This window comes from Lepus europaeus, unplaced genomic scaffold (assembly GCF_033115175.1).
Source record: "Lepus europaeus isolate LE1 unplaced genomic scaffold, mLepTim1.pri SCAFFOLD_441, whole genome shotgun sequence".
Taxonomy (NCBI): domain Eukaryota; kingdom Metazoa; phylum Chordata; class Mammalia; order Lagomorpha; family Leporidae; genus Lepus; species Lepus europaeus.
The window spans coordinates 14,906-77,000 of record NW_026909318.1 but is presented as its reverse complement, the minus strand read 5'-3'; the positions used below and the strand labels follow the sequence as shown (position 1 = coordinate 77,000).

General features: G+C 42.2%; 1 protein-coding gene across 5 annotated transcripts; it reads right to left on the bottom strand.

The window, feature by feature from the left end:
• Positions 1-1,755: 1,755 nt before the first annotated feature.
• On the bottom strand, positions 1,756-58,074 carry LOC133755408 (zinc finger protein 345-like). Of its 5 annotated transcripts, none has more exons than XM_062185516.1 (7): positions 57,973-58,074; positions 48,939-49,018; positions 42,896-43,025; positions 34,832-34,964; positions 9,765-9,891; positions 9,427-9,519; positions 1,756-7,352 (listed from the first exon to the last, which is right to left on the bottom strand). In XM_062185516.1, exons 5-7 carry the CDS (start codon positions 9,886-9,888, stop codon positions 5,128-5,130), a joined length of 2,442 nt encoding a protein of 813 aa, XP_062041500.1. In that variant the 5' UTR covers positions 9,889-9,891; positions 34,832-34,964; positions 42,896-43,025; positions 48,939-49,018; positions 57,973-58,074; the 3' UTR covers positions 1,756-5,127. The 5 variants fall into 5 exon arrangements, 4 of the variants coding, with proteins under 4 accessions (XP_062041500.1, XP_062041503.1, XP_062041501.1 ...); XM_062185519.1 differs by having other exon boundaries at positions 34,886-34,964; XM_062185517.1 differs by lacking the exon at positions 57,973-58,074 and adding an exon at positions 49,508-53,845.
• Between the last annotated feature and the right edge of the window lie 4,021 nt (positions 58,075-62,095).

Genomic DNA, 62,095 nt, shown 5'->3' with positions numbered 1-62,095 from the left:
GGAAGACCTCTCTCTCTGTGCCTCTACCTCTCTGTAACTCTGACTTTCAAATAAATAAATAAACTGTAAAAAACAAAAAGAAGTGTTAGCACTGACATAATAACAGACACATAGTTCAATGGAAAAGAATAGGTAGCACAGAAATAACCCAAATTTCTACTGGCAACTCATATTTAACAAAGGAACTAAAATGAACTGGAGAAAGAAGAATCTCTCACAAGTGGTGCAGAGGAACCTGATTATCCATATGTAGAAGCCTGAAAATAGACTCCAACTATGTGACTCCACACTATGTGAAAGTGAACGCACAGTGAACTAAAAATCTAATCATAAGACCAAAACCTAAGTAAACATAGGGAAACTCTAAATATTGTCAACAGACAATAGTTTTGGGTAAGATTCCAATAGCAATAGTAACAAAAATAAAAACAGACATTTGAGTATATCAAACTAAGATACTTCTTCAAAACAAAGTAAACATCAGAGTGTAGATACAGTGAACAGAATGGCAGGAAAAATTTAAACTCTGAATGTTTACAGATTTCCAGAACTTATATATATATATATATATATATATATATATTGGAAAAACTCCAAAAACTACAGTGAAGAAACAGGCAAGGATCTGAATAGACATTTCTCAGAAGAAATGTAAATGGTCAAAACATGTGACTATGCCCAATGTCACTGGCCATTATGTAAATATAAATCAGAACACAATATCAGTCTCCAACATCTGTGGGAGAATACAACGCTCAGGTTTTTGTGTGTGCAGCAAGTGGGTTTAGAGGACCCTGTTCACCTCTGGAGAGCAGAGTCTACAGGGAGATAGAGAAACCTTACTGCTTTCCTAACGGGCTTATTAAGTTCTCAACCAGTGCCTGTTAGTCTTGCCACAAACTTTCTAGTCTCACTACTTTCCTTCTTCTTCCTCTTCTCTGTGACTTGTTAAATAGTATACATTCTATATACTATGGATACTTTTGATTTATTTTATTCCTTCGGTCTCTTATGAAGTTCTCCCACAAAATCACAGCCCTCAAAATATTCATTCATTTATGCAGTCTGCAGATTTCATGAGCTACTAAATTCCAAGTAGTATGTTAAAGGCAAGATCTAGGCCTAACAGAAAAGTGGTCTGAATTCTGTGCCTAGAAGAGGATTTGGGACATAGTAGAACTTCAGGGAAGTGCTATGAGAATGACATGCACTCAGTAAATGAGGAATCTAAAGCATACACTGCGTTTAAGCAACACAGCAGCTGCTACTGACCATGGGTAGAGCAATTGAGAGGAATAATGGGAACAAAAATAAGACATCAATAAGTTGAATAATAACAGAGAGAAAACAAAATGAGATAGATGCCAACATTACTGACCTATTTTTGAGGAATTAAATTGATAGAGAGGCTGACATTGTGGCTAAGTGGGGTAAGCTGCAATCTGTGAGGCCAGCATATCATGTGAGTTTCACTTTGAGTTTAGGATTCTCCACTTCCAATTTAGCTCACTGCTAAAGCACCTGGGAAACCAGCAGAAGATGGACGAAGGACTTGGGTCCCTACCACTCACGTGGGAGACTTGGATGAAGCTCTTGACTTCAGCATGCCCCAGGCTCAACTACTGAAACTCTCTGGGGTGTGAGCCAGCAGATGAAAGCTATCTCTGTCTATCCCTCTCTCTCTCTAAATCCACCTTTCAAATAAACAAATATTTAATAAACAAAATAACTGATTTCAAAATACACAAAAACATAAACAATATTATATCATCTTTATGCCAAAATGATAAAAAATAACAAATGCTAGAGAGCATATGGGAAAAGAAAACCTTCATATATGGTGGGTGAAAATACAAATTAGTACAGTTGTTATGGAGAACAGTATGGTCACTCCTTAAAAAAGATAAAAATTTGGGCCAGCACTGTGGTGCAGTGGGTTAAAACCCTGGCCTGAAGGGCCAGCATCCCATTTGGGTGCCAGTTCTAGTTCCAGCTGCTCTTCTTCCAATCCAGCTCTCTGCTATGTCCTGGGATAGCAGAAGAAGATGGCCCAAGTCCTTGGGCCCATCCACCCACGTGGGAGACCCAGAGGAAGCTCCTTTTTCCAGGCTTCAGAATGGCACAGCTCCAGCCTTTGTAGTCATCTGTAGAGTGAACCAGCTAATGGAGGACCTCTCTGTGTCTCTACCTTTGTCTGTAACTCTTTCAAATAAATAACAAAAATTTAAAATAAAGATAAAAATTGACGTACTGTTTGACAGTTATCTTGCTCTTGGCTATATATAAGAAGGAAATTTTATTAGAAGGAAATGAGAAGAGCATATCAAAGATACAGCAATTTTCCCATAACACAGTTCACTGCAGCCATGATTTGAAACCAATATAGCTGTCCATCAATGAAAAAAATGGACAGGGGAACATCATTTAGATACAAAAAAGAACAAAATATTATTAAATTAATTGAAATAAGCCAGAAACAGGAACATAAATGTCACATAGTCCTTGTCACATGTGGAAGTGAAAGAAAATAATGGATCTGAACACAGAACTGTGATTATTAGAGGCTGAGAAGGGAAGCAGCTAGGGATAGAAGGGGATTGGATAATAGGTAACAAAATACAAAGAGGCAGAAGGAACTTCTGGTGTTCCATAATATAATGAGATGACTACATTCAACCATATTAGGTTCTGTGTAAAGAACTGGAAGAGAGGAGCTGGTAGTCTCAAATCATGGAGAAGAATTAAACTGTAGTTGCTTGGGGGCCAGCATTGTGGCACAGTGGGCTAACAGCCTGGCCTGAAGCACCAGCATCCCACGTGGGCACCAGTTCTAGTCCAGGCTGCTCCTCTTCCAATCCAACTCTCTGCTATGGCCTGGGAAAGCAGTAGAAGATGGCCCAAGTCCTTGGGTCCCTGAACCCAAGTGGGAGATCTGGAAGAAGCTCCTGTTTCCTGGCATCAAATTGGCACAGCTCCAGCCATTGCAGCCATCTGGGGAGTGAACCAGCAGAGGAAGACCTCTCCCTCTCTCTGCTGCTATTTCTCTCTGTAACTCTGTCTTTCAAATAAATAAATCTTTAAACAAATTGATAGAACTGTAGTTGCTTAGCTTGATCAGTTTCTACTGTGTAAATGTGTACAAATACTGCACTACACCCTGTAATAATGTCTGACTAGTACACACTGATCACAAATTATTTAAATAAAATTTTAAAAATCAGGAGCATTTCTTTATATTAACAATGAACTCTTTGAAAAAGAAATTAGAAAAACATTTCCATGCATAGCGGTGTAAAAACCAGGAACCAATGTCTTCAGCATTATCCGTGATGAATCAGATTCACAGCCCTCAGCACTCAGATTTTGCCATAGACCTTACCATGGCAATTGTGGGCATGTAATAGTAAACCAATGGATAGGAACACTTTGTCTCTAAATCTGTTCAATAAATAAACAAGGGATTCATCAAAGAAAAAGAGATACCAATTTGGATGCCAGGTCACAAAAACACATGCACTTGAGCTATCCTCCACTTTGTGATGCTAACAATTCTTTCAGAAATCTTACATTTTCAGAGACTTTTGTGTAATCTTGCTAAGCTTCCTGGAAATCTGCCTTACAGCAAAGGGTTTCCCAATTCCATTACACTCATGATTTTTCTTTTGTGTGAATTATTAGTTTACCATCTAGAGATAATTTATTGTACAAAACTTTTCTATGCATGCATGTTTTCTCATTTGTGAGTCTGTTCATGGGAATTAAAGACTGATTTACAGCAGAAATACTTTTTCCAAAGTCATTGCATGGAATTTTGTTCCTTATGAATCCTCTGAAGTCTGTTGATGTCTAATTTCTGGCTAACAGTTTTATCAAATTCACAGCATGCAAAGAATATCACCTTTTGTGAATTCTATATCTATACAAGCCTGAAATAAAGAAAATGTTTTTACACAATCATTATACTCCTAAGAAACCACCTGTGTCAATTCTCTGATGTACCATTGACTTCTGACAATCTTTTCACACTAATAATATTTATAAGCTTTCTCCATTACATGAGTCTGTTAGATAGGATGTGATTTCCAGCAAAAGGTTTTATCACAATACGTACATGAATTTTGGGGAAAAGCTCTTCCACCTTCATTATATTGTTAAGGTCTCTCCCTTGTTCAAGCTCCATGATGGATTATGAGGCATTACTTATGTGAAATGGCTTTCTCACATGTATTTCATTCATTAGATATATATGTTGTACATTCTGATATAAGGAGAGATTTGGGCAGAGCTTTCCAACACTCATTACACCCATAATGTTTCTCTCCCATGTGAATTCCCTGTTGTCTTATGAGGTATGGCTTCTAATTAAAGGGATTTTACTTTCAAAGGGGTTTTTCCCTATATGAATTTGATGATGTACAGTGAGGGCTGAATTATGGTAAAAGGCTCTGAGTCATTACATTCATAAAATTTCTCCCCATGAGAATTATTTTATGTTTGATGAGGTCTGATTTGCACCACAAAGGCTTATTCACATTTATTACATTCATGCATTTCTCCCCTTGGTGAATTCTCTAATATTTCATGAGATATAACTTGTACAAAAAGGTCATATAGAAAATTCCCTGTGTGAATTCTCTGATATCTTATGAGTTATGAATTACAGCAAAAAGGCTTTCCACCATCCTGACATCCATAAAACCTACATAAATTGAGCAACACAGATATAGGAAAACTAAACACACCCACAACCAGACGGAAATGATATCAGTAATAAAGACCCTTGCCACAAAGAAAATCTCAGGATTGGATGGCTTCACTGTTGAATTCTGACAGACATTTAAAGAACTAACTTCAATTCTTCTCAAGTTATTCAAAACAATTGAGAGAGAGGTGATTCTCCCAAATTCTTTCTATGAAGCCAGCATCACCTTCATTCCTAAACCTGAAAAAACTACAACAGAGAAAGTAATTATAGACCAATTTCCCTGATGAACATACATGCAAAGATCCGCAACAAAATTCTGGCCAACTTAATCTAACAATGCTTCAGAAAGATCATCCACCCAGACCAAGTGGGATTTATCCTCGGTATGCAAGGATGGGACCAAAGGCTTTTCCACAGTCATTTCATTTATAAGCTTTCTCCATGGTGTGAATTCTCTGATGCTTTCTGAGGTATGATTTCTGGCCAAAGGCTTTTCCACAGTCATTGCATTCATAAGGCTTATCCCCTCTGTGACTTCTCTGATGATTTATGAGGTTTGACTTCTGGCCAAAGGTTTTTCCACAGTCATTGCATTCATAAGGCTTCTCCCCTGTGTGAATTCTCTGATGCTTTGTGAGTGTTGATTTCTGGCTAAAGGCATTTCCACAGTCATTGCATTCATAAGGTTTCTCCCCTGTGTGAATTCTCTGATGATTTATGAGGTGTGACTTCTGGCCAAAGGCTTTTCCGCAGTCACTGCATTCATAAGGCTTATCCCCTGTGTGAATTCTCTGATGATTTATGAGGTTTGTCTTCTGGCCAAAGGTTTTTCCACAGTCACTGCATTCATAAGGTTTCTCCCCTGTGTGACTTCTCTGCTGATTTGTGAGTGTTGATTTCTGGGCAAAGGCTTTTCCACAGTCATTGCATTCAGAAAGCTTATCCCCTGTGTGAATTCTCTGATGATTTATGAGGTGTGGCTTCTGGGCAAAGGTTTTCCCACAGCCATTGCATTCATAACACTTATCCCCTGTGTGAATTCTCTGATGCTTTCTGAAGTTTGAATTCTGGCCAAAGGTTTTTCCATAGTCATTGCATTCATAAGGTTTCTCCCCTGTGTGACTTCTCTGATGATTTGTGAGTGTTGATTTGTGGCTAAAGGCATTTCCACAGTCATTGCATTCATAAGGTTTCTCCCCTGTGTGAATTCTCTGATGATTTACGAGGTGTGACTTGTGGCCAAAGGTTTTTCCGCAGTCACCACATTCATAAGGCTTATCCCCTGTGTGAATTCTCTGATGCTTTCTGAGGTTTGACTTCTGGCCAAAGGTTTTTCCACAGTCATTGCATTCATAAGGTTTCTCCCCTGTGTGAATTCTCTGATGATTTCTGAGGTTTGACTTCTGGCCAAAAGCTTTTTGGCAGTCACTGCATTCATAAGGCCTATCACCTGTATGAATTCTCTGATGCTTTCTGAGGTTTGACTTCTGGCCAAAGGCTTTTCCACAGTCATTGCATTCATAAGGCTTATCCCCTGTGTGAATTCTCTGATGATTTATGAGGTGTGACTCCTGGCCAAAGGCTTTTCCACAGTCATTGCATTCATAAGGCTTATCCCCTGTGTGAATTCTCTGATGATTTATAAGGTGTGGCTTCTGGCCAAAGGCTTTTCCACAGTCACTGCATTCATAAGGCTTATCCCCTGTGTGAATTATCTGATGATTTCTGAGGTGTGACTTCCGGCCAAAGGCTTTTCCACAGTCATTGCATTCATAAGGCTTCTCCCCTGTGTGAAATCTCTGATGATTTATGAGGTGTTTCTTCTGGCCAAAGAACTTCCCAAAGTCATTACATTTATAAGATTTCAACCCTGTGTGAATTCTCTGATGTCTAATGACACCTGACTTCTGGTGAGTGGTTTCTCCACAATCATTACACACATGAGGGTTTTCCACTATATGAGTGCTGTGATGGAGGGGATGGCAGAATTTATTACTGAATGACTTCCCACAAGTTTTACATGCATAGGATTCCTTCTCTATATTTGGTCTATGATTCATTCTAAAATGTGGTTGGTAAATGACAGGTTCCACCGGCCCAATATACTTATAAACGTTCTCTCTTTTGGGACTTTGTTGATGTATACTGAGGTTAGACTTTTTATGGAAATCTTGTAGTATTTCAGTTGTCTTGCCAATAGTGGCAGTTGGCTTATTACAGGTTTCTACCATAAAAAGCTTCTCAGATTCATAGAATATATTCTTCCTTTTGAAGACTTTCCCTTGTCCAATTTGTTCAAGTGCCTGCTCCATGGTCTGAATTTTGTGCTGTTGATTAAGAGGCTCACAGAACTGGAGAGTGTTCCCAGGTACCGTAGTAGCATCAAATTTCTCTCCAGCTTGTAGCTGATCAGGCCCACAATGGGGATACACATTGTGACATACACTGCATTCTTCAGGTTTTATTCCTGAATAGTTTCTCTTTTTGATACTCAGTTTTGGAATATGGCTTATACTTAAATTAAGTGTTTTTCTGAATTCAACTCCCTTGGGAGTTAATGTCTTATTATTTTTCATAACATCCTGATTCAGATTTTTCTCCAGACTTTTCTGGTTGGTCTTAATCAGTTCATCCAGTTTCATGGCAACTGAAGTGAGAAAAAAAATGTCACTGAATCAAATATAATTGTTTCTCCTAGCATACTCATGTAAAAGGAATGAAGTTACTTGTATTTAAGAGGGATAAGATGTTAGGAAAAGTTCTGCATTGGTGCCTGCTCACACAGGGCACCAAAATGTTAGGAAAAGAGTTGTAGAATAGAGGAGACAGTGTATCAATTTACAGCCAGACAGAATTTATTCAGAGAAAATTAATCCACAGCGGTGGGTGACTAACTGGCTGTGTGTACAAGATGGAGCAGGTGGCAGAAGGCCCCAACTCCCAGGGGCTAGACCTTTTTAAGGAGGGCTAAGGCTGGGCATGGGGGTAGTGGGCAGCAGTGGAGGGGAATTCCAGGAACTGGGTGGGGGGCCTTGGGAACCTGGAAAATAATGCAGGGTGGGGTATGAAGACAATAGGCTGTGAGACCCAACTGAGTTTCAAGGGCAAGGAATACATTCCAAAGTTTATATCCTTTGCGCAATGAAGGAGAATGGCTCAGGCTCGTATGCTCGTTCCATCATAAAATTTTAACAAAATGATTAGAAGATACATATTTATGAATATACAGGTTTTCTCCATAATACATTAATATATTAAATTGTATCCATAGATTTTCCAATGTTCATCCATGATCCTGTTTACTACCAGAATTTTTTCAAGTATGACTGAATGGTTTTTGTGGTAAGATGTCTTAAGTCACTGCTTGAGATGCCTGTATCTCAAAACAGTCCCAGTTTAAGCCGAGGCTACTCTGCTTCCAATACAGTTCTGGGATAATAGATACTGGAAAGCAGCAGATAATGGTTTATGTGCTTGGGACCCTGTGATAGAGATGAGTAGGTGAAATTCCAGGCTTCTGGCTTCAGATTAGTCATAACTGTTGCTAGTATTTGGGGAGAGAGTTAATAGAAAATATATTTCTCACTGTTTCTCTCTCACTTTCTACTTTCACAAAAATGAATAAGACTTCACAGAATGGACTAATATTTAATAAATATATTCATCTGTAATCTAGAAACCAATTTTTCCCTGTCCATTTTTTAATGTATTTTTATTTATTTATTTATTTGTCAGAGTTAGACAGAGACAGAGACAAAGATCTTCCTTCCATTGGCTCACCCCTCAAATGGCAAATACAGTTGGAACTATGCCAATCCAAAGCCAGGAGCCAGTTGCTTCCTCCTTATCTCCTTTGTAGGTGCAGGGGCCCAAGCATTTGGGCCATCCTCCACTGCCCTCCTGGGCCACAGCAGGGAGCTGGACTGGAAGAGGTGCAACTGGGACTAGAACCCAAGGCCCATATGGGATGCCGGCACTGCAGGGGGAGGATTATCCAAGTGAGCCACAGCGCGAGCCCCTTTTTAAATTTTAGAAAAATTGTGGGTTTTGTACTTCTGTGATATTTCAACCATAAATATGGGGACGTTTTACTAGATCATTTCCTTGAAGGTAAAGAGTGAAATGTGTCTATACTCTAAGAAGGATCACATTCATGGGACAAGATTTGAATATGTGGTTGTCTCATGTTCTGTCTTCCCAGGGAAACAGCATTTGTGAAATTTTTCTAATGAAATTCTCTGTTTTATCTGCACTCTTACAGTTTCCCCATATTTCTAAGGAAACCTGACATCCTCAGCTTCTTTGAACTACAACAGTTACAGAAAGTCCCAATATACCACCTTGGCTATACATTCCCACCAGTTTAAATAATTTGTTTCTGCAATCCAGAGTCTGCTCAATTATTGAAAATTGATTTCTAACTCATTGTGTAGACGTCAGCCCTGGTTACCTCCTCTTGTTTCTTTCAATAAACACTCCTCTGTGATAATTTGAGTTTCTGGAGGTTTTTCATCAGTTGTTGATTTTCACATAAAACTTCATTTTCTTTGCCTTTACCAGAGATACTGATCTCCATAGATACTGTAGAATGTCTGTGTCTGAATCACAAGACCAGCTGTCTTCAGGAGTAAGATTTGGGAAAAACTCATGGAAAGAACACCACTCAACATCTGCTGCACTGCTTCTACTTTAGCCTCCCTGCTTGTTATGTGCAGACTGACCTGGAAGGCTCTGATGTAGGCATTCTTCCCCCATCCAGGGCTCTGCTCCTTGCTCCAACTTGAAGATCAAGTCAGGTTTGGTCATGCAGTACCCTATTAATGGAAACAATGTAGACTTTGTGAAATCACTATCTTGGGTTAATTAAAGAAGTACAGCTTGGTCCAGGAGCTATGCAACAAATGTTCCAATTTGAATTCCTTCCCAGGTGGTAGATATTCAGATTCTTCATGGACTCAAATTCTATACCTGTCCCTCATTAAACTTTATGAATAGTGCTCACTTCTTTGTCAAATAGCGAGAAAATGTTACCATTGGGCATGTGAAGTGTGACACTTACCCAGGGAGAAGAGGTTGCTGTAGGTCTCCAGCATCACATCCCTGTACAGGATTTTCTGAGCTTGGTTCATGTTCTGCCATTCCTCCCAAGTAAAGAACACAGCCAGGTCTTCAAATGCTATCATCACCTGTGATAAAACACTCCTGGTCAACATGTCAACTCTGTCACATAACAATCAATGGCAGTTGTATATCTTCTACATGGGTATGGAGGAAGAAGAAGCAAGAATGCCATTTCATTTTAGATTGGTTGAGCATTTGGACAGCCTCACAGAAGCATTCAGCAGGGGATCAAACCTATGGTATAAAGGCTGTGAAAAATGCCCAAGCTGGAGGGAAACAGGAATTTCTGTTCACAAAGGCCAGACTATGTCAAGGGTATTTGCACAGTATGCTGAAAGGGGGACAAAAGTCACTCTGGAATGAGCAATGTTCAGAAGAATGTAGAAGTATTCAGGGAAAAAGACAAGAAACTATCAGGGAAGTTATGAAGGGATTGAACAGTGAAGAATTTCCAGGAAAATACTATACACAGTTAATGCAATTATGGCAGAGAAAAAAATATTTTAAAAGAGACAGTAGGACTTTAACTTAGTGTTTATGATGCCAGCTCAGATATTCTCTCTACATCAAATTTCCAAAGTTGGATTTCAGTGCCAGCTCTGGTTTCCAGCTCCCGGCTAATGCAGAACAGGGGAAGCAATGGTGATGCCAACCAAGAAGGAGGCCTAGATTCCATTCCTGACTCTTGGCTTCAGTTGTGCCCCACCCCTGCTTGATATGATTATTTAGGCAGTGAAGAAGTACATGGGAGCTCTCTAGCTTTCTCTCACACCATCAACTTCTTTCTCTACCAAGCTCATAAATATTTGAAAATAAGGGAGGAGATTCAAGAAAGAATAGAAAGCAGCTTTGGCTTTTTCTATAATTATTCTACTCATAAACATTTAAAGAACTGAAATAACATTATAACAAATTAAAGTAAAAGCAGTGGAGTTATTTACCCAAGAACAGAACCTGAGAAATTCTGCAGTATAATCTGCATTTGTGACTGAGGGGAATACAGAGAGATTTGTTTGAGAACCTGCAGTAGGCACCAGCATTGTGGTGCAGCAGGTAAGTCTCCACCTGCAATTCAGGCATCCCATGTGAACAAACAATTTGAGTCCTTGGTGCTCCACTTCCAATTGAGTTCCCTGCTAAAGTACCTTAAAGAGCAGTGAAAGATGGCCTGAGTATTTGGGCCACTTCCATGGTTATGGGAGACCCAGATAGAGTTCCAGACTCCTGGCTTTGGCCTGGCCAACCATTGTGTCCATTTGTTGAATGAACCAGTAGATGGAAGATATCTCTTTCTCACTACCCAAATCTCCCTATCTCTATTACTCTGCCTTTCAAATAAGTTAATAAATAAATCTTGGGGCTGGCACTGTGGCACAGTAGGTTAATGCCCTGGCTTAAAAAACCGGCATCCCATATGAGCACCGTTTTGAGACCCAGCTGCTCTACTTCTGATCCAGCTCTCTGCTATGACCTGGGAAAGCAGTAGAAGAAGGCCCAAATCCTTGGGCCCTTGAACCCATGTGGGAGACCCAGAAGAAGCTCCTGGCTCCTGGCTTTAGATCAGTGCAGCCCAGCCATTGCAACCAATTGGAGAGTTAACTGTTGAATGAAAGATCTCTCTTCTCCCTCTTTCTCTCTGCCTCTCCTCTCTCTGTGTAACTCTGATTTTCAAATAAATAAATAAATAAATAAATCTTTTTAAAAAATCTTAAAACATAAAAGAACCTGCAGTAGATTATTTTCCCGACATCGTCCTAGCTCAGGATCAAGTTCATCTCCTCAAACTATTAAGGAATGCATTGCTCTAACAATTAAAAATAAATGCAACTGATTTGTGTTTTAGCCCTAGGTAACTCTTTCCCTTGCAGAATGTTAAGTGTTTACTTCCAGGGTGGCACTAAAACACTGCCCACTACATCATCTGTATAACACTAAAGACTCTATTGGACATCATGACCCCAAAATTTAGAATATTGTCCTTGAAGCTTCAGCTGAAATCATATAACAAATATATATTTTGCTATGGCAACAGAAAGGTGAGCGACAAAACTGCCTTATCTTGGATAACTGCAATGCTTCATAGCCATGACATATTCACCATTCATCTTGTTTTTATATATTCCCTGAGAATAAAATTCATCTTCCTTTATCCATTTCCATTAATAAATTATTATTAATCTAAAAAGAAAACTGACAGCAAGTTGGGGAATAAAAAAACCACTTACAGGGGCCAGTGTGATCGCCCAGTGGGTTAAAGCCCCAGCCCGCAGAGCCAGCATCCCATGTGAGTGCCAGTTTGAGTCCCAGCTTCTCTACCTCAGATACAGCTCCTGCTAATATGACTTGGAAAGTACTGGAGGATGACTCAAGTGCATGGACCCCTGCAACTATGTGGGAAACACAGAAGAATCTCCTGCCTCTTGGGTTTAGATTGTCTCAGCTCTGACCATTGTGGCCTTTTGGGGAATGAACCAGCAGATAAAAGATTCTCTCTGTCTCTCTCTTGCTCTCTTTCTCTATCACTCTCTGTGACTCTGTCTTTCAAATGTATAAAATAAATATGTTTTAAAAAGTACACAATTTGCAGGTGATGTATTAATTTTCTTTGCTTTTTGAAATATCAGGAGGTGCCCTGAATCATACCTGGAAGAAAACGTGAATGCAAGGATTTAAAAGAAAATTTCTCGTCTTCCCTTCTACATTACACTGTAGAAAAAGGAATGGTAAAATGAATAAAGAATCTTGAATATATAAATAGAGAAAATGTCAACTTCACCATGGAGGAATAAACGTTTAAACATGGAAATATATAGGCAAGTGCCCCCACCTCTATTAAGTGGCAGAGATTAACCAGAAGTTATCATTGCTTTAATGAAAGCATTGCCAAAATTTTATTAAATGACAATGTAACAACAAAAAACAATAAAACTTAGTTATTGTTCAAATAAACTATGTTCAGTAACATTTACACTAATGAAAGTTATTTTGGGGACTGGCACTGTGGCTTAAAAGGTAAAGCAGCTGCCTGTATCCCATATGGGTGCAAGTTCAAATCCCAGCTGTTCTACTTCAGTTCCAGTTCTCTGCTATGGCCTGTGTAAACAGTAAAAGTTGGCCCAAGTCCTTTGGCCTCTGCACCTGCTTGGGAGACCTGGAAGAAGCTCTTGGATCCTGGCTTTGGATTGGTGCAGCTCTGGCCATTGTGGCCAGTTGGAGAGTAAATCAGCAAATGGAAGACATCTCTCTCTCTGCAAACGGGATTGTCACAGAGTATCCAAACTTCCACATTTTTGCAAACTAGGTCTTGTATAAAGTTCTGTAACCTTGAAAGAGTAGTGCAAGGCAGGCTACACAATGCAGGAAAACAGAAATTTTACTAGAAGATGATATACCATGAAACCCCAAAATTGCAATTGCCACATAGTGTAAGTCAGCCTGCACACACCTCACGAGGATTTCTCAGGGAATGCAGGGACATTTCACTAGTAGCACTAATCTTACAGACAGGTAAATAGTGACAGAGGTGCAATAGACATTCACCCACACACATTTCATCCCAAATGGCCTGAACCCCCAGCTCCATCTCATTGCCGTCTTGGATGAGACAGACTTTCTACAGAATTTTTAGAACTGTACTCTGTACACCTGGAGACGCATTGGTCTTCTTTCAGTGCACCAATTTCTGACTAAAAAAATCCTTAAAATCTCAACCTTATTCACCTTTTCTCCAGTCTTCTTTCAGTGCAGCATTTTCTGACAAAAAATTCCTTAAAATTTCAACTTTCTAAAATATGTTAATAAAAATTCACCCTTTCTCCAGCTCCAGAACTGAGGCTGTGCCACTGGTGTCTCTTCCTCGACCAGCCAAGATCTACAGGGTACACCTGAATACCTGACTTAACACCTCAGATCTATGGCTGTCACCTATGCCACCAAGAGACAGACACCTGTCCTGCTCTCCAAGGTTCCTTTCACCCTCACACTAACACCCACAGACACAGAAACCAACCACACAGCTCTTGAGCATATGAGGAAAGCCCCAGGGGTCAGGAATTCTGTGAAGATGGTGGGAGTGGTTGGAATGGCACATGCTGAGAAGGAGGCCAGAGGAGATTTCCCATGGTCCTGACCTGCTGACATCATGGGCAGATGACGCTAGATTCCCAGATACCAATGCATGCCTGCATTAGGAAGAAATGAAGATGATCCATATATCAGCTGGAAAATCAGCCTCCTGGGACACAGAGGAGATATATCAGAACTTTCCTAACCACATGAGATACCCACATAATTATCCAATTCCTCAGTAATTCTTGGTTTGACATATTTACATCTGAAAGAAACATAGTATAAGTGGAGAAATTCAAATATGGAAAGAATTCTTGGCAATTGTCATTAAATTTATTGTTATTTTTAAATCTCATAATTAAAATATGGTTCTAAAAACCTCACATATTTTTTATGACTTATTTTATCTATTTGAAAGACAGAGATACACAGAGAGGTAGAGCAAGAGAGGGAGGTCTCCCACCTGCTAATTCACCCCCCAAATGGCTGCAACAACCAGAGCTGAGCTATCCAAAGCCAGGAATGGAAACTTCTACTTGGTCTCCTGTGCAGCTGCAGGGGCCCATGGACATGAGCCATCTTCCACTGCTTTCCCAGGCCATACCAGAGAGCTGGTTCAGAAGTGGAGCAGCTGGGATTGGAATCAGGGCCGATATGGGATGCCAGCACTGCAGGCCAGGGCTTTTACCTGCTGCACCAAAGCACCAGCCCCCTAAATATATACTTCTTACAGATACTCAGGAAAAGACTCCAAGAATTTTTTTAACTTAAAATATTCGAAGAAACTAATGTTCCTCAACAACCCATTTTTAATCTTTTAAAATGATGCTTGATCTTACCTACTAAAACATTTTTTTCACCCATCAATGCATCATATTTTGCAGTGAGGAAAATTATTTGAATCTATTCAGTGTATTAAAATGGCTGGAAATTGGGGTGAGTGCCTTCTAAAATGTTCATGAATAATTGAAATTGCACTACCTGGTAATTCTTTACCCAAAAGTTCCTGAAATTCATCTATGAATCACTCCATTTAGTTAAGTATTTAACAAAACTTTATTTTTTTGAGATCTGAACTTAATTTGTGGTTTCTCCCACAAATTAGGCCCAGAGACAGATACAGGGATGCCATGGACTTCCTGCTTTTACTCCTTTTCCTGTATAAGTGAGAATGGACATGAAATTATGATTTGAGTGGTAGTGTCATTGGGCACTGACTTTTGGCCCACAGCTATTGGTCAATTTTTACTAGATATAATGTCTGAATTGTGCTGTTCAAATTCCTGTATCATCTCTGAGCTGGTAATTACCTTTCAGTGACTTTATTCTGCAACTCGAGGGAGGTCAGTCTTCCTTATTTTTTATTTTTAAATATTTACAGGATTTCTTTATTTATCTGAGAATAAGAGTTATAGATAGGGAGAAGCAGTGACAGAGATGCCTTCCACCCACTGGTTCACTCCCAACTGGCCGCAATGGCCAGAGCTGGGCTTGACCTGCTATATCACAGCAGCAATCTCAGTAAAGCTTTTTAAAAATCTAAAGAAGGAAAATGTAAAATGCATAAATTATAGTTGTCTGCATGTATACATTTCTGAAAAGTACACAATTTGATCCTATTGAAAATCTAAAATTCATTTTTAAATTATATAATTGAAAAAGATAAAAAAGATGTTCTGTCTTATGTCTCTACAGCATAAGATATAAATCAACTTTCCCAGGTTCTATATGTATTTATTAACAAAGTTTCATAGATGTAATCAGTAGAGTGGCTCCAATAAGTCTTAACCAGGGGTGCAACTAAATTTAACAAGAGTACTCAATAGGAATTTTAGAAGAATTTCAAAATATGTATCAGAAGAAAAATAAGTACTTTACTTGGTACTATACTATTGTCTAAATTTCCAGTTGTCAGATGTACTAAAAAAAATCCCAGAAGTGGCAAAGTTAGTCCAACATGATGTGTAATAAAATAAAGTTTTTAAGTTACAACTTGGCTAGAGAAAATGAGAATTTGCAGATCCCAGATTAAAATAACCAAGAAGGACCAATAAAAGAAAACTCAATGTCTTCATATACTAACATTTACTACCTCAGATTTATTTAACAGAAAGGTGATTATTCAAGCTATACCCCATTAGGTAGCCCAATTATACCTGCTAAATCCAGTAAAAAAATAGCACCTCATGATAGATTACTAAAATCATATTGCTATATGCCATCCACCATGTCCACTGTACCTTATAGCTAATGTTAACACATCTGATGCATCTCAATAGATAAATGCTGTGTCTTAACCAAGTATGGCAAATGTGTTTTGTTCAAAGTTTTTCCAAAAGCCCCTCAGTCTCAGTTTGCCTTCACCTTGAAAAGACACTTCTGAGGTATACAAATCAGTCCAGCTTCTTTGGGCCTCCCTCCAATGAAAGGGGCTAAAATCCATCAAAATAAACTCTAGGCACTGTCCTTGTGTTCTCAGTGACTTTTTCACTCTAGGGGCTCACAAACCTAAATTCTCTAGATCACCTGTGATGTCCATTAGTTGTCAAAGACTATGATGCAAGTAATTTCGCCTCTTGGAACCTTGTTATTAACTGTGCTGTATGAGAAATGAAGTCTCCTACACAACTTGTGCTTACGATTCTCCAAACTATGTTGTCTGCTAGGACTTTGGCCATGAATATAGGACAGTAAAACCTGAGCATGGTTACTGAGGTGTCCTTAATTAATGATAGACTGTGGCCAGCACTGTGGTGCAGTGGTGTAATCCTTTACCTGCAGTGCCAGCACCCAATATGTGCACCAGTTCTAGTCCCCATTTCTCCTCTTCCCATGCAGCTCTCTGCAATAGCCTGGGAAAGCAGTAGAAGATGGTCCAAGTGCTTCGGTCCCTGCAAAAATGTGGGAGACCTGGAAGCTCCTAGCTTGGATTGGCCCAACTCTAGCCATTGCAGTCATTAGGGGAGTAAACGAGCATATGGAAGACCTTTCTCTCTGTCTCTTTCTCTCACTATCTGTAACTACACCTGTCAAATAAATAAATAAAATCTGTGTGTATGTATGTGTGTGTGTGTATATATATATATATATATATATATGTGTGTATATGTATATATGTCTATGTGTGTGTATATATATATATGTGTATATGTATATATGTCTATGTGTGTGTGTATATATATATATATATATATAATGAACCAAAACGTGGCATTCTCCATTTGGCACAAGGGACAGGCTCCAATATCTACTCTCTATGTCAGTATGTCAGTATAATGCAGGAGGTTACCCCTCTACCAAACAAGAAAAGCTATTTAAGTTCAGCTGGACACCATTCTGCTGACTATTGACTTTATTTACTGTTAGTCTGGATGCTTTCATTGGTTGCAATCCAGAGACCCAATTTTTCCATAGATGTTAACATCAGCAAACATGAAAATTTGGTAAGAAAAGCTTAAACTGAGAATTATGATTAATAACTATTTTAACAAAATTTCTCAGAACCCATCTAGTCCAAACCTTGGACAATTGGAAGCTGTTGTACTTGGCCCACCCATAATCAAAATGGATTCCAAATTCTTTAACTGCAAGGAGAGTATCATAGACATTAATGCTCCAAACTGATCCAGTTCCCTGCTAATGTGTCTGGAAAAGCAGCACAGGATGACTCAAATATTGGGGCTCCTGTACCCGTGTAAGAGACTGAAAGAAGCCCCTGGCTCCTGACATCAGTCTGGCCTAGCCACAGTCATTGCAGCCATGTGAGGAGCAAGATCAATCTCTCCCACTCTCTTTGTAGTGCTGCCTTTCAAATATATAAATAAATCTTTAAAAAAGTAGATCACTTCAATCAATTTGCCATTGCTCAGTCATGATGACTTTTACTACCCGAAGTTCTTTTTCAAAAGATTTATTTATTCAAAAGGCAGAAAGAGGAGCTGGTGGTGTAGTGCAGTGGACAAAGCTGCTATATGTTACACTGGCAATCCTGTATGTGCACCAGTTCAAGTATCAGCTATTTCAATTCTGATCCAGCTCCCTGCCAATGGACTGAAAAAACAGTGGAAGATGGGCTAAGTGCCGGGCTGCTGCCACACACATTGGAGGAGAAGCTCCTGGCTTCAACCTGGCCACACTCTGGCTATTGAAGTCATCTCAAAAATGAATCAGGTGATGGAAGATTTCTGTCTCTCCCTCTCTCTGTAACTCTTTCAAATAAATAATTAAATATTTTAATATGATAAAAAAGGCAGAGACCCAGAGACAAAGAAAGAGGGAAAGAGAAACATGGAGATCTCCCATCTGCTGGTTCACTTTCTACATGGCTACAACAACTATGCAAGACCAGGTTCTCAAGTCCCCATTTAGGTTACAGTTCTCCAAATTAGATGACAGGAATCAAAGAATTTGAGCCATCATCCATTGCTTCCTGGGGATATTAACATGAAACAGATTTGGAAGTGGAATACCCAAAACTCAGATTAGCACTGCAATATAGGATGTGGGCATCTGTTGTGATGGCTAATAAATTGGAAAACCTGGAGGAAAAAAATGAACAGATTCCTGGACATACACAATATACCAAAATTTAGTCATAAAGACACATAGAAAAGCTAAATAAATCAAAAACCAAGACAGAAATTGGATGAGTAATAAAGACCCTCCCAACAAAGAAAAGTCCAGGATCAGACAGCCTCATTATTGAATTCTTCCAGATTTTTAAAGAAGAACTGATTCCATTTCTTCTCAAACTATTCAAAACAATTGAAAGAGAGACAATCCTCTCAAACTCCTTCTATTAAGCCTGCATCACCTTGATTCTTAAACTAGAAAAAGACACAGTGGAAAAAGAAAACTATAGAAAAATATCCCTGATGAGGGCCGGTGCCATGGCACACTGGGTTGATCCTCCACCTGCAGATCTGGCATCCCATGTGGGTGCTGGTTCTGGTCCCAGTTGCTCCTCTTCCAGTCCAGCTCTCTGCTCTGGCCTGAGAGGGCAGTGGAGGATGGCCCAAGTGCCTGGGCCCCTACACCTGCATGAGAGACCAGGAAGAGGCATCTGGCTCCTGACTTCAGGTCAGAACAGATCCGGCCATTGCGGCCATTTGGTGAGTGAGGCAGTGAAGAGAGGATCTTTCTCCCTGTTTCTTTTTCACTTTCTGTAACTCTACCTGTAAGTAGAGTTAAAAAATTTTAAAAAAGAAAGAAACATATCTGTGATGAATATAGATGCAAAAATCCTCATAAAAGAAATACGTAATTGAGTCCAAATGACCACAATGCCTGGAGCTGGGCTGATCTGAAGCAAGGAGCCAGGAGTTTCTCCAGGGTTTCCCACATGAGCGCAGGGGCCAAAGTACTTGAACCATTTTCCACTGACTTCCCTGCCCATTCGCAGAGAGCTGGATCATTAGAGCAGCAGCCAGGATACAAACTGATGCCCATGTGATATGCCAGTGTGGGTGGCAGAGGCTCAATCTAGTATACCACAGCACTAGCCCCCCAAAAGCAATCACAGATTCAATATGATCCCAATCAAAATACCAACAACATCCTTCTGAGATCTAGAGAAAATAATGTTAAAATTTGCATGGAAATGCAAGAGACCCCAAATAGTTAAAGGAATCTTAAACAACAAAAACAAAGTTGGAAGCCTCACAATACCAAAATTCAAGACCTATTACAAGACAGTTATAATCAAAACAGCCTGGTACTGGCACCAAAAAGTCATGTGGATGAATGAAGTGGAGTAGAATCCCCAAAAAATTAATCCACAAATCTACAACCAGCTAATTTGTGACAAATGATCTAAAATAAATCCCTGGACAAAGAACAGTCTTCAAAAATGGTGCTGGAAAAATTTGACCTTCTCATGCAGAAAAATGAAACAAGATCTCTACCTTACAACTTATACAAAAATACAGTGTAAATTGATCAATGATCTAAATCTATGATGTGATACCATCAAATTCCTAGAGGGAAACATCAGAGAAACTCTGCAAGATACTGGCATCAGCAAAGCCTTCTTAGAAAAGGCTCCAAGAAGCACAATCAATGAAGGTATAAATACTCAAATGGGATTACATCAAGCTAAGAACCTTCTGAACTACAAAGTAAACATTCAACAAGATGAAGCACCTGACAGAATGGAAGAAAATATTTGCAAACTAGGCAACTGAAAAAGTAAAATATCCAGAACTAGAAAGAGCTCAAAAAACTCAACAACAAAAAACAAACAATCCAGTCAAGAAATGGGCAAAGGATATAAATCGGCATTTTTCCAAGGATGGATTGCAATTAGCAAGCAGACACATGAAAACATGCTTAGGAACAATAGCCATCAGAGAACTGCAAATAAAAGCCACAATGACCTTTTGCCTCACCCAGTTAGAATGGCTCTCATACAGAAACCAAAAGTCAGGAGATGGAGGTTTTGTGTAGCAGGTTAAGCTGCTGCCTGCAGTGCTAGAACCCCACATGATTGCGATTTTGAGTTCAGGCTGCTCCACTTCTGATCCAGCTCCCTGCTAATGTGCTTGGGAAGGCAGCAGAAGATGGCCCAAGTACCTGGGCCCCTGCACCCACTTGGGTGACCAGGGAGATGCTTCTAACTCTGGCTTCAGATTGGACCAGCACCACCTGTTGTTCATATGGAGAATAAACTAGCAGAAAAAATATCTATGTCTCTATGCCTCTGCCTCTCCCTCTCTGTAACTCCACCTTTCAAATAAAGAATTCTTTTGAAAAAGTCAACAAAAAATAAAGGCTGGTGGAGAGGTAGAGAAAAAGGTACTCTAACCCACTGTTGGTGGGAATGAAGCTAGTACAGCCATTATGGAAGGCAGTATAAAAGTTCCTCAGAAATCTGAAAACAGATATACCATATGATCCTGCCATTCCACTCCTGGGAATTTATCCAAATGAAATGAAATAGAATATGCATATGCATGAGTTATCTGTACCCTCATGTTTATAACAGCTCAATTCACAATAGTTAACATGGAATCAACCCAGATGTCCATCAACTGGTGACTGGAAAAATAATATGAGCTATATATACAGTCTAAAATACTATTCAGCCATAATTGAGAATGAAATCCTATCTTTTGTAACTAAATGGATGCAACTGGAAACAATTATGCTTTGTGAAAAAAGCCAGTCCCCACAAGACAAATACCGTATGTTTTCTCTGATTGATGGTAATTAATATATAGACAACAAAATGTAGCATGAGTTAAATTGACATTTTGAGATTTGATTATTGTTCACAGCGCTTTTCTGTACTCTTTGATAGAGTATAGAAAATATACTCATCGATATTTCTGCTACTACTTGAATTCTTTATTTTGTAGAGGGTTAAAGCTTGTGATTCTAAAATAAAATCAAAGCATGGAGTTGTAAAAGTTGAAAGAAAATAAAACAAGAAGGAGGGAGTTGGAAGTATGAGACAAAGGGAAGATAGCGTAGGATGTATCAGTTTGCTCTTAAATCTGTATATATAAATTACATGAAATTTGTTCACTTAATATGAGTTTTAAAACATAAACTTAACACTAGAAGAAAAAGACCTGAGATCAGTGTTTTCTGGATCACCACTAATAAAATTTAGTCTTCATTTATGTCTGATCATATTTTATTTTTATTTTATAAGAAAATTAACATTACCATCCCTAACAAGCCCATCCTGAATCATCCATATCTATCAGTTCCCACTATGCTAATAATTTCTCATGAACTTAAATCCATATCATCTTAAAAAGATGCAATGTGGGGCTGGTGCTGTGGCATAGCAGGTAAAGCTGCTTACTACAGTGCTGGCAACCCATATGGGTGCCTGTTCAAGTCCCGGCTGCTCCATTTCTGAACTAGCTCTCTGCAATTGCCTGCAAAAGCAGTAGAAGATGTCTCAAGTCCTTGGGGCCCAGCACACACGTGGGAGACCCAGAAGAAGCTCCTGGGTCCTGGCTTTGGATCGACGCAGACCAGCCATTGTGGCCAGCTGGGCCACAATCAGCAGATGGAAGACCTCTCTGTCTCTGTCTCTCTGTACCTCTCCTCTATTTGTGCAACTCTGACTTTCAAATAAATAAATCTTTTTTTTAAAAAACCTGATTCATGTTATTATTTATGTCTTTTAGAGGCTTTGCAGATGTTGATTATGTGAGCCATGAAAATGCATAAAATGCAAATCCTAGAATAGGCAATGCCATGTTCACTAAACTGGTAAAATCCAGTGCATGTGTTGAAAAAAATACACTAGCAATAAATTTGAAAAAGCTGTTAAGTATTATAAGTGGCTGTCAAAGAGCTAAAAACCTGACAATGACTCATTATGTCATTAATTTAATACATAATGCTGAGAAAAGCAGAAGTATTTGTTAAAATGTCTGCTAAAATGCACTAGATTTATAATATTTGAATGCATCTTTCTTATATGTAATGTAGTCCTGTGCTACTTTAGAGTATCAGAAATTTAAAATATTGGACTGATGCGTGATGGAGCAGTTTAACACCATGGCCTGAAGTGCCAGTATCCCATACGGGGGCCAATTAAATACCCAGCTACTCCACTTCTGATCCTGCTCTCTGCTATGGCCTAGGAAAGTAGTAGAAGACGGCCCAAGTCCTTGTGCCCCTGCACACATTTGGGAGATCCAGAACTAGCTCCTGGCTCCTGGCTTCAGAACAGCACAGCTCCAGCAGTTGCAACCAATTAGGGAGTAAACATAAGATGGAAGACCTCTCTCTCTGGCTCTCCTCCCTCTTTGTAACTCTGACTTTCAAATAAATAAATCTTTAAAAATTAAGAAATGTAAAATGTGAAAGGTTTTTAAAAATGTATTTATTTATTGTGAGGCAGAGTTACAGATATAGAGAGGAAGTGAAAGAGAGGTCTTCTATCCACTGGTTCACCCCCAAATGGCCAGAAGGGCTGGAGCTGGGCCAATCTGAAGCCGGTGCCAGAAGCCAGGAATCAGCAGCTTCCTCCAGGTCTCCCACATGAGTGCAGGGGCCCAAGCATTGATATCATATTCCACTGCTTTCCTAGGCCATTAGCAAAGAGCTGGATTGGAAGTGCAGAAGCAGGGACTCAAACTAGTGCCCATATGGGATGCTGGTACTGCAGGTGGAAGCTTAACCTACTATGCCACAGAGTGGGCCCAGTGATTGGTTTTAGGAAGACACCTTTCATGTAGAATAGGCTGCAATATTGTAAGGTAAGGTTTAGCTTTTATTTCTCACACATCAGCATTCATCTTTTAGCAACTATAAATATTGAATATCATACATATATACATAAATATAGGTAACTGCAGATTTTGTTGTCATTCTTTCTAATCCTCTTTTTAATGTCTGCTTACAGGCCATCTTATGGATTATTATATTGATGTTACCTGTACACAACCAACAGACATTTCCACTGTAGAATGCATTTATATGTACAGGTATTTTTGTTTGTGTGTACATGAATGCACGTTGTATGGAGATAGCACTGACAGTAATACTGTGAGAAATCCTAACACTGATTTCAAACTTTCTGTCCTCCCTAGAAATGACTGTCATTGAAGCAGACCACAGGGCCCCTTTTGATGTTATGGACTGAAATGTGCCTCCCTAAAGCTCAAACACTGAAGTGCTAACCACCAACATGACTCTACCTGAAGAAAGTGCTTTTAAGCAGGTCAAATTGAGCCTTTTAGGACCTTGATCTTATATTTTCAAGCTCCACAACTCTGAGAAGTAAAATCCCGTGATTTAAATCATATTCTCTGTGGTATTTTCTTAGCAAATTAATACATCCTCATTTCTGCCAACATTTCATGCAGTCATCTAGAAGGTTCTCATGATTGGCAGAGAAATATAAAAATTAAAACTATTACTATAGATGACCAACTATCTACAAACACAAAAAAGATATCCCAGAAGCAACTTACTACCATCCTCCAGTACCCAGAGAAAAACAAGAATGAATCAAGTTGCAGGGCAGTAGAAAAAGTGAATAATGAAAGATCACTGCAGAAATAAATAAGGAAGGGCCTGGTGCTGTGGTGCAATGGGTTAGAGCCTTGACCTTGCATCCCATATGTTGCTGCTATGAGACCAGCTACTCTACTTCCAATCCAGCTGCCTACTAATGCACCTGGGAAATCGGTGGAAGATGGCCCATGTTCCTGGGTGCTAGCACCCACATGAAAGACTTGGAAGAAGTGTCTGGCCTTTCAAAAAAAACTAAAAAAATAGAGGCAGAGTTAGCACTGTTGGAAAAACAGACACATAGTTCAATGGAAAAGAATAGGCAGCTGAAATAAACTGACTTTTCTACAGGCAACTCATATTTAACAAAGAAACTAAAACAAACAGGAGAAAGAAGATTCCTTTTAGCAAATGGTCTAGAGGAAAGTGATTATCCATATGTAGAAGCCTGAAAATATACCCCAACACCTCATACACTATGTAAAAGCAACTCAAGATGAATTAAAAATCTAAATACAAAACCAAAAACTAAGTAAAGATAGAGGAAACTATGAAACATTAGCTAGAGAACAGTTTTGGGTAAGATTCCAAAAGCACAAGTAACAAAAATTAAACATATGAATTTGAGTGTATCAAATTAAGATACACCTTCACAACAAAGTAATCATCAGAGTGAAGATTAACAAACAGAATGGCAGAAAACATTGAAAACTCTACATATGACAAAAGATTGATAGCCAGAACATACATATATAGAACTGGAAAAACTCTAAACAAGAAGCAAAATGTACAGTTAAGAAATGGGCAAGGCCAGTGCTGTGGCTCAACAAGCTAATCCTCTGCCTTGCGGTGCCGGCACACTGGGTTCTAGTCCCAGTTGGGGCACCAGATTCTGCCCCGGCTGCCCCTCTTCCAGGCCAGCTCTCTGCTATGGCCCAGGAGTGCAGTGGAGGATTGCCCAAGTGCTTGGGCCCTGCACCCCATGGGAGACCAGGAGAAACACCTGGCTCCTGCCTTTGGAACAGCGTGGTGCACCAGCCACAGTGCACCGGCCGCGGCGGCCATTGGAGGGTGAACCAACGGCACAAGGAAGACCTTTGTCTCTCTCTCTCACTGTCCACGCTGCCTGTCAGAGAAAAAAAAAAAAAAAAAAGAAATGGGCAATGATCAGAATAGATGTTTCTCAGAAGAAGAAATCTAAATGGTCAAGACATATATGAGCATGCCCAATATCACTCACCATTAGGGAAACGTAAATCAAAACCAATAGCAGACTCCATATGTGGGAGAACACAATGCTTGGGTTTTCATTTGTGCAACAAGTGGCTTTAGAGGACCCTGTTCACCTCTAGAGGGCAGAGTCTACATGGAAGTAAGGAAACCTTAATGTTTTCTAATGGGCCTGTTAAATTTGACCAGTGCCTACTATATTTGCCACAACTTTCCAGTCTCACCACTTTCCTTCTTCTTCCTCTCTCTGTCGCTTGCAAAAATAGTATACCTTCTATAAACTGAGGATACTTTTTTTTGTTTTTATTCCTTCTGTCCCTTATGATATTCCTCTAAGAAATCACAACCATCAAAGTATTCATTCATTTATGCAGTCTGCAGTTTGCATGGGCTACTACATGGCAAAGTACTAGGTTAAAGGAAAGGTATAGGCCAGGAACTGAGCAAGGTTCACAATGATGAAGCCATTGAGGGAATGAACCCAATGGAAGACCTCTCTTTCTTCCTCTCTCTGCCTCTCCTTCTCTGTCTGTGTAACTCTGATTTCCAAATAAATAATCTTTAAAAACTAACTAAATAAATAAATATAGTAGTAACCTGGTGGCAATACCTTTCTATCAGAACATGTGAAGCACTCAAACACAGTTTGTCACGGAAAGTCAGCCATAGTTTTCCAGGGCACATCTTCTACTCCACTATGTGGACATATCTGTGGGGGGCAAGGGGCACTTATTTCTTCCCCTCTTCTTTCTTACCACTCTCACAGTTATAACTTCTATAGATGCTTCCACAGACCAGTCTCTATGAAAATGTAGAACTAATTTCCTCCCATGTCAAAATGTCACGGGTTTAAACACAGAACCCAAAATAAGACAAATAACTGCCCTTCTTAATTACACAGTGTGGAATATAAGAGTCTCAGTGGATCACTGGGTAACTGTAAAGTACTAGGCAGAGAAAAACTCTTACTTATCTGTATTTATGATGCTGTAATTCTCCACTTTATGCAAACTCAGATTAAAAGAGCTCCAGTTAGTGGGCAGCACTGTTGCATAGTGGGTTAAGCTACTTCCTGCAGTGTCAGCATCCCATATGGGTGCCAGTTGGGATCCTGGCTGCTCCACTTTGCATCCAGCTTTCTGCTGTGGCCTGGGAAAACAGTAGAAGATGGCCCAAATCCCTCATCTCCTGCACCCACCTAGGAGACCTGGACAAAGCTCCTGGCTCCTGGTTTTGTATCAGAACAGCTTAGGCCATCTATCTCTGCTTATGCCACTCTGTAACTCTGCCTTTCAAATAAACAAATAATTATTTTAACAAACAGCTTCAATGCAGAAGAAGCTCCTGGCTACTGGCTTCAGATCAGCACAGCTCCAGCTGCTGCTGCCAATTGGGGAGTGAACCATTGGATGGAAGATCTCTCTCTCTCTCTCTCTCTCTCTCTCTCTGCCTGCCTCTCTCTGTGTAACTCTGAGTTTCAAATGAATAAATAAATCTTTTTTTTTTTTTTGACAGGCAGAGTGGACAGTGAGAGAGAGACAGAGAGAAAGGTCTTCCTTTGCCATTGGTTCACCTTCCAATGGCTGCCGTGGCCAGCATGCTGCAGCCAGCACACTGCACTGATGTGAAACCAGGAGCCAGGTGCTTCTCCTGCTTTCCCATGTGGGTGCAAGGCCCAAGCACTTGGGACATCCTCCACTGCATGCCCAGGCCACAGCAGAGAGCTGGCCTGGAGAGGGGCAACCGGGACAGAATTTGGCACCCCGACCGGGACTAGAACCAGGTGTGTTGGCACCACAGGTGGAGGATTAGCCTATTGAGATGTGGCGCCGGCCAATAAATAAATCTTAAAAAAAAAAAAAAAAAAAAACTCCAGTTATTGACAACACAGTAGACTTGAATTAATTTTAGTTCACTTTTCACTTTGCAAAGGGATCAGCGGCAGGTAAAAACAGTTGACAACCTTGCTAACTGGAGAAGAAATAGCTGAAGACAGAAAATGAAAAGCAGCCAAATAAATCATCAGCTATGATTCCATGGCCTTGTAGAAGAAATACAGCCACAACCTGAGACAAAGAAAGAGAAATGAACCCCATCCAACATAAACCTTGAAAAGTGGATGCTCACAATTAATGAGTGAAGCAGCTGCCCACTGATATCTTGTCTAGGGAGTGAAGATGCCCTAAGTTCTGCTTCTGAAAACTCCAGTCATAAATCTGTCCTTGTAAATCTGTCCCTGGCATCTCTTTTACAAACATACTGGACCCACCGATAGTTGGAAATGTGATCCTAAGTCATGTAGGCTGCATTTAAACCCACCAGTACTATAACAGCTGAGGTATGATGCTGGTGATCCTATACATATTCTAAGAAACTTGAATTTAATGCTCAATTCTCAGGAAATCATTCCAGCTGAGCCTAGGGCCATTAATATAAACTCCTTGGACCCTCCACTCTCTCTGTGCCTGTTTGAAAGAAGGGAGTTTTCCCACACCAGGTTTCTGTAACAGCTTCAAATTCCAGATTGGAAAAATCTGATAATCAAATATGGGAAAGGGATCAATGCACAAAGCTGCTACACAGGCTGCACACTGCTCCCTCTGGGAAAAAGCTGAACACTCAGGGCCACACCCAGCAGGTGTGTCCATGGGGACCCCACCAGGAAGATGAGGTGCAGGATGAGAGCAGTGGGGCAGATCCTAGTCAGATCCTCCTTCCCACCCCTCTGCTGCCCCAGGCTCTCTGCTGAAGACCATCCAGCCCCACCCTGCAGGAACCAGCCCAGGAAACAGCAGGAGGCCCTGCTAGACTGCATTCTGAGACCACCCACAGTGGGAACCCGGCTTATTTAACTGGAGAGCAGGAGTCTCCCTGCCTTCCTTCCCTGTGCTCTCAGCTGCCCTGCATGTGCAGTTTCCCAGAACGCTGCCCTCTCCTATAACCACTAAATAAAGCACATTAGGGACAGGCCGGGCACTGGGAGCCTGGGAAGCAGAGGTGGGAGACAGAACAGCCCGGGTCCCAGCCCTTGACCTCGGGAAAGCTGCCATGATCGCTGAGAAGTAAGTGAGCCTCACTGGGGGCCTCCACCCACCCTGGCACCCACCCTTGTCCCACACGCCTCCCCGCCCGTTCCTGTACCCCAAACCTGCTTCAGAAAGTCCCAAGAGTAGGTACCCTTTCTTCTGGAACCACAGGGAGCGAAGCGGGGAGAGTGGGGCAGAAAGAGTCCCTGGCACGTGGGACCCACAGGCGGACGATGAAGAGGGAAGCAGCAGCAGGAGGCAGGCTCTGGGTGAGCACTCGGAAACTGCCTGGGATCGCACGTGCAGAGCAGGAGATGCAGTAAATGCAGGAGGAGTAACACAGCCCCCAGGGCAGACCTTGACCAGGGAATGAACTCCCTCTGGTCCAACCCTTGGGCGGGCACTAGCACGCGCATGCCCACAGGCATTCGGAAGGCAGATTACATCGGAGATCCTGGGGACTCTGGGAAATGGAGTCCAGGCCACAGCATCCCTACAGACACCAGCTGGCCCTCCCCAAGGGGTGCAGGCTGGGGTGGGTGCCCACAACCAGAGGGCATTTCCTTTTGTTAAGTCCCTCCTTCCTTTCCTTCCCACCCCAACATCTCAAGGATCAGTTGCTGTTCTTCCTTTCCTGAATCAAAATCTTAAAGAGTGACACCCACTGCTGCTACTGACCCCAAATCCTGGCTCCCTCATAACCTCTGTCTCTTCCAGAAAAATCGTATTTACTGCTTTGGCCCTAGAAATCATAAATGGCTATGGTAGAATGTAACTTTTAAGAGAGGTGTAGAAGGCATGGTTTAACATCCAGTTTTGAGAATACAATTTTTATTTGTGTTTACAGTTCTTTTAAGATTTATTTATTTATTTGGAAGCCAGAGTTACAGAGGAGAGGCAGCGAGAGAGAGAGAGGTTTTCCGTCGGCTAGTTCACTCCCCAATTGGCAGCAGTGCCACAGCACTGACCCCTTATAGTTCTTTTCAAATCATTTTACACTGTCTTTTTATTCATCTAGTACGGAGACAAACAGAGGAATGGACACAGAGCTAACATAGCTGAATATTCAAGAAGACAGGTTAAGGGGTTAAATGCCTTATATCATTTATATACCTTCAATTAATTCTGCGGACAGTATTATCTGGAGTTTACAAAGGAGAAACTGAATGGAAAGAGCTTGGAAAAACATGGTGTTTTTTAATATCATTAAAAAGTCTAAGTTAAAGGCCAATCAAGGGGCCAGCGCTGTGGCATAGCAGGTAAAGCTGCCACCAGCATTGATATTCCATATGGGTGGAGGTTGAGTCCCGGCTACTCTGCTTTCAATCCAGCTCTCTACTATGGCCAGGGAAAGTGGTGGAAGATGGCCCAAATCCTTGGGCAGCTGCACCTGTGTGGGAGACCCAGAAGAAGCTCCTGGCTGCTGGCATCAGATCAGTACAGCCCCAGCCATTGTGACCAATTGGTGAGTGAACCAAAAGATGGAAGATGTCTCTCTCTCTCTCCCCTTCTACTCTGTGTAACTCTGACTTTCAAATAAATAAATAAATCTTTTTTAAAGAGCCAATCAACATATAATACTAGTTTTAAAAATCTTTTTTTTGTCTTGGGTCTCAGTTTTTAAAATCTGATTTCTCATAGGGAAAAAATGTGAGAGATACAAAGAGTACCTACAAAAATAATTTACACTGTAAAGAACCACAGAGGATTATAACTTGTCTAGAAAACAAAGGAGATTCAAAGTTTCTATTATTTCATGGTAATTTTTTCTTATTTTTAATATCAAGATAGTATGTAAATATGCAGTGCTAGGTATTTGTGTGTTGTTTGATATGTTTTATTTTTAAGCAGAAATTCAAAGAGATAACTGGGTAACATGGGGTTCTATATCTCTGATTACTTCTCTCAATTAGAGATCATGGGATTAGAGTAGGTGCTGGATTAATAATGCTTAAATCTTTATCCACTGACTTCACACCACCATTCACTATGAAAGACAATATTCTTTGGGTAGATTGCTCTTTCTTGCCAGACTGTAAACTTCATGGGGTCTAGAAACATATTTGCTTTGACACTAAAACTCAGCATCTTGACAGTCAGTCTTTTAGTTGAATGAATAAATGATATACAAAATAAATATTTCTGCCCCTGAAGAACTGCCTAATAGAGAAGAAAATAAAAATTGATTTGATGACTGTCAGTATTAGGTGAATATATAATTTGTTGTTCTGATATAAGCTTGGTCATAAAAAGGGCATATTAATAATGACACAGAGTTGAAGTGTATAAACATCTAGGGCCAAGCGGGTTAAATGTTCACCCTAGCTATATAAGGCATTCCATGTCAATAGGAGAGGAAGGAGGAAGAGGGGAGGGAGTGTAGGTGGGAGGGTGTTTAAGGTGGGAAGAATCACCAAGCTCATTAATTATTAACAAAGAGAGAATCTATGATCATTTGTTGCTTAAGAAAGGGTGATAGGCATTATTTAATTATAATGCAGGCATTAATGTTTTCCTGTCTCTGAAATAGGAAGTCTATAACTCAGAATTCCTTGCTGTTTCATCAAAAACAATTCAAAACAAAAACCTAATTAAGTATAAGAGGAAGTTATGCATTAGAAGTGTATTCTAATTTCTAGGAGATTCAGTGGTTAGAAAATTCATCCCAAATCTTGCTGCAAAATGTCCCATATATTTTCCATGACCACTACCCGTAAGCATAAACTCTTTTTTTTTAAAGATTTATTTATTTGAAAGTCAGAGTTACACAGAGAAAGGAGAGGCACGGAGAGGGGAGAGGCAGAGAGAGAGAGAGAGAAAGATCTTCCATCTGCTGCTTTACTCCCCAATTGGCCACAATGGCTGGAGCTGAGCTGATCCAAAGCCAGGAGCCAGGAGCTTCTTTCAGGTCTCCCACTTGGGTTCAGGGGTCCAAGGACTTGGGCCATCTTCTACTGCCACCACATGACATCCCACGGCACACTCCTCCCCCGCCCCCAGCAGTGTTCTGCAGCTCCTGCTCCTCTCCACTTTCACTGGAAGGATCTGCTGCTCCTTTTCTTCATGCAAGTAAGTCCGATTGAGATGATGTCCCTGATACACTTGGCTGGCAAGTGCCATGGCATGTGTCCATGACCTAGCTAAATGCAAAGCTGGAACATTTTTAACTTTTCACTGCCATGGTGAGACAAGGACTCCATCTAATGAAGTAGGGGATTTTTCAGGGAGTCTAGAGAATCAAATATGACAAAATGACAAATCTTAACCAAAGACTGTCATGGTAGAGAGGAAAAGAACCCAAAATGTACTTTTCTATCTTTTCTTTTCTGATATAAGTGCCTAAAAACAAAGCCAAGGAGGGCTGCCACAGACCCATTCTGAAAATTCCTTAATATCTTCATTTTCATCCAAATTAATATTTTATTTGAAGAAAATAAACTTTTACATAAATGAAAATGTAATACTACAGACAAGTGTACAGGAGAAAATAGGCACTCAGTTACCTTAGAAAAATCTGGGTCCATTAATGTGTTCTTCCAGAACCAATGCTGCAGTACAATAGAACCACAGCCTCTGACATTCCCCCTCCACCCTGATGGATCTTGGGTTTTCCTCCCACCTCCCCTCTCCTGTGAATATCTAAGTAGTAGGACAAAAGGAATCCAAAGATACGATGATGGTATTTAACATGGAATAAACATACTGTTTTAGTCAGTACAATCCTCAATACTACAATAATTATTTCTAGTTCACTGATTACAAAATTAAGTATATGAAATCTATTCCTAATTAATCATTCCATCGAGAGCTTAATGTAGACTTTCAGAGGTGAAAGAAATAGAGATATGTGTAGAGATGTGTATCTCTATAATACAGATTTACCTCTGTACTTTATAGACAATATACCATGTTTGTATTTTTTTTTTTGCAGTCTGGCATAGTTTATTACATCCAGCTTGTCACTTTGGAAATTTTATAATTAGACATTAATATACAACAAATTTTGAATATTTACAGATGATATAGAGCACCCTAGGCCCTCCCAGGGCAGAAAACAGATCAAGAGCTCATACAATGGCTTCAACCACAAGGAGCAGATGAAGATATCATCGGAAAGATACCTATCCCTGCAGTGTGGCTGCTGAGCAGTTCTGCCCTTACGGATCTCATCTGTTTCAGATCACTGAAGACGGTTACAGGCTTTCTGACACTCGTAAAGATTTCACTGATGAGGATCTAAGATATATTCACTATGCTAAGAGCCTCAGAATGGTTTGTACAATAGAATGTTACTTTTTCCATGTGAATATGCCTTAAAGCAGTAGAAAGCACACTGATAACTTTCTAAATTAATTCCCTTTGCTGGAGCTTGGTCAGAAGATGAGCTTCTCCACCTCCCCACCAGTCAGGCATTTTGCCAGGTTTGCCAAGATGTGGCTGAAATTGCGGGACAGATGGACAAAGTCTGAAGCAGGAAGGTAAATGGTTCAGCCTCCTGCCATCCACACCTTGCTCTAAGGGAGGCAAAGCATGAGATGCCAGCAGGCAGTACCTGCACCCTTGTTCTCCTGCAGCACTGTGCTACCTCCCTCTAGACCACTTCCTCCACCACTGGCACCCAAGAGCCACCTCCAAACATGCAGAGAACATTTCTATTATACAAAGAGTTTGTGGAACATGGAATTCAAAGATAGGTGTAAGGGCCAGCATTGTCAAGCAGCAGGTTTAGCCTCTTTTTGCGATGTGGACATCCCATAGGGGAGGTCCAGCTCAGTCCTGGTTGCTCTGCTTCAGCTTTCTGCTAATGCAGCAGATGTTGACTTATGTGCTTGGGCCCCTGCCACCCATGTGGGAGACTCAGAGGGCATTCTTGGCTCATGACTTCTACCTGGACCAGCCCTGCCCCAGCTATTGCATGCACCTGGCGAGTGAGCCATCAGATAGAAGATCTATCTCCCTACCTCTCTCTGCCATCTTAAAAAAAAAGGTACAAAGAAACTGAAAGCCATACGTATGGAATATACATAGTATGAATTATGTGTTGCTCTCACAATTTATTTAGTTATTTTTGAACTTAACACCTTAAAAAAAAAACTTGAAAGACAGCAACTGAGATCCTCCATCCACTGCTTTATTTTCCAGATGTCCATAACAGCTGGGGCTGGCCCAGCCAGGAACTCCAAGCCTTTAAGCCATCATCTGCTGCCTCCCAGGTGCACAAGCCTGACCCACTATGAACAGATGCCCCTACATTTTTTTATTTTTCCACAAACTTTTTGAAGTCACTTTTGCCAAAAGGTTCCTGACACCTCTCTTGTTGCTTTCATAGTGGCAGACTCTGGAATGCCATCTCCCAGTACAGAAGAGAGCCTCAGCAGTCCTCGGGGGCCAACAAGTAGGCGGATGGTGACAGGGTGAGCAAATCCCATACATCTTTGTTGTTAATGTAACTGTGAATGTGGCCAGTGCTGTGGCTCACTAGGCTAATCCTCTGCCTGCGGTGCTGGCACACTGGGTTCTAGTACCAGTTGGGGCACCGATTCCATCCCGGTTGCTCCTTTTCCAGTTCAGCTCTCTGCTGTGGTCCAGGAAGGCAGTGGATGATGGCCCAGGTGCTTGGGCCCTGCACCTGCATGGGAGACCAGGAGGAAGTACCTGGCTCCTGGCTTCGGATCGGCACAGGTGCCAGCCATAGCAGCCATTTGGGGGTGAACCAATGGAGGGAAGACCTTTCTCTGTCTCTCCCTCTCTCACTAACTCTGCCTGTCAAAAAAAAATGTAACTGTGAATGTCCATATAATTTTGTTCTGTTTACACAAAAATATCTTTGTTTAACAATTGAAGATTGATGCTGTGAAAACTGTCCTCAAATTTTTTGCTATTTTATTATTTATAAACCCATTTTGAAGATTTGTAGATCCATAAGTCCCTTGAGGACAGTGCACCCTGGTTTTGATATCCTTCACAGAAATAAATACAAACTGATTTCCATGGTGGGGGGAATCACTACAAACTATTGAACTTGTCACAAATAAGAGGCTGGGAGAATGGCTGCTCTGGTTATGCATAGTAACTACTATAGCACTTAAATAGGTATAAAGAATCTGACTGTAGGAAACAAATATAAAGAATTGTCTTGGGCCCTCTGCCAGCTGTAATCCTCTCATTAGGGAAGTGACAGTCTGACAGTCATGTGAACATACCTGAGGGGGATGCAGCACTGCCCCTCAGGGCAGACAATGAGCTCTTCCCCTTCAAATAGTGGCAAGGTTGCAGCAGGCACACAAGGAGTTGCTCTTCCTTTAAGTAACTGGGGAGTATTTGTCAAAAGTATTAAACTAAAATTTGGGAATCTCTGTATTGCCCTATCCTCACATTACTTAACATTCAATTACATGTTTTAAAAGATTTTATTTATTTATTTGAGAGGTAGAGTTAGAGAGAGAGAGGCAGAGAGAGAAAAGGGGTCTTCCATCTGCTGGTTCATTCCCTAAATGGCTGCAATGGCCAGAGATTGGGCCGATCTGAAGCCAGGAAATCAGGAGCTTCCTCTGGGTCTCCCATGTGGGTGCAGGGGTACAAGCGCTTGGGCAGCTCACCCTAGCATGCTGACTGGTTCCACTGTTCAAGCACACATCCCCCATTCTCTTTTGGCGGGTCTACTGTAAAGAACGGGGAGTATCTACAGTAATTAATATCTTACTGTTGCTCTTGCTGTCCACCTGCAGGCCTGAGGGAAGAGCACCTAAATACACACTGTGGAGTTCTGGACGGAGTTTCCAAAATTCAGTCTCTTCGCAGCTTAGGGACTCTGTCCTCGTCAATCACCTGAAAGCCTGCAGGAGTAGGGAGAAACTGTGTTTGAAGAATTCGCAAATAAAGTGCATTGAAGCCAACCACTACCACCTCCACCACACCCCTAATTCAGGGTTCTGGCAAATCCCAAGCGGACCAGGAGTGACTCAGGAGGTGACATCAACTCTGAAAGGCTCCAAAGAGCCTGGTGCACCCAGGGTGAGCTCAGTTCATCGCCCTCCCGCCCCCGCCACCAGGACGCCCGGCTCCCAGATCCTCCAGGAGGCGAGAGGCAGCCCCGCATGTCCAGGCACACGCGGACATGCATCCAGAGCTGTCCCAAAAAGCAGGCCCAGCTCGGGTGTCGCCTCCTGACAAAGTCGCTGTCTCCTACTCCCTCCCGGAAGGCTGCAGGCCAGCACCCTGAATCGAGGCCCTCCCGTGAAGGAAGCTGCCCCCATGGGAACCCTGCTCCACTTGAGGGCAGGGCTGGGGAAGAAGGGCTAAGCCAGCCTCCGCCCCAGGACTGCAGCCTGGGAAAGTCCAGGGCCCCAGCGCCCCTGCCGGGCGTGGCGTCTCCCTGAGTGAGCTCTGAGCCTGGCCTCAGCTATCAGCAGCTCCCTTGCTTCCAGAATCTGCTGCAGGGCGGCTCAGGCTCCACCCGGCCAGGGGCCTCAGACCAATCCTCCCTGTCCTGGGACAGGACCGGCGCTGCCAGACTTGCCCCATGCCTGGCCGGCTATAAAGGCGGTGGTCATTGGCGGGCACCTGGTAGTTGCGGTGTGTGCGGGTGACGTGGGTGGTGTTACGTTCTTGGCCATTGAGCTCAATTTCGGACGTTGGGACAAGAACACAGGCGGCAGCGTCGAGAGCTAGGAGAGCCAGGAAGGGAGGCAGACCCGGTGAGTGCGACCCTCAGCCTCTCCCGCCAGCCTGCTGTAGGCATCCAGGGCAGTAGAGTCCTGCGGGGTCCCTAGAGATCCTGGCCGCACTGTGCCTTCTGTCATCCACCCTCCTGCACTGCCGCTAGGGCAGTGCTTCTGCAGTTGGATGTCCCGTCCGAGTCCATGGTCGTTTTCTCATGATGGGCTGATCTCACGCAGTGACAACCATGGAACAAATCACTGTTCTGCGGCATCTGCCTCCCAGGAGCGTTGCGGGTTACAGGGGGGCACGGGTGAGGCGGTGGCACCTCCTGTGCGTGGTCTCTGGCCCGTCCAGGACCGAAGGTGGAAAGGGAAGCAGAGGAGCTGGCTCAAGGTAGTCCCGCTGCGGGTTCCATCAGGTGTGAAATGTCTCCCGATTGCGGTTAACCTTGCAGGGAAACTGTCCCCTTTTGTGGGCCAGAGACAGCATCTGCTTTATTAGCTGTGCAGTATATTGAAAATTAAAATTTGGGCAGTCCTATCTTTAGTCCTCACAGCAGCACTTACTTTATGAGGAACACATGAAACTGCTCAGTAATTCGGTGCTGAGTTGTTTTTTTTTTTTTTTTTTTTTTTGACAGGCAGAGTGGACAGTGATAGAGACAGAGAGAAAGGTCTTCCTTTTTGCCATTGGTTCACCCTCCAATGGCCGCCGTGGCCAGCGCACTGTGCTGATCGGATGGCAGGAGCCAGCTGCTTCTCCTGGTCTCCCATGGGGTGCAGGGCCCAAGCACTTGGGCCATCCTCCACTGTACTCCCTGGCCACAGCAGAGAGCTGGCCTGGAAGAGGGGCAACTGGGATAGAATCCGGCGTCCCGACCAGGACTAGAACCCGGTGTGCCAGCACCACTAGGCGAAGGATTAGCCTATTGAGCCACGGTGCCGGCCCGGTGCTGAGTTTAATATTAGGTTGGTAAGCCTGCTATTGGCTTTTGGTTTGTTTGTAGCTATTGGATGACTTTATTTGGTAAAAATGCATTCAGGTCAGTAGTGTACTCAAGGATGGTCATTTAGTGAAATGTACTTTTTTTTAAGAGTAAAAGATTGGAAGACACGATTGAGCTACCTCAAAACTCCACCACTCCTGGGAAGGCCACAGTTGGCAAGAAACGCCCGTAGCAAACTTTCATCAAGTAAGTTGAGATTCCTGTGTTTGCAATCTGAACAGCTCACTGCTGAGCCAGGAGGGGAACTGCTCTGAGCACAACTCACTACAGAACTGCTCTTGCAGACCTTCCCCGAAGGAAGCACTGCTGTGGTCAGAAGCATTCCAGGAGCTGCTGGCCTGCAAATGTGAATTAGTCTTGAATTTAATCCATTGCAAGTATCACAAGAGTGCAGAAAGGCTGTGTCCTCAAACACAAATGAGCAGCTCCGCAAGGGGAATGAGACTTAACCTAGGTCTGTTTATCTCCCTTTATCTCAGCATATTCACCCCAGGTGGGGAAGATAAATCACCCTTCAGCTCTGCAATGGCACTGCTCTTGGTGGAGGCTGAGGATGCTTTTCATTGCAGGCAGTGTTTACAAGAGACTTAGTTCCCTGACAATTTGTGCCTCTCCTACAAATACATTTTGGCATTAAAAACAAACTGAAGTATTTATGTTTTAGTAGTATGGCACCAACTTAAGTATTTTGCCTACTGGCATCTTTGTCTTTAAAGAGCTAAATCCTCAGGACCCCAGGATTCAGTAAAAACTGGAAAATAGCTAATCCTAGTACTAGAAAAGCACAAGGGATTATTTGATCATTCGGTTCTTCAATTTCACATGCTTTTTTTTCTACTTTTCCCTTCCTACAGATGGTCTGGCTGTATTGAAGGCTTTTTTAAAAACTGAATTCTGTGAAGAAAATATGGGCTTTTGGCTGGCTTGTGAAAACTTCTGAAAAATCCACCCACCCCAGAAGCTATCCTTAAAACCAAGGTAAATATATACAGTCTTCATAGAAAAAACCCCCAAAGAGGTAAGACCAAATTCCTCATTTTAGCATAAAGTGTACACCCTTGGCACCAAGAAGCAACACAGGAAGTAAAGATATAAGACTAAAGCAAGGGCCAGGGAATCTGAAAAGCTTCCTTTCCTGGTGTCCTGGCTTTCAACTAAGTATCCCCAGACCTGGCAGGTGGAGCTCATCACACGTTACAGCTTCTGATTTTCACTTTCAAAGAGCAGAGCTCCCTTCTCTAAGAAGGATAATGAGTGATCTTTGTTTCAGATGAGCATGCTTTCAAATCAAAACTCTTATTATCCAAAATATACAAGAAGCTACAACCCCCAGCTGTACAACTGCCTGGAAAAGGGTGTACAACATGATGTTTTACTTATTTGAAAGGCAGAGTTGCAGAGAGAGGTCTTCCATCTGCTAGTTCACTCCCTAAATGGCCACAGTGGTCAGGGCTGGGTCAGGCTGAAGCCAGGAGCTTCCTCCAGGTCTCCCATGTAGGGGCAGAGGACCAAGCACTTGGGCCATCTTATGCTGCTTTTCCCAGCAGGGAGTGGGTAAGAACTGGAGTAGCTGGGACTCAAACTGGCATCCATATGGGATGCTAGTGCTGTAGGCATCAGTGTAACTTGCTATGCCACAGCACCAGCCCCAGGTAGAACACTTATCCCTGTTTTTTGGAATCAGAGTTCTACTAGGGCTTGAGTGAAAAGCCATAGATCGGCCGGCGCCGTGGCTCAACAGGCTAATCCTCCGCCTTGCGGCACCAGCACACCAGGTTCTAGTCCCGGTCGGGGCACCGATCCTGTCCCGGTTGCCCCTCTTCCAGGCCAGCTCTCTGCTGTGGCCAGGGAGTGCAGTGGAGGATGGCCCAAGTGCTTGGGCCCTGCACCCCATGGGAGACCAGGAGAAGCACCTGGCTCCTGCCATCGGAACAGCGCAGTGTGCAGGCCGCAGCGCGCTACCACGGCGGCCATTGGAGGGTGAACCAACGGCAAACGGAAGACCTTTCTCTCTGTCTCTCTTTCACTGTCCACTCTGCCTGTCAAAAAAGAAAAAAAAAAAAAACCACAGACACCATGGTTGATGAGAAAAAGGGAGCCCCACAGTAGAGGACATGTTCTGTTTCCTAAGGCAGAAGTCTGTGACTGCCAGAGACTGCCATTCAATTCAGTTCCCTCAGAACTATTGATTCCAAGCTAGGTAGTGAGTCAGGAAGCTGGTGACTGTCCAGGAGATGCTTGTATCAGAACAGCTTCCACCACTGTACAGACACAGGCAGGAAATATGTGGTCTGAGGGGGTGGGTCTTGTTGGAAAAGCAGGACTGTGAGATAGAAGATAATGCAATGGAATGCTGTTGATCTAAACTCATTTAAAATCAATAGGTCTGGGATTCTGTGGCCTTAACTACCTAGCTGTATATCTTTCATTAAATCAGTTCATGTTACCACATAGTGGTTTTGAGTCCCAACTAACGTAACATGTTTACTATGTAGAAGAGTACTAAAGTTCTTGTGACTCCATTTCATGCATGCTATTCTTGTGTATTGCTGAACCTGAAATGATGTTTGAATTGTTAAATGGTATATAAAATAGTGAGTGCTTGTGTGTAGAAAACCACAGTGTCTATTACAAGTGCCAAAAACTCTTGAAGGCAGTTAAACTTTGAAGTGGTCTTTGAATACTTGAATACATTTATTTCGATAAATAATGTCATTGAATACTTACAGTCCAGGTGTGAGCTGATTTGATGTTGATAACTAGAATTATGACCAACATAAGGGGAAGATCTTTGTAGTAGAGAAGAAGTGTGCATTACTGTGTCTGTGCAGGGAGAACTGACAGCCCCAGAGTTGAGATGAGGGTGGCAAGGAAGATGCTCTTTTCTAAACCTAAGTCACAGCACATCCTTAGACCCACCCAGGGTAAAAATTTTACCCAGGGTAAAAATTACTAACAGAATCTTTTATTAAACATCAGGGTCTTTGATGAGAATAGAACATTGACCTAAATCCCTTTTTGAGGATTGAGAAACAACTAAATAGAAGTGAACTGTATGGAGACAAACACCAATGTTACATTACTCAACTCTCCACTGCACCAATGAAGGAAGAAGACAAATGGGGAATATGGGCCTCCCCCTTTTTTGTCCTCTTTTCTTTGGTTCCAACTCACATGGGCTTCCAGAAGACATACATGGAAACTGTTCTCTTCGTGGTCAACATAGATCTCAGAATTTCCCTTATTCATTTGCCTTCACTTGCCTAACAGATTTTGATTATGTTACTTTAGGTAATGAGGAAAGCAACAGAAGTGCACTTTTCTCCCTCATTTTTATAACATTTATTTGAAAGGCAGAGTTACAGAGAGGGTGTAGAGACAGACCTTCCATCTACTGGTTCACTCCCCAAATGATCACAATGGCCTGAGCTGAGCCGATCCAAAGCCAGGAGCCAGGAGCTTCTTTCAGGTCTCCCACAGGAATGCAGGGGCTCAAGCACTTGGGCAGTCCTCTGATGCTTTCCCAGGCACATTAGCAGGGAGCTGGATTGAAGTGGATCAGCCAGGACTTGAATCAGTGCCTATATGGCAGTGGCTTTACCCACTGTGCTACAGTGTGGGACCCATATATGTATATATTTCAAAGACTCATTTATTTGAAAGGCAGAGAGGCAGAAGAAGAGAGATCTTTCAACCTCTGGTTCACTCCCAAAATGTCCACGACAGTGGAGGCTGGGCCAAGCCAAAGCCAGGATGTTGAACAGTGCATAATCTCTAAGTATTAAATTGAAAAGGCTGAAGCTGGTGCCATGGCATATTGGGTAAAGTCACCACCTGCAGTGCTGGCATCCCATATGGGTACTGGTGCATGTCCTAGCTGCTCCGCTTCTAATCTAGCTCCCTGCTAATGTGCCTTGGAAAGCAGCAGATGGCCCAAATACTTGGCTCCTGAATCCATGTGGGAGACCTGAAAGAAGCTCCTGGCTTTGGATCATCCCAGCTCTAGCTTTTTGCAGGCACTTGGGAGTAAACCAGCAGATGGAATATCTCTTGATGTATGTCTCTCTGTAACTCCTTAAAAAATAAACCTTTAAAAAAATAAGGTTTATTGACATGTGCTATGATCCAATCCAGTAAAAGTAAGAGAAGCAATAACTATCACTACCTATATTTTTATCTAATTTAAGTATTGTGTAAACTAAAATATACAATACTAGGAGTATACTATCAGCAATTACACTACTGAGGTGGGGACTGCGGTACACAGGTTAATCCTCTACCTGCAGTGCTGGCATCCCATATGGGTGCCAGGTTCTAGTCCTGGTTGCTCCTATTCTGGTCCAGCTCTCTGCTGTGGCCTAGGAGGGCAGTGGAGGATGGCCCAAGTGCTTGGGCCCCTGCATCCGCATGGGAGACCAGGAAGAAGCACCTGGCTTCTGGCTTTGGATCAGTGCAGCTCCAGCCATTGTGGCCATTTGGGGAGTGAACCAATGGAAGGAAGACCTTTCTCTTTCTCTAACTCTACCTGCCAAATTAACATAAAATCTTTTAAAAAAGTAATTACCAATACTCAGTGATTATAATTAAGAATTTTAATAACTATATTGATTCTTTTTTTTTTTTTGACAGGGAGAGGTAGACAGTGAGAGAGACAAAGAGAAAGATCTTCCTTCCATTGGTTCACCCACCAAATGGCTTCTATGGCCGGCGCTATGCCAATCCAAAGCCAGGAGCTGGGTGCTTCCTCCTGGTCTCCCATGCAGGTGCAGGGCCCAAGGACTTGGACCATCTTCTACTGCTTTCCCAGGCCATAGCAGAGAGCTGGATTGGAAGTGGAGCAGCCAGGTCTTGAACCGGCACTCATATGGGATGCTAGCAGTTCAGGCCAGGGTGTTAACTACAGTGCCACAGTGGGGGCCCCAGTCCTAGCAGTTCTATGTTGTTTAGCATTTCATCTTCAGTGTCAACTGCTAATAATACAGTAGAGTTGTAGAAGACCTGACAGTCATGCAAACCTTACCACAAGCTAGTACTGTGTAGAATAAATCCTGTAAATATAAAGACAATCTTATTTCACAGCAGAGGAAGAACCAGAGGGGTAAAATGACTTGCTAATGTCACTTAGCTCTTTCGGTACAGAAACAAGGAAGGGTCTCAGCTTTATGCCACTTGCCTCAACTAGATGAGCCTGCAATTTTAAAGACACTCAACTTGGGCTCCCGGAGTTTAAATTAATTTTCCAAGGTTACATGACAAAGAAGCACCAAAGCCAGAAGTAAAAATTATTGCTCTCATCTTTCTCTTCCTTATCCACTATGGAAGTCTGATTTACAGTTGTAAATTATTCTAATATCATTTACAACCAAGAAGCATTATTTTTTGCTAACTTTAACAATGAAACTATTTTTAGCCATTGAGGAATTTATTTTAATGAAAGATATAGACATCCTTTTTTGTTTTGTTTTTTAATTGGAGATGCAAAGAGACAAACAAGTAGTCAGAGAAGTGGTATTCACCCTCTAGTTCACTGCTCAAATGTCCACAGTGACCAGGGCTGGCCCAGGAGCAGGGAACCCCATCATCTAAGCCATCACTTGCTAGCTCTCAGGGTTTGCATTTCCAGGGAGTTGGAGTCAGGGGCTGGAACTGGGAATCAAACCCAGAAACTCCAATGTGGGATACAGGCATCTAAACCACAAGGCTACACCCTGGCTTCCAGACTTGTTTTTTCACCAGTCATCTGAAAATGAAAGTTAGTTCAGACCTGAAGTCTAAGGCTCTGGAGTCCTCAGGTGTGTGTTCTATGCATGAGAGTTAGTTGGGTTGCCCAAGCAGAGTCTACAGTTTAGAGAGAACAGCAGAGTGAAATGTGTGTCAGAGGATGTCAGCACTGGAGAGTGGCTGTGCTCTAGTCAGAGGCTGAGGAGGATGAGTCCACAGAGAGCAGCAGCACCAAGGAGTATGCTAGAAGGTAGGGAGAAAAAAGGTTGAAAAACAAATATGTTAAAAAGATTTGTTTATTTATTTGGAAAACAGAGTTATAAAGAAAGAGAGACAGGGAGGGAGAGGGAGAGATCTCCCATCTGCAGATTCACTCACCAAATGGTCACAATGGCTGGGACTGGGTCAGATCAAAGCTCGGATCTGGAACTCCATCCAAGTCTCCCTCATGGTGGCAGGGACTCAAGAAATTGGGTTGTCTGCTGCTTCTCAGATGCACTGCAGAGAACTGGATGGGAAGTAGAACAGCTGAGCTGTAAATAAGTGCCCATATGGTGTGCCAACATCATTGGCAACAGATTATCCTAATGCATCACAACACTGGCTCCAACAAATGAATTTAGGTAAAACAATTCAAAATGCCAGGGAAATAGCAAATAAAATGTCAGGGATGAGCACTGTGGTGCAGCAGGATAAACCACTACTTAGGAGGCATACCTCATTCTTAAGTATGATGATATTTTTTTAACCACTTTTGTACAAGAGAGTAACAGGATGAAAACTGTTCTCCAAGGAGTCTGATCTGATAACCTCACATAGGATAGACTGAGATGAGAAGAAATTGCAAGACAGATTACGAGTGCAGAAAAGAGGAAACTAAAACTGGAATGAAAGCATGAGGAAGGAAATGCAATCCATGTTTTGCAAGAAATAAAATCAAATATATATACTGTTTATAGAAAAATAGAAATAAAAGCAAATATGAGAGAGTTTCAAAAGTTTGTGGAAAATGGAATTAAAAGATAATCTTATTTTATGCAACAAATTTTGAAATCAATGCATGTGAACGGTCTTCAAAAAGTTCATGGAAAATGTCTATTATACAAAAATGGTACATGGATTTCAAAAAAAAATTTTAAAGAAAATCCATTTATTTTTAATTTTTTATTTATTTAAGAGGTAGAGTTACAAAGAGTGAGAGAGAGACAGAGAGAAAGGTCTTCCTTCTGCTGTTTCACTCCCCAGATGGCCGCAACAGCTGGAGCTGTGCTGAACCAAAGCCAGGAGCCAGGTGCTTCTTCCCAGTTTCTCATGTGGGTGCTAGGGCCCAAGCACTTGGGCCATTTTCTATTGCTTTTCCAGGCCATAGCAGAGAACTGGAATGGAAGAGGGGCAGCTGGGACTAGAACTGGTACCCATGTGGGATGCCAATGCCACAGGTGGAAAATTAACTTTGTTTATTTTTATGAAAGACAGTTATAGGGGGGTGGAAAGGGGAGATACAGATCTTTCATTTTCTGGTTCTCCCAAAATGACCACAAGAGCCAGGACTGGCCCAGGCTGAAGATGGGAACCAGAAGTCCATATGAGTCTCCCACAGGGGTGGTAGGAGCTCTTCTGCCAGGAGCATCAGTAGGAAGCAAAACATCCAGGACTGCAACTCGCACTCAAATAAGGGATGTTGGCCTCACATGTGGCAGCTTACCCTGCTGTGTCACAAAGATGGTCATTCAAAATAAATTCTTGAGGGTTAAGCCACCTTTTGCAGTGCCAGCATCCTATATGGGTAGCAGTTTGAGTCCTGGCTCCACTTTTGATCCAGCTCCCTGTTAATGTGCCTGGGAAAGCAGTGGAAGATGGTCCAAATGCTTGGGCCCCTATACCATGTGGGAAACTCAGAAGAAGCTCCTGGCTTCAGCTTGGCCATTTGGGGACTGAATCAGCAAATGGAAATCTCTTTGTAACTGTGACTTTCAAATAAATAAATCTTTAAAAAACATTCTTGTGCACTTAAAAGACCTCTTGCAATACAGGTGCACAGTTACTTATTCAGGAGAAATGCTAATTCAGGTGCAAGAAATGCTGGTATCAGGGATGCCATGGTAAAGTAGTAGTGTGGAGAGGCCACTTAAGGGAGTTTTATGTAGAACACAGGCAGCGGTGTTTTAGAGTTTAATAGATAGTGTTGGTTTAAAAATTACATATTGGGACTGGTACTGTGACATAGATGGAGGCCAGCAGTGCCACCATCCCATGTAGGTAATGGTTTGAGACCCAGCTGCTCTGCTTCCAATCCAGCTCTCTGCTGAGGCCTAGGAAGGCAGTAGAGGATGGTCCAAGACCATGGGCCACTGCACCCAAATGGGAGGCCTGGGAAAAGCTCTTGGCTCCTAGCTTTGGATCAGCCCAGCTCTGACCATTGTGACCATTTAGGAAGTGAGCTAGTGGATGGAAGACCTCTCTCTTTCTCTCTGCTTCTCTGTAACTCTGCCTTTCAAATAAAATAAATAAATCTTTAAAAAAAAAAAAACTTAAAATAATTATGTATTAACTTCCAACTGGGAGATCAGTAATTAAGTCAAGGTAAAGTCAGTCATTTAAATAGCCATCTAGTCAGCCAGTAATGATGACCTCGTTTCATTTCTAAACACAAATTACTTTAAATGGCTTTAGAGATGTGCTTATCAAAATAATGTGGGCAGGACTCCCTGGGGCAGCATGGAGGCTGTGGGAGAATGCAGAGCACCTGAACCAGTGAGCCCTGGGCAAAGTGTTGTGAAGCTGATACAGACTCCCAGTCTCTAAATGACAGACACATGGTTCACAAATGGAACCAGAAGAAAACTGCCTGAGTAGCATAGTAATAGGACAGGCACAGAACCCTGATGTTCCTGGGAATGGTCCTTTTGGTCCTCTGCCATTACTTCCCCTTAGCAACAGGCAGGGCCTGCAGCCATCTGCCACCCACCCTCTCCCCACAGAAAGGAAGAGTTGGAGGGGCCTATGGATGTGGTGCATCTTGGGAGGCTGAATCCCTGGGAGAGGGCAGAGCTGGTGTGGAGCTCACCTGGCAGTGCTTGGGGACAGTTTCTCCATTACTGCATTTTAATGGGGACAGCAAAGCCCTTCCCATAACCCTTCCCATACACACTGCAGAGGCTTAATTGGTGAATCCTTCCACACAGCAGTGATTGGGCCAGGAGATAAACACAGCAACTTCCTCTAGAACTGTGCTGGGGGAACAGTGCCCACTCAGATGGAGGGAATGGGGACAGGCTACACCCCCCTCCCAAACACAGGTCAGGTCATAAGGCTCCACCAGCTAGCAGCTCTCTGGTCTCACCTCCCTGGTCTTTCTAGCTGACAAGCTCTTCCCAACCTTGCTGCCTGGGAGGGACACACTCAGGTGTCACCTTCATGGAAAAACTAGTTTTTTTTAAGATTTATTTATTTCTTTGAAAGAGTTACACAGAGAGAGAAGGAAAGGCAGGGAGAGGGAGAGGGAGAGAGGGAGAAGGAAAGGCCTTCCATCTGCTCTTTCACTCCCCAATTGGTCACAAAGGCTGGAGCTGTGCCAATCTGAAGCCAGGAGTCAGAAGCTTCCTCTGGGTCTTCCCACACGGGTCCAGGAGCCCAAGGACTTGGACCATCTTCTACTGCTTTCCCAGGCCATAGCAGAAAGCTGGATTGCAAGTGGAACAGCCAGGACTAGAACTGGCACCCATATGGGATGCCGGCACTGCAGGCAGCAGCTTTATCCATGACTCCACAGTGCCAGCCCCAACCTAGAAGTTCAAGTTGACATAGTGGACACCACACTGTGGTCCCCAAGTCTAACGTAACCATGGGCAATGCTAATAGATTGTGTCACAGGCTGAGGGAGGTGACAGGCATGCTCTGCTGCAGAGCTGTGACATAGGAGAAGGGGCTCCAGACCAGGAGAAAGGGGACCCTGGGGTTCCCCGCCCTTCCTCTCTCCTCAGTGACCACTCTCCAGACCACCTCTTCTCTGTTGCCACAGACAGCTCTGAAAGCAGTGTCTTGGGGCAGGGAGGGAGGGTTGCAGGAAAGATCTCTGAGTAGTTGGTCCAGAGGGAGCATTCCTCTTAAAACATTACAGTGCTGTCTGCACCCACTCCCCTGGCCTTGATGGTCATTTGTCTATTAATGTCCCACTTCAGATGATACCTCTGATGATACCTCCAAACTTTGCTGTTGGACAGGAGGTGATTGGTGAGAAAATCCTACCTAGAGTTTTAAAAGATTTATGTATTAAAGAGCACTTCCAATCACTGGCTCACTCCCCAAATGTCTGCAAAGTCAGGGCTGGGCCAGGCTGAAGCTAGGAACTCCGTCCTGTTCCCCGACATGGATGTCAGGAGTTCACACACTTAGGTTATCACCATTGCTTCCCAGGTGCATTAGCAAGAAGCTCAACTGGAAGCAGAGGTGGGACCTGATTTTAGGTCCTCCAATATTGGCTGTGGGCATTCCAAGTGGCAGCTTAACCCACTGTACCATAACACCCTCTACTTTGATATTATTTATTTATTTACATATTTATATGTTTATTTATTTGAGACACAGAAAGAGATCTTCTATCTGCCATTTCACTCTCCAAAGGCCTGAAATATTTAGGGCTGCGCCACACTGAGGGTGGGATCAGAGAACTCAATTTGGTCTCCCCACATGGTTGGCAGGGACCCAACTACATAAGCCATCACCTGTGCCTCCCAGGTTGCACATTAGCAGGAAGTTGGAATTGCAAGTGTGCCAAGACTTGTACCAGGCACTTTAATTTAGGATGAAAGTTTCTCAAGAGCCGTCTTAACCACAGGGCCAAGCACACCCCCACCTCAGTTTTTAAAGAAAGACAAGGAATTCCATTCTCTTTCTATTACCCATAAATAAGAGTGTGGATAATCTCAATTGCTTGCTCCAAGCCTAATTCCTTTTGCCACAAAGAGAATCAACTTCAGATAATGGTAGTGCTGTGAGTCACAGAGCAGAGGTGAAAAGAACCCGTGTTCTCACTGACGTCACTCAGCCATTGAATTTATCAAGCCCAGGACCACTGTGTCTGGCTCTCCTCATTGTTCAAGCTGGTTGGAGATGGGCTCTTAGTGACCTGAACTAAAAACATCCCAGTGAAAACACCATGTACTCTCTACAAGATGTCTGGGAGAAGGATTTTAAACTAAACTATCCACGGTCACCTAATGGGCCACTAAAGAGTTGGACTCACAATTTTGTCTTAGTACAAGGACAAAGCCACCAGGATTTCTTCTGTTTGATTCATCTTCCATTTGAGGAAGGTACTGTAGTGCCTAAAAAGGGGTGCAGGAACCTCAGTTTTCCCACTCAGCTGTGTGGCCCTGAGAAAGGTATTTAGATTCTATGGCTCCACTTTCTCACCTGCCCATGGAGAGTATCACAGTGCTTGTTTAGAGGGTTATTGTCAGTATCAAAGAAATGAAATGACTCACGTGTATTATAGTTTATTCCAGCTATGAGTGGCACACAAAGTAAATATTTAAAAGTGTAGCTTAGGGGCCAGCATTGTGGTATAGTGGGTTAAATCATAGCCTATGATAGGCATCCCATAGGGTGACAGTTCTAGTCTTGGCTGCTCCACTTCTGCTGGAGCTCCCTGCTAATACACCTGGGAAAGTGCATAATCCAAGTACTCAGGTCCCTGCACCCAGGTGGGAGGCCTGGATGAAGCTGCTAGCTCACAGTTTCAGCCTAAGTCCTAGTGGCTGCAGCTATTTGAGGAGTGAACCAGCAGATGGAGGATACCTCTCTCTGACTTTTCTTTCTCTGTAACTCTGCCTTTTAAATAAATAATGTCTAAAAAAATAAAACCACCTGTAGCTTAACACTTCTCTCACATTTAAGGATTCAAAGATATTCATTCCAGGAGAGGCTCATTTGCCTTGTTGCCTTATCCATAACATCCCCTCATGGTACAAAATGGTTCCTGCAGCTCCAGTCATCCACCCTCCATCCCATCCAGAAGGACAATAGCAAATGAGAAGAGCATTTTTCTACTCTAAGAATATTTCCTTGGCATTGCACCTAGCAGATATGATTGACATTTCACAAAGAACAGTTCAGAGCTAACAGAATTTACACATCCAGAGTCTAGAACCCAAAAGATTTTACAGGACCCAAGATGTTAGCAGGAAACAAAAGGCCTGGGGAAAGTGTTCTGAATGTATTACACTTGGTAATGAAGCTTTCGTGTAGAAATAACAGCAAACCCGATTTAAGTGGCTGAAATGTTAACACCAAATAAAAAGGGAACTTCAAAAACTTTTCACATGACATTAAGCAGAAACACAGAAAACATTCAAAATCAAGATCATGCACTGTATGCCCTGAAACTCTTAAGCACTGCAAATATGAAAATGAACTGTACCTGTATCTTTATGGGGAATCAAGAAGGCAGGACTGCCTGTTGCTCAACCACCTACATCCACACCTGAGCAGTTTCTGGACCTGTAGGGAAGATGTTTTAGAAAGGGAAATATGTGATCAATGCCATATTTCTGACACTCCCACCTTCCATAGGAGCACAGAAGCCATCATTTAGTTCCCCTCAAAGTACTTATCTTCCCCATATACAACTGATATCATTTTTTCCCTAGTCTTTTGTCTAAAAAAAGAGGCACCAGATTTCAAGATTTTGTTTTATAAGTCTATACCTAGAGCCCTTGATATCGGACAAGACCCCCTAAAATTCACACTAAAACGTGGCCCCTTAAAGTTCCATAGACATGCTAGCCGGGGTGCCACATGTACTACCAGAATTTGGGGTGCCTTACAATTTTACCATGGGCTTATTACTAAATCCCCAATATTAATAAGCCCAAGAGGGTTCTTGCCTAATATTTAGAGAAAAATTCTAAATACCGGCACAGATAAACGAGGCAGCATGGTACATTTTAAGCTTTTATTCAGTAGAAAGAGGTAATTAGGGGTTCATACCAAGCACCAGGAACCAGCCACGTGGAAGAGCATCTAGGCCAGGATGCCCAGAGCACATGGCCCGAAGGCCATGCGCCCTGGAGGTGTGGGGCTACAGCAAGCCCCTTCCTAGCAAGACGCCAGGGAAAAAGAGCAGGCTGGGCACACTGTGCCCCAGGCTTTTAACCCACTCCAAAGGGGAGTGGTCAATTAACCTGATTGGCTGGTGGGCACCCCGGTAAGGCCAGGTAGGGGAATGAAGCCACACAAGGGCGTGGCCAAGGCATCAGGTAGGAGCATGAGTTCACACAGGGGCGTGGTCTTCCAGTTCACAAATCCAACCTGTATGCCTGCCTACTTCATTCCCCCCTCAGAGACTCCAGACCTTAATCTTAAGGGGATGTTGATGGGCGTTGAGTCTCCATCTTCTGTAGCTACTTCCTGCTGATTAGGGGCGCAGACCCTGCCTGTTCTCGGTCTGGGAGTCTCTGCCTATCTCATCTAATGAGTTCACTTCACGAGCTGGATCTCCTTCAGTCACCGCCATTCTCACTGTCTCCTGCATGGTCATCATTATTTTCAGAAGTTGCCGGGTTCCATTGTAACTCTGGAGTGACCGTGGGAGTCCAAAGCATGGCACGATGTCTTTTAACATGGCTTTAAGCACCTTGTGTGCTTTCTCCATTCGGGTTGAAAAGGCCTCCATCCATCCTGTAAGAGTAACAATAAAGACTAGGAGGTACCTATAATTACTAATTGGGAGCATATTGGTAAAATCAACCTGCCAATCTACACCTGTCTGTTCCCTTCCTCTGCACAGGAGTCAACAGGGGAGGTGGCCTTACATGGGGAGGGTTATTCTGTAAACACAGTGGCCAAGAGAGAGTCATTTCCTTTATGACTGTATTTAGTCCCTTTCCTCCAAAAGCTCGGGAGACCAATTGTACTAAGGTATCTCTTCCCAAGTGGGTAGAGTTGTGTATCTACTTTATAATTTTCCATTGAGTGACCATTGGTAGCATAATTATGATTTAGCATCCACCATCCATTTGCATTTTTAGTATAGCCTTGCTGTTGGGCCCATTCAACTCCGGCTCCATATAGTGCAGTTCCTTAATGACTTCCACAGATTGAGGTATAAGGGCCCTTTCCAAATTTTCCTGCATAGCTGTTCTATCTGCTCATGCATTTCCCTGGTTAACATAATTATCTCCCTTCTGATGTCCCTTGCAGTGGATGACAGCCACCTCTAAAAGCTCCAGTACTGCCTGAAGTAGAGCCAGTATCTCTTTTCCATATTTAACAGGGGTCAGTAAGCCCCTCTCTTTCCAGATGGCTGTGTGTGCATGTAGCACAAGGAAAGCATATCTGGAATCTACCTATCTATCTATTTATATTAACTTGCTGACCTTTTCCCAGTTGTAAAGTCTTAGTCAATGCAATAAGCTCCGCCTTTTGGGCTGAAGTATTGTGTGGTAGTGCTTGGGCTTCTAATGTCTGAGTAAAATCCACTATGGCATAGTCTGCCTTTCTAACTCCTTCCTTCATATAGCTGCTGCCATCAGTAAACCATTCGGCATCTGGATTTTCCAGGGTCCCATCTCGTAGGTCTGGCCTACTAGAGTTCACCTGCCTACTTCATTCCCCCCTCAGAGACTCCATCCCCTTCGTCCTAAGGGGAGTTGATTGCCGTCAACTCATTTCTTCTGTGATTGCTTCCTGTTCATGAGGGGTGTAGTACAGTCCCTGCCTATCCAGTGTCTGTAAGTCTCTGTCTATCCTAACTAACAAATTTGCTCTGTGGGTTGGAGCAGTCTCAATCATTGCCAAGGTCTGTGTCCCTGCATGGTCAGTTACTCCCAGAAGTCGAGTTCTAAGGTTTTTGATTGGCTTATAGGAATAGTCAGGAATGTCTTTTGTATACACCTGTGAAGACTTAAGAGGTAGAAGTTTAGTTCTAATTTTACAGAAGTAGTCATGTTCACTAGCACCTGGTCAGGTCCCTTTTATTTAAGCTGAAACTGATCTGAAGAGGATCTTCATATGAATGGCTTGCTCAGGAATTTCTAATGTTGGAGTTTTTGTTAAAAACTCCTTGATTCCTTGGAACACCTTTGCAGCTCCCCTGTCCAGCACAGTGTCTGTTTCAGAGGCTTTTAAGCAAACACAAGGCTTAGAATCCAGATCCTGGAATCCATAACTCTTGTAGCTACCCTTTTCAGTACAGAGTCTGCATCAGGGCCTTTTTAAAAAAAGTTCGGAATCCAAATCCTAGAATCCAAGTTCCATAGAATCCTGTCATCAGCAATTCCCAATACTGGAGCTTTTATTTAGAAGCTCCTTAGTTCTCTGGAACAACTTTTGTAGCTACCCTTTTCAGTATGTACTGTATCAGGGCATCTTTAAAGCTATACACAGAAGCCTGGAATCCAAATCTTGGAATCCGAAGTCCATAGAACTTTGCCATTCTCAGAAATCTCCTCAACTACCTTTAAATATCTGACCCTATGTTAAAACATATTAGATAGTAATTTTACAGAGAAACACATATGTAAGATTTTACATTTGAGGCACTTACTAAACCTTAAATACCTAAAAACACAGTTAATGGAGTCTGACACTTAGACATGACTAGAACTTACGATGCATACTATCACACAATAGAGCAAAGTAAACCTTTGGAATTAAGTTTTGTCATTAAAGTTAATACTGTAGTTTTTTTGAGAACAGAGATCCTACATGGGAAGTTAGTACACAGTGACTTTTGTTGTTAATTTAACAATTAACATTCTTATGTGTGACATCAGTGATCACCCAAGGTTCTTGACATGAGCTGCCTAGGACATGGAAGCCTTCTGAGTTCCGCAAACTCATCAGTATTCAGACAAGGTCATAAGCAAATGAAAGTTTTCTCCTCCCTCCAGAAAAAAGTTTATCTTTCAATGGCCACTCTTCTCCACTGGGATCTCACCCAAGGAGGTTCTCCACGTACAGACCTTCTGCACAAGTCTCCTGGCATTCCACGCCTGAAATTCTCTTGTGGGCTTTCCAGCCAGACCAGAATGCCTTTAGGGCTGATCTTGAAGTCACTGAGTGGTGCTTAAGGCGATTGCCATTCTATGAGTCTGCTGTATGGACTCCTTCCCATGTTGGAGCATTTATTCCTTTTAAATTTATTATTATTAATAATAAACACTTAATCCTATTGACATGATCACTCTAACACTTAATCCCACCTATATGATTGCCTTAAAACTTAAGATGTTAACATTACCATCTAGCCCAAGGGGATTTGTAATTTTATAGCAAATTTTAAACTGTACCCTTCGAAGTAACTCCATAAGAGTGCATGCAGAGCTATACCACTTTACAGGACCTGAGAAAATAAAAACAGACACAGCTCTTTACGAGCTTAATTATTTTTAAGTATTTTACATGGATATATTGTATTAGCTATAATTTCTTAATCAGATTTAGTTGAAGGGACTCCCAATTATTAAGTGTAGATCTTCTAGGGAGTCTCCAAATGAGCACATGTAGAGCTGCCTATAGTTAAACTACTTTGTAACCTGGGGAGATAAAAGGTAAATAGGGCTAAGCTTTGGCCTATTTTTATTTTTGATCATAAACTTTAACCGGTGATCTGACATTTTAGTGCTGCTATGCCTGTTATGGGGTCTAGTGTATAAATCATACCAAGGATATATAAACCACTCAGTCTGAGAATGTCATTTCAGACTGTTATAATCCTTGCTCAGAAACAAAAAAATTAAAAAAAGAAAAAAATAGGTTTAAAAAAGGCGTCCTGAAGCAAAAATAACAAACGCCAAACCATGCTAATACCGCCTCAGAACGAAAATAAAAAAACGAAGGAGGATAACCGTCTGAGGACGAAAATAACAAACGCCTAACCATGCTAATACCGCCTCAGAGCGAAAATAACAAACAAGGAAGATAACCATCTGAGGACGAAAATAACAAACGCCTATCCATGCTAGTACCGCCTCAGAGCGAAAATAACAAACGAGGAGAGTAACCGTCTGAGGACGAAAATAACAAACGCCTATCCATGCTAATACCACCTCAGAGCGAAAATAACAAACGAGGAAGATAACCATCTGAGGACGAAAATAACAAACGCCTATCCATGCTAATACCGCCTCAGAGCGAAAATAACAAACGAGGAAGATAACCGTCTGAGGACAAAAATAACAAACGCCTATCCATGCTAATACCGCCTCAGAGCGAAAATAACAAACGAGGAGCATAACCGTCTGAGGACGAAAATAACAAACGAGCTAAGTATGCTAATTTTGCTTCAGGAATGAAAATAACAAAAAGAAGTGAATAATAACATGACTTAATGTTGTTATATAATTATAGTGATATATATATATAACATACACATACATGTTATGTGTAGGTTATATACATATACAGCAGTTATATTATAGCATGTACATACACAGATACACCCTACACATGTGCTATATAAATCACGATTTGAAATGCATAGCTCTATTAACCAGGCATGCAACATGCTATATATATATATGCAAAACTACACATGCTATATATATATGCAAAACACAATATAAATCATAATATGATCTAGAATACATAGCAATATTAACTAGCTATATTATTAACTACATGTAGTATATATATTTATGTACATACATACCCACACATAGACTATGCATATACTATATATATATAAAATACAATGTAAATCTTACTAATATTATATGAAATATGTCTCTATTGACCAGGCATGTAGCATGTGTATATACATTATATATATATACATATATATATATAATTTGAACTACATATCATTAACCAGGAATGTAGCATGTGTATATGTATACACACTACACATGATATATATACTATGTACATACACACAATATAATATAAATCATATTTTTAGATACTCCACCTCTACTATATGTATTATATATTATAGTTATTACAATTTAAATCATAACATGATTTAAAATATATATTTTCATCCACCAAGCATAGTAGCCTGTGTATATACCTATACCCACTACACCTATGCTGTATATGTACTATATATATATATACAATATAAATCACAATAATGATTTAAATATATATATTAACCAACCATTGTAGCATGTGTATATACATATACACTCCACACCTAACCAGGCATGTAGTGTATATATATATATATATACACCACACATATGTCATACATATACTATATGTATAAAACATAATATAAATATTATTTAACTGTATTAACTATGTATGTAATATATATTTACCGATACACACTACACTTATGCTGTATACACATATATCATATACAATAAATTATAATAGTATGTGTATATACATACTACACATATATATGCACAACACAATATAAATCAAAATATAATATAGAATACATGTAGTAACTATATTAACTATGCATGTAGCATGTATATGCCGTATATATACATATAAAATACACTACAAATCATGTAATAAAAACGACTTAGCACACATATCACACCCATACTGTATATACATATATATATATATATAATATATATACAATACAGTATAAATCATGATTTGTATTAACCGGGCATGTCATATATATATATGTATATACCTATGTTATAGATATATTATATAATACAATATTTATTAACCAGGCATGCCGCAGACACACACATATATATACATCCCATACTTATGCGGAATATATATATATATATCATATATATATATATACATCCACTATAAATCCTATAATAAAATGGATTAAAAGATATGGCTCTATTAACCAAGCATACAGCACACACACACATACATATATATATATATCATATGTATAATACACTATAAATCATAATAAAATGGCTTAAAAGATACGGCTCTATTAACCAGGCATATAGCACGTGGTGGGCCATGGGGGCCGCCATCTTGGGGTGGAGTCTATTGCCCTTCTTCCTGTGAGGGCGGAAGTTCCTATAGTGGGCCGCCATATTGGGGCGGAACTCCCAAACTTTGTCAGGAAGTAGGGCATCAGCCAGGTTTAAAACTCCTCCTCCCTGACGCCAACATGTTTCTAAGCAACCAAAATCAATTCTCCAGTTTGAAATTAGCATCTGAACCACACGTTTTTAAGCAACCAAAGCAATTCATCAACTTGAAATTAGCATTTGAAAGCTTACTTGTTACCGCCCTGGACTGAGAAGTTTCAAACTTTTTAGCCACTGACACTAGTTAAGACTTAGCCCTAGAAAGCAGGTAAATTGTCTTTGAAACACACTAATCTCTCTTTCACTAACAACATCACCAAAGAACAAGAGAAAGAAAAAAAATTCCTTAAAGCCAAAACTGCCAAAGAAACTCAATCAGCGTCTCTCCTTCTTGAAACTACCAGCAAAACAGGGCTAGTTTGCGCCTCTGCCGAGCCGCTGCTGGCCAAATTTGCCTTATGGAGCTCGGCAGGGGTCCTGCGCTCCCACAGGCTGCAGGTCGCCTGAGGCCTGCAGGCAGGCTCAGCCCCAGAGAACCTGGCCTGAACTCGTGCCTGCTCCAAAGGAGCTGCAGCAGGCTGAGCTCGCTCCCCTGAGCTGCGGCGGGTCGCCGTCTGCGGGCAGGACCCCAGAGAACCCAGTCTGAACCCGTGCCTGCTCCGAGCGAGCTGCAGCGGGCTGCACATGCTCCCATGAGCTGCGGTGGGCAGCCCCCACTCTTGGGATGCTACCACCACGTAGGGCGCAGCCCCAGGAGCCCAGCGCGAACCACACGCATTCCCGCCGAGCTGCCTCAGGTCACTGCATTTGGAGTCCCAGCGCGGGAAAGCCACGTGGGTCGGCCATGTTCTAAAGGGCTGGGGCAAATCGCGCTTGCCCCCACTGGGCTGGCAAAGCCCCCCTGGGGGCTCCACAGAAACCACCCTTGAGACCCCAGCGCAGAAAAGCTGCGTATGGCGCCTGGATCTGGTGCTGAGCCTGGGGCAACGTGGGGCCAAAGGCCTGGCATTTGACCACCTGCCCCGCAACCAGCACCAGGGCAGGAGAAAAAGACGCACCCCTCCCCCAGCAAAGTTCGTGAAAGCAACACACCAGGGCGGGTGCTTTGGAGCCGTGCAGGAAAGCACCAACCAAGATGGAGGAGACAGAGGATGCAGGCAGAGAGATAGAGTCAGAAGCCACAGTAAGTTCACCACAACCATGCTGCCTAGTTTTAGAAATTCTTAATCCCTTCTTAAAAATTGTAAATCCCTTAAAAATTACATATTTTATATCCCTTCGTGGTTGCCATATGATATCGGACAAGACCCCCTAAAATTCACACTAAAACGTGGCCCCTTAAAGTTCCATAGACATGCTAGCCGGGGTGCCACATGTACTACCAGAATTTGGGGTGCCTTACAATTTTACCACGGGCTTATTACTAAATCCCCAATATTAATAAGCCCAAGAGGGTTCTTGCCTAATATTTAGAGAAAAATTCTAAATACCGGCACAGATAAACGAGGCAGCATGGTACATTTTAAGCTTTTATTCAGTAGAAAGAGGTAATTAGGGGTTCATACCAAGCACCAGGAACCAGCCACGTGGAAGAGCATCTAGGCCAGGATGCCCAGAGCACATGGCCCGAAGGCCATGCGCCCTGGAGGTGTGGGGCTACAGCAAGCCCCTTCCTAGCAAGACGCCAGGGAAAAAGAGCAGGCTGGGCACACTGTGCCCCAGGCTTTTAACCCACTCCACTGCAATTTGAGCTTACAATTCTGGTGTTTGGGAAATGTTGCCAAATTAGCATCAACAACATATTTTTTTTTTTAAGATTTATTTTACTTATTTGAAAGAGTTACAGAGAGAGAGATACAGACAGAGAGGTCTTCCATCCGCTGGTTCACGCCCCAGATGACCGCAACAGCTGGAGCTATGCCGATCCGAAGCCAGGAATGAGGAGCTTCCTCCGTGTCTTCCACGTGGGTGCAGTGGATTGGAGCACCCATATGGGTGTTTGGCCTTCCTTGATTATAAAGGTGATTCTTAGTGAAATGTTACATAATTTCTAAGAAGAATGAGAATTTACTATAACTAGAGAACCTAATGGAAAGCAGTGTGCAGTACATTGCCCGCGTTCCAGCCCACGTTTAGCTAACTGGTAAGACAGGCAAACAAGGCCTGAAGGCCGGAGCCGGCCTCACTTCAACAAAAGGCCACAGCGCAGTCCACGCTCCCCGATCTCCCTCCGTCCTCTCCACACGACCTGGGGAGAGGCGGACTGCGCGCACACAGACGGAGGGAGGCTCTGGAGCGAGCAGAGGCCGCTGGTGCAGGGACGGGGCCTGTCGCCCGTGTCCGGAGCCGGCCCAGCCCTCAGCGGTGGGGTCCGCGGATGGAAGAGCTCACTGGGGGGAAGTCCAGGTCCCTGTGTAGCTGGTTCTGACAGGATCCATCCGCCCACGGCCCCTTCTGGGAAACCTGGCCCCACACACTCACCACTTCCCGCTCCCGAGGTCCGGGGCTTCCTCTTCTCAGAGAGGAGAAGGCCAAGCCACAGCAGGGACGCTCTTCCCGCTGTAGTCTGGACGCGACTAGGACACAGGGATCTCGCGAGATGATGAAGTTGTCTGCCACCACCACCAGGGCCCCTGATTGGACAGCTGCAAAGCCAATGGGCGTGAGGGGTGTCACAAAAGCCGTAGCCAATCAGCACGCTCGCTGGCACAGTGGGCGTGGGGAGGTTGTTGCCAGGCGACGGGAGTGCAGGCCTGGTTTGGGGTCTGAGGCCGGTGGGGTCGCTGTGGCTTCCGTGTTCCTCGGGGCTCTCGGGACCTCCAGAGTTCGCCGTGAGCTGCAGAAGCCGCTCCAGGTGAGTCCCGCCAACTGCGGATCATCGACTTCTGGTCTTTGTTTCTTCACATCCGGAACGATTTCTCTTGTGGGAAGTTTCTGTGATGTTCCTTTGAACGTTGTTTAAAGATATTGCGTGGCTAATCCTCTTGGTCCATTTCTCTTGTAGATACGTGTTTTCTAGTCTGTCTTTCGTCTTTTTAATATTTCCTGTGTGTTTCTTGCTGTTAGCAATGACATTTAAAAAAAAAAAAGATTGTTTGAAAGGCAGAGTTAGAGAGCGAGAGAGCGAGAGCGAGAGCGATAGAGAGCGAGAGAGCATGAGAGAGAAGGCTTCCATCTGCTGCTTCACTCCCCAGTTGGCTGCAATGGCCAGAGCTGCACAGATATGAAACCAGGAGCCAGGAGCTGCTTCCCTGTCCCCCATGCGGGTGCAGGGGTCCAAGGGCTTGGGCATCTTCCACTGCTTTCCCAGGGCATAGCAGAGAGCTGGATCGGAAGCAGAGCAGCTGGGATTCGAACCGGCTCCCACATGGGATGCCCCGGTCATGATATTTTACCCAGTCATCTCATTACCCTTAGCATATTTTCATGTGTCTATAGGCCATTTGTATTGATTGCATCCTTTGAAAAATTTCTGTTCATGGGCCGGCACCATGGCTTAACAGGCTAATCCTCAGCCTGCAGTGCCGGCACACCGGGTTCTAGTCCCAGTTGAGGCACCGGATTCTATCCCAGTTGCCCCTCTTCCAGGCCAACTCTCTGCTATGGCCCGGGAAGGCAGTGGAGGATGGCCCAAGTGCTTGGGCCCTGTACCCGCATGGGAGACCAGGAGAAGCACCTGGCTCCTGGCTTCGGATCAGCACTATGCACCGGCCGCAGCGGCCATTGGAGGGTGAACCAACGGCAAAAAGGAAGATATTTCTCTCTGTCTCTCTCTCTCTCACTATCCACTCTACCTGTCAAAAAAAAAAATTCTGTTCATGTCCTTTGCCCATTTCTTAACTGCATTATTTTGTTGCAGTTGAGTCTCTTGAAATCTTTAATCATCACATATTAACCCGTTATCAGTTATATAGTTTGCAAATATTTTCTACCACTCTTCACTCTGCTGAGTGTTTCCTTTGCAGCAAAAAAGCTTCCTAGTTTGATGTAATCCCTTTGTCTATATCTGCTTTCATTGCCTGTGCTTCTGAGGTCTTTTCCAAGAAGTCTTTCCTATGCCAATGTCTTGCAGAGTTTTCCCAATGTTTTCCTCTAGTAATTTGTTTAATTAGGTCATAGATTTAGATTCATGATCAGTTGTGAATTGATTTTTGTATGGGGTGTAAGTACAGGTCTTGCTACATACGTCTGCATATCATATAGAGATCCAATTTTCCCAACACTCTTTGTTGAAGAGACTGTCCTTTCTCCAGGGATTGATTTTAGCTCGTTTGTCAAAGATGTTGATTGTACCTGCATGGATTAATTTCTTTGGTTTATATTTTGTTTCATTGGTATACATTGGTTCCAGTCCCAGGCTGTTTCATAGGTAACTGCCCTGTAGTGTGTCTTGAAATCTGGTATTCTGATACCTCCAATTTTTTCTTGTTTAACATTACTTTAGCTATTTGGGGGGGGGGGGTCTCTTGTGTTCCTATACAAATTTTAGCATTCTTTTTTCTAGATCTGAGAAGAATGTTCTTGGAGTTTTGATTGAGATCTCATTGAATCTATAAATCGTTTTGGGTAGTATGAACATTTTGATATTGATTTTCCTGTGCACAAACATGAAATATTTTCCCACTTTTTTGCGTTATTCTATTTCTTCCTTTAATGTTTTGTAATTTTCATTGTGGAGATCTTTCACATTCTTAATTAAATTTGTTCCAAGGTATTTAACTTTTTGGTAGGTATTGTGACTGGTATTGCACCTACAAGTTCTTTCTCAGCCTGGGCTCATCAAATACAGACATATTTATCTTATCCAATTCCCAAGGGTTTCAAAGTTCACTTTTTTGGTGCATTATGAAAATTATTATCCCAGATAATAATTATTGTCAGATCATTCATAGAGAGATAAAATTAGAGATGTGGATGTTAATTATAAGTGTAGATGTTGATGAATCCACCATAGTTTACTGTGGTATTTTGGGGTAAATTTTAAGTCATTCCTGATTACAAACTGATGAGTATCATAAAACTTGTGACAGTGAAGTGTGTTCATAACTTACATTCCTACTTTCTTTGTATTCTGAATAATTCAAGCTAGACATGGAAGGAAGTCAAAATGTAAGCTTCCTAGCCCACAGAGTTGTTAGTCTTGGTGCTTAGCAACAAAGACTCCTGTCCATTGCCCCTAGTACATTACCTTGCATCCTTACCTAGCCACTTACAGAGCACAGTTTTTGTTTGTTTGTTTGTTTTGTTTTGTTTTGTTTTTGCTAAATTTACAGTATGAAAGAGGGCAGACAAGGACTCATGTTCTCTTGTAGGCATCCTAGAAAAATCCTAAATACAGAAAAAGAGGGGGAGTGGTTTGGTAGCTCATTTACTCTTTCCAATATTTCCATTCATGTAAGTCATTCATAAACCCCATATAGAGGAACAAGTGAGCTGGTGTCAGGAGCAGTGCTCTAATGTTTAGGCATCTTACTTTGTGGAGGGGGTTGTATCACTTGTCAGCCTAAATTCAAAAAAGATACTCTGTCCCAAAAAAACAAGAAGACTAGCAAAGTCAGCATACACAAATTGTTGTCCAACTATGGCCATTATGTTAAAGGGGTATTTAGAAGAATGTGAATATTGTGAATATTGAGCAAGCAGTTGCTCTCATATGACATGGGCTTGAATCCATTGTAAGAACAATATGCATGAGTACATTCTTAGAGAATATTTCTGCAGTGGTGTCTGTGTTCTTACAGATTTCAGTTTTGTAAAAATGATGCCAAAGTATTATATTTACTTGTTTCCTCAAGAGACACAGTCAAGTATTTTTCTTTGAAGTGAAGAAATTGTAAATGGTTGGGAAGCAATTGATTCCGGTATGTGGTAATTTGCCGTAACCAGTCAGGATGGCAAAAAATGTGTGTGTGTGTGTGTGTGTATACAAATTTAAAATGCAAACCAAGAAGTGAAAGCTGTTTTTGTTGCTTTAAAAATGAACATTTTAAATTCTCTCCTTAAAATATATTTCACTTTATACACTCTCAGTTCTTATTCTCAAGATGTTAAAGTGTATCACATTTTTTTTGGAAAGCAAAGGAAAATGTTCCATTTTAGAATGTTAAAAACATACAATTTTAAATTTTGCTGAACAGTTTGTAATAGTTGAACTTGTATTTTTAAGCATAAATATGTTTTCTTCTTAATGTATTATTACAGATATGTTATTTTAAAGGTAGCAGAATCTATGAGGTAAATGATCCAACAGATTTGTTTTCATTAGATCAAACTTGCCCATGGGGTATCTAAACTTAGAATGAATTTGATATCACAACACTATTTACATTCTTTGCAAGAAAAGTAAAGGATGTTTTGTCCCTAAATTTCAAATCACAGAATGTGATAGTCCAATTTATTTTTGGTTCTCAGTGATGTATTATTGTGTTTTGTAACACCATGCATTCATGAAAAATATTTTTTATTCAAAAGTTCACATTTGTACCACATTTTTTTAGCTCTGTAGGTCTAAAATTTTTCTAAAGGACAAGCTTTCTAAAATACAAGTTTATATGTGTTGTCTAATGTAATAAATTTCTTTTTTTAAAGATTCATTTTTATTTAT

Excerpts from the sequence above, each read along its gene's own strand:
- LOC133755408 (XM_062185516.1), bottom strand. The coding sequence starts at position 9,888 with ATGATAGCATTTGAAGACCTGGCTGTGTTCTTTACTTGGGAGGAATGG. Across the intron at positions 9,520-9,764 it reads CAGCAACCTCTTCTCCCTGG|GGTACTGCATGACCAAACCT; the intron begins GTAAGTGTCACA and ends TTCCATTAATAG. Across the intron at positions 7,353-9,426 it reads CCTACATCAGAGCCTTCCAG|TTGCCATGAAACTGGATGAA; the intron begins GTCAGTCTGCAC and ends TTCTCACTTCAG.